This window comes from Cryptomeria japonica, chromosome 9 (genome assembly GCF_030272615.1).
Source record: "Cryptomeria japonica chromosome 9, Sugi_1.0, whole genome shotgun sequence".
NCBI lineage: Eukaryota > Viridiplantae > Streptophyta > Pinopsida > Cupressales > Cupressaceae > Cryptomeria > Cryptomeria japonica.
In genome coordinates, this window is record NC_081413.1 from 200,916,371 (window position 1) to 200,988,459 (window position 72,089).

The window sequence follows — 72,089 nt, forward strand, 5'->3', positions numbered from 1 at the left end:
CTCTTCCTCTCTCTCCCTCCCTCTACCTTTCCCTCTCCCTCTCTTCCTCTCCCTCTCTCTCTCTCTCTCCCTCCCTCTACCTTTCCCTCTCCCTCTCTTCCCTTCTCCCTTCCTCGATACCCCATCCCTCTCTCTCTTCTTCTTTCCCTCCCCACTCTTTCTCTCTCCCTACCCCCTTTATCTCCCTTACTTTATATTGTTATATTGCAATTAGGTTTGCCATGTAGTGGTCACCATTTTGATGAACAATAGACCTAATAATCCCAAGACCCATAGTTTGAGCTCGAGAGGCTATGCTTTCCTTGATAGACTTAGCATTTGACTTAGTGTACGAAACCCATTGTGCATCATCCCTCCACCACACTCCTCTATGTGTGGGCTTTGGGCAATCTTTGGTAATGCACATTTTTTCTTCCAAATTTGCTCCCCTGCAATTCTTAGAATATGAAGTGGTTTCCAAACTCATGGTCTGGGTAGCAATTTATAGCCATACCAATGAAATCAATTCCATTTCATTTAACTATCTTATTAGCTTATGTTGTAAGATTGATTTGGTAGGATACAATTTAATCTCTCTCTCTCTCTCTCTCTCTCTCTCTCTCTCTCTCTCTCTCTCCATTCCTCCATACCCCATACCCCATCCCTCTCTCTCTCTTCTTCTCTCCCTCCCCACTTTTCTCTCTTCCTACCCCCTTTATCTCCCTTACTTTATCTTGTTGTATTGTAATTAGGTCTGCCATGTAGTGGTCACCATTTGTATGAACAATAGACCTAATAATACCAAGGTCCACAGTTTGAGCTCGAGAGGCCCTATGCTTTCCTTGATACACAAAATTTGACCTAGTGTACAAAACCCATTGTTCATCATCCCTCCACCACACTCCTCTTGTGGTGGGCTTTGGGAAATCATCCCTCCCTCTCCCTCTCTCCCCCCTTCTCTCTCTCTTCCTCCATCCATCTCTCTCTCTCTCTCTCTCTCTCTCTCTCTCTCTCTCTCTCTCTCTCTCTCTTCTCTCCCTCTCCCTCTCCCTCTCCCTCCCCCTCCCTCCCTTTTCCTTCACATTTTCTTTACTACAAATAGCGTGTATGGGGTACTGAGCCTATTAGTTCTCTTCCATTCCATAACATTTTTAAGGCCTAGGAGCATGTACGCAGTATCTATGAGTTCTAAGCACGTACAGGGTGCCAAAAACTACCATTGGGCTTGCAAACATTTTAGGGACTAACAACACGTACACGATTATTAATAGACCACGTACGTGGTACTTAGGCATAGTTTTAGTTGCCCAAGAGCCTCAACAACCTCAAAAGAAGTTTTTGAGGTTGTTGAAGGCCCCACTGCAACTGTTTCTACACTTCTGTCACTGTTTTATACATAGAAGTAAGTGAATTTTTTGTTTTTACATGATTTCAAATGATTGAATTGTTGTTCTTATTAGTTTTGTCAATATTATTGTGATTGTTTAATAGTTTTGATTCAAAAAAATAATGATAAGATACATATTTATGGTTATTTGATTGTTTATGAACTTTTGTTTACATATATATGTAATATGATTCTATTTAGGACAACCGATATCAACCATGGGAAAGAACAAGCGAGGAATGATGGAAGAATGAGAGGTTGAAAAGGAAAGACAAAGGAAACTTATGAAGAAATTACGTGACATAAGAACAATGAGACAAGAAGGTATGTCATCCTCAACATCTCAATTTGATTTAGCAAAAAAACATAATGCACCTAATGCAATTGAAGAAGAGACCACATTGAATAATCAATTAAATGATGAACATACACCTTCTCTATTTTATGAATTGAATATACACAATGCACACAATGCACCGATGTTAACACCTCCTAGAGTCATTCGTAGGAAACCAAAGTATCTAATTGACATTGATGAGAATATATTGAAGCCAATGCCCGATAAAATGAATGAACGAACTTGTAGGAGAATGGTTAAAATAATATGGCAAAACTATTTTGAAAACTTAAATCAAATCGCAAGATGTCAATTAATTGTTTGAATGATTAAAAATTTGAATTTTAGAGACACAATAAAAATTCTAGGCCTAAGATCATCCAAAAGTAACAACGAAATAAATATTGTGAGAAATCTATTTGATGCATATCAAGCTATTGGTTCAAAATCATGTACTAAAGATTCTAATGTTACTCGACGTGTCATTACATCAACTATAATGAGCAAGAAAATAAAAAAAGATCGTTTGGTAAGAAAAACAAGTAAGTAATTAAATGTTAGTAGAACAACATTAAGTAAAGCATTATAGAAGCAAGAAGAAATAGAGGAACCTAACAATAATTCTCTTTGGGCATTCTTGGGTAGAGTACCATGCAAAGTCAAGGTTGTTGTTGATGCACTAAGAACATAAATTGAAATGTTTTGGCATGACAACACAAGAGTTTCACCCAACCAAATAGATGTTGTTAGAAGGTGAATTTGGTCTACAAATCATGAGCCACATGCCAAACACTATTTGGATATGACTCAAACAAAATTTTATGAAAGATTCCTTGAAAAGTTTTCTCAAAGATTTTTTGAAATGGAAAAACCTTTTTATATTAAGATTAATCATGTACGCACCATGTGTTGTTGTAGGATGCATATTGAATTTTCCATGCACTATGATATTTTTCATCATATTTTTTCTGCTTTGCACACTAATGATGTTTTGTAGGAATGTAATATACAAGCACCTCCTAAGTCGGCAAGAGAATTTATTTCAAGTGTGCTATGTAATAGACATGATGGTTGCATTTATTATAAGATGTCTTTTTTGGAAGGTTCTTGTGCTATATGTGGTGGTTTGCAACGTTTACCAAGATGTGTACATTTGGAGAGAACACATAAAATTGGTAGGAAACTAGTTTCTTTTGGAAAATACAAGGCAGTCACATAGGAAGTTAAAGGTGGAGAAGATTTGAAGAGATGTGAGTTAGTGAAAAATGATATATGTGTAGTTGAATTTATGAAAATGTTTCAAGAGAAACTAGTTTATGAGTACATAATGTATACACATAGATCTCGATGGTTAGATGATCAATTCAAGTTATGTAAGGACACATTTCCTCTTGGCACCATTGTCTCTATTGTTGATTTTGCTGAAAATTATACACTACAACCTTAAAATGAAGTGCAATCTATGTATTATCATTTTGCACAAGTTTATATTTTTGTACACATAACATTCATGCATGCAGATGATAGCACAAAGGAGGATAGAAAGGCTGTAAAAGAGTATCACTTCTACATAAGTTATGATTGTACTCATTCATCGAATTTTGTACAAGGATGCTTTAAAGTTTTCTATGATAATTTAAAGGAAAGAAACATACAATACAACCAACACTTAATATGGTTAGATAATTGCACCGCATAGTTAAAAAATGCAAGGATATTTTATTGGTTGACAAGGATGCATATGACAAGTGGTGTGCAATATTTTTGGAATTTCACTGAGGTTGGACATGATAAGGGAGATGATAGGGAGACTCTCACAAAGAAGTGCAATTTGGCTCATACACTAGGAATAGGTATCAATGTGGGCCTCCTTGTTTGTCCTATGCCCTTCTCACCTTGTTGATTCAAGACCAACCCCCAAAATCCTTTGGAGAACTCTCTACCAATTTGTTTTCTCCAGTTACTCAATCAAGCTTAGAACTCATAGGAGTAAGTCCAACCACCAACATGTCTAATTCTTTATCCTTCACTTGTGGGAGACTAGGAGGAGTCTGAGATGGTTTGACAACTCCTACCATATGGTTTTGAATTTTTCTCCCCTTCATTTCTCTATCACTTTCATAGATTCCTATTTTCAAGGCCTAGTAGCCCTATGAGCCCCTTTTAGCCCTCACTCCACAGTTTTTTCTCTTTTGTGCTAAAAAATTCCAAATGATCCCCCAAAAGATTTTGTGATCCAGATACCCATTTGGACACTCTTCAGGATTTAGGGGATGAGGTTGCCTAATTTTTCCATACAAGTACGACCCCCAAAATGGCTCTTTTGAAGGGTTTTAGGTTTACAAGCTTTCTCCAATGGGGTTTACTAATCTCCACACCTTGTTAGACCTCCACTCTCACATTGAAGCACTGTATAACATCCAAATTCAATACCAATCACTTGGAACTATTGGATTAAATAACCCCTACAAGAAAAATTGACAATAACAGTCATGCTCCTAGCTGGGCTATGACAGAGCTTGCCTAGGGCATGATGGTAAAATGATTCCAAGCAACTTCTAGGACACAAAAAGAAATATTTACACTATTTACAGACTCCATTACTCAAATCCCAAAGGGAATAGAGAAAACACAAAGGGAATTCAAGTTGGAGTCATTCTTTTGGGCTTTAACCGCTTACTCAGGCCAAGAGCAGTGAAAACAAGACAGATTTCCAATGCACCAACTAAACATGCACAATGACTGAATACAAATAATTCTTAAGCACTAAAATAATTAGTAATATCCTTCCATGAAATCATAGTACGGAAATCAATGCATTTAGTATGGACTACAAGAAGCAATTTGACAAGTTTTGTGGAAAACAAGAAAATGCTAGAAGTTGTTTATTAAGGAATTTGATCTTTGGATTTTCCAACTCTCATAAAATGTTTTGAAAGGCCTTATATACTCCTGCTCACTCAAAACCAACCACCCATCAAACGTCTAACCACCGATTTGAGCATTTTTCAAAAATTGCCACATTGTTGCAAAACGTTGTCAAGCAAACATGACAACTTTTGCTCCACAATGTATTTTTGCAACTTTTGCATATCTACACACCCTTGACCCCTAGGATGGCTTCCCCAAAAAAAATAAACATTTCCAAAATACTTATGAGGCCTTACAAGGAGTTTTACACAATTTTTCTATATGATGCCATTTTAGGCTTACAAAGGCACATAGGCCAAAACTGAGTAAACAAGCTAAAATTAAACACCAACAGACTATAAAAAAAAACTCAAGCATATTATTGGAATATTCAATAGTCCTTTATTCAATATTTTACCCAATGAGGATCATGCACTCCAAAATTTTGAAAATTCATCAAGAAATCTCAGGTTCTCTTGCACCATACTCCCTCAATGAGAAAGAAGTCAAGTGACTCCTTTAGGAAACAAAGAGAGATCTATGCCAACCTTTGTAAAATATTCTTTAGGTACCCAAGTGGCCTCAGATTCTGGAAGATCCTACCATTTAACCAAATGCTCCATGTAGGTGGTGTGCCTAGTGTTCTTGAGAATTCTGGAATCCAACACCTTCTCCGCTTGTAGCATGGTTGGGGGTGGCAAAGGCAGGTTTGAAAGTTACTGAGAGACATCTAAAACTCTAGTTTATTCCTTTGGAATTATGCCTTTGTACTATACCAATTTTGCAACATTGAAAATGGGAGACAAAGCTATGTCCTCGAGTAGATCAATTTTGTAAGCATTTTGGCCATACTTAGCCAAGACCTTACAAGGTCCAATCCTTCTCAATTGAAGCTTTCCAGGGACATCTTTTTGAAGCCTTGTTTTGTTCAAGTGTACCATGACCAAGTCACCAATAAAAAATTGTACATTCTTCCTCTTTTCATCCACTTTGTCCTTGATCCTTTGAGAGTTTCCATGTAAAGCTTTCCTAACTTGCTCATGAATCTCCTTCATGGACTGAGTCATGTCAACAACATGTCCACTCCACTGCTCCATAATTCCAAGGTCTCTAAGCTCCAACACACCTCTTGGATGTATCCCATGTGCTACCTCAAAGGGACTCTTACCAGTTGATCTATTCACATTGTCATTATAAGAAAATTCATCTTGGTGGATAACCTAATCCCAAACTTGCCCATACTCCTGTGTCAAACATCTGAGAAGGTTCCCAAGTGTCCTATTTACCACCTTTGTTTGGCCATCCATTTGGGGATGGTATGATAAGCTAAAAGACAATTTAGCACCCAATCTGTGCCATAAAGTTTTCTAATGATGACCAATGAATTTGGTATCTCTATCTGACACTATGTTGATTGGAAAACCATGGATCCTAATGACGTCCTTGAAAAACAAATGAGAAATATGGCTAGCATCATGAGTCTATTGGATATCATTGGCATATCATGAACCAACATATTGATATGATGATAATGTATGTTGTCATTGATGTCAATAAGTGTAAGTGAACCGGTATGAAGAGGCATGAAGAGATATAGTGAACCGGTGTTAGGGTTTCACTAAGTGTGACTACCGGTTGGTAGTCTCAACTCTATGGTTATCGGTTTGGCGATCCAACTTGTGTGATGCAATCGATGATACTCTATGATGAGTTAACTAAGAGACATGAATGAAATTGAGGTGCCACGCCATCTTTGTGCACGTGAAGGATTTCCTTGAGGATCTTGCATGAGAAGATCGATCGCATTTGAAGTCTACCTCTGGAATGATCATTCTTCTTAGTGGTATGAGAAGAGAGCATGATGGGTTACTAATTCCCATTTGCGGTGAAGAATGAATGATGCAGATTGTCTTGTGATCTATTTGAAATTGTAATGCTCTATGCAATGTGTTTGGATAGTCAGGGTTGGACCTCCTGTGTTGTAAACCTAAGATGCTTAGGGTTTAGGGTTTATGCTATTGACCTAACTATTGCCTATAAGGTCGATGATGTTTGTTATTGTAAAGTTGTTGGAAAATGTTATGTGTGTATATTCGAGTGATGAGATACTTGCCAGACCAGTAAGAGGAGAACTGCAGAGTGTGATTGCAGAGTAGAAGAAATGAAAAGGATCTGCCTTGGCATGTAGTGCTGTTATCAGATCAAAGTTTTACCTGTTGTCTTCTAATCATTTCAACAGATGGAAAATCCCTTTACCAGGTAGATTTAACAATCTTATTGTAAAACCTATAACCAGGTAACTCAAGATCATTGAGTTCTTCAAATCCTCTAGTGAGGTTACCTTTAACAGGGTTTCAACCTTTAACAGGGTATATAGCCATCCCTTAACCAAGTGATCTCTAACAGGATCGGTTCCTAGTAGAACCTTATTGTAAAGTCTTTAACCGGACTAGGCTCCTAATAGGGCAAGCTTCAAAAGAGTTCAAAAACAAGCTTGTGGGTATTCATCCCCACCGTGGTTTTTCCCATTTGGGTTTCCACGTGAAAAAATCTGTGTGTTATGTGTTATACTTTTTTCATGTGATGATTACATATTACTTGGTTGAAAGATTATGCATGCAGAGTTAATAGGTTATGGTATTTCTAGTATACCACATGCATATGTTTATGGGTGAAGTTGTTATCAAGTATTGATTGTATTTGAAGTGTTCAGACTTATCATTTTATGGTATCTGATGTCTTATTGTGTTTAACCGGTATTGTCATGGTTAAGTTCAGTAATGGTGTCAACCAGATGGTATTGCTTTAACTAGATAAGTTGTTGAGAAAGTTTTAGTTTTTGCCTATACTGATTCACCTCCCTCTCAGTACTAGTTGGGGTATCTGTTGTTCATCATTATTCATCAATTGGTATCAGAGCTGTGCAGGTCCTTAGTGATATAAGCTTAACCACTTGAGGTAAAAGATCCCACTATAATGATGAAGAGGGAAGGTCCTAAGTTCAATACAAATAACTTTAAGATATGGAAGGATAGAATGAAGATTTACATCAAGAGTATGGGTGCTCAACACTGGAGCAATGTTGAAAATGCCTATGTGACTCCCACTGGCACTCTGACTGATGATCAGAAGAGAGAGACCCAGGAAAATGGGCAAGTCATGGAATCTCTTATCAGCAGCCTGTTAGGCATTGAGTTTATTGACGTACAAGACAGGGACACACCTAAAGATGTATGGAAAACATCTATGGTGGTGATGAGAATGTAAAGAAAGCTAAGGAAGAGAGCCTTAGAGGTAAATTTGAGGATATGAGGATGGTTGAAGGTGAGACCATTCAATAGTATGGTATTAGGATTAAGACCGTGGTTGGTGATATCAAAAGCACTAGTGGAACTATTGATGATACCATTGTTGTTAGTAAAGTCCTTATATTATTGTTACCAATCTGTGTAATCAGAGTTGTTGCTATCTAGGAACTAAGGTCTATTGATAAAACTAAGGTATCCTTAGATTCTATCATTGCAAAGTTAGCTGCATATGAATTGAATAGCTATGATGGTAGTGTTCAGAAGACTGAGTCACCCTTTAAAGAATCTACTATACCATCCAGAAAAGGAAAATAAACTAGTACCAGTTATGAATCCAAATAATGCAGAGATATGGATGATGAAGAGATTCTGATGGAGTTTGAAGCTCTTCTTTCTAAAAGACTTCTGAAGGGAACTAGAAAATATAGAGGTAAACTTCCTTTGAAATGTTTTTCCTGCAACAAGATAGGACACATAGCTGTTAATTGTCCTAACAATGACAATAAGGATAAACCAGAGAGGTTCAGAAAGTATAGAGGAGGAAATAGAAGAAATTGTCTAGTTGCTGTGGATGAAGGTGTCACTGATGAAGAATAGGAGGATGAAGAAAATGAAGACATAGTGTTTGTAGTAGTAAAGGAAGAAGTGTCTGACAAGAAAGCACTTGTCTCTCGCATTGACAACTCCAATGAGTGGATAATTGATAGTGGTTGTTCTCACCACATGACTGGTGACCGGAGAAATTTTCTATCTCTAGAGGAATATGATGGAGGTGTTGTCAGATTTGGCAATGATGCACCATGATTGGTGAAAGGTAAAGGATCCATCTCACTAAATGGAAATAGTAGTGCAGATGTTGTCTACTGGGTAGAAGGTCTTAAGCATAACCTGTTGAGTGTTGCCCAACTGAATGACAAAGGATTAGTTCTGGAATTCAAAGGTAGAGTTTGTAGTATAATTGGAAAGAGTGGTGAACTTATTGCGATTGATAAGTAGATGAGAGGTAACCTATTTCAGTTGAATGCCTACATAAGTTGGTGTCTAATGGCTAAGTTTGATGATAGTTGGATATGGCATAGGAGACTCTGTCATATGAACTTTGACAATATTGTTAAAGCTAGTAAGATCAAAGTGGCAAGAGGATTACCTTTGTTGAACAAACTTGAGAATTCTTTGTGCAAAGAATGTGAACTTGGGAAGATGTCTTCCTCAACTTTTAAAGGTAAGTCTTTCTCAGCAGAAAATTTATTTGATCTTGTGCATACTGATTTGTGTGGTCCTATGAAAACTAGAAGTATTTAGGGAGATAGGTATTTTACGATTCTTACTGATGACTGCTCAAGAATGATGTGGGTCACATTCTTGAAAGACAAGTCTGAAGCATTTGGAAAGTTCAAAGCTTTCAGAGCATTAGTAGAGAAAGAAAGTGGTAAAAAGATAAAATGCCTAAGAACTGATCAAGGAGGAGAATTCACTTTTGATGAATTCAATAAGTACTATGAAGATAACAGTATCAAGAGGCAGTTGTCTACCCCAAGGACACCACAACAGAATGGCATAGTAGAAAGAAACAACGGGACTGTAGTTGAAGCAGATAAAACAGTGTTGATCCAAGGAAAGGTTGCTCACACTTTTTGGAGAGAAGGGGTGAGCACTGCAGTCTATACTATGAACTGGGTACTCATCACGAAAGGTAAAGATAAAACCTCTTATAAGTATTGGACTGGGAAAACTCCCACCGTGAGTTACTTTAAAGTGTTTGGTAGTAAGTGCTATATCAAGAGAGGTGAGCATTTGAGCAAATCTGATGCAAAATGTGATGAAGGAATATTTCTGGGATATTCCACTAAGAGCAAAGCTCTCAAGTGCTACAACAATAGAACTCAGAAAATTGCTGAAAGTATCAATGTCAGGGTTGATGAATCCCTTGAGGAACCCGAGGAAACATGCAGCAAAGAGGTGGAAGAGGAACCGAGTATAGCCTTCTGGGAAGCAGTTAAGAAAGAAACTTGTAAAGATCTCCGTGTTCCTATACCGGTAGAAGCTGCAGTAAGAGAAGAAGAAGAAGTAAGTGAAGAAGAAGAAGAAAAGCTAGCAGATTAGGCTAGAGTCATTCCTAGATATGTGAAGTTGCATCATGATCTGAAGCAAATCATAGGAGATAAGGATGCAGGGATACTCACAAGAAGAAAAGTGAAGGAGACTCTTGCATGATTTCTGAATTTGAACCCAAGACTTCCAGAGAATCTCTTACAGATGAAGACTGGATTAAAGCAGTGGAAGAGGAGCTAGATCAGATAGAAAATAATGCGACATGGTCTTTGGTGCCCAAACCGAAACATAAAAATGTCATTGGTACCAAATGGGTCTTCAGGAATAAGCTAAATGAAGAAGGCACAGTTGTAAGAAACAAGGCTAGGCTTGTATGCAAGGGATACACTCAAGAGGAAGGAGAAGGCTATGGAGAAGCCTTTACTCCTGTGGCCAAACTAGAAGGTGTTCAAATGCTACTTGCATTTGTAGCATTTAAGGGATTTAAGGTTTATCAGATGGATGTGAAGTCTGCTTTTCTGAATGGAATCCTAGAAGAGGAAGTGTATATAGAGCAACCAGAAGGGTTTTCTTTATTAGAAGATAGTGACATGGTGTGTAGATTACACAAAACCCTGTATGGACTAAAATAGGCACCTAGGGCATGGTATGAAAGACTACACTCTCATCTTGTGAAGATTGGATTTCAAAGAACAAGTGAAGATAGCAACATCTACTTGAAATCAAAAGGTGATCAGATTTTGATCTGTGAAGTGTTTGTGGATGACATAATCTTTGGAGGAGCTGATAAAATGAGTCATGCGTTTGTAGATGAAATGAAGAAAGAGTTTGAGATGTCTTTGATAGGAGAAATAAAGTTCTTCATTGGTTTACAGATTCAGCAAATGAAAGAGGGTATTTTTATTACCTAGTCCAAGTATGTCAAAGAGGTATTGAAGACTTTCAGCATGGAGGAAAGCAAACTGGTTGGTACACCGATGGTGACTGGCTGTAAACTGACCAAGGAAAATGATTCAGTACTGGTGAATGAAAAGGAATACCGGTCAATGATCGGTAAGCTGCACTATGTGGTGCACAATAGACCAGATATTTCTCATGCAGTAGGCATAGTAGCTCATTTTCAAAAATGTCCAAGAGAATCCCACTTGGTAGTAGTGAAAAGGATTCTTAGATATCTGAAAGGAATAGTTGATTATGGATTGTGGTATCCATATAATGGTGACTATAATCTCAAGGTATATACTGATGCCGATTGGGCAGGTAATGTGGACGACCAGAAAATCACAACCGGTGGAGCGTTATTTCTTAGAGGAAGGTTAGTATCATGGACAAGTAAGAAGCAGAGCTATATTTACCAATCTACAATTGAAGCAGAATATGTGGCAACATTTATGAACTGCACTCAAGTTATTTGGATGAAGCATGTATTGCAAGGTTTCAAAGTACCTGTATCTAAACTGGTGAATATATTTTGTGATAACACAAGTGCAATAAATATTTCCAAGAATCCAGTATTGCATGCTAGAACTAAGCACATTGAGCTTAAATATCACTTCTTGAGAGAGAAAGTTCAGAATAAGGAGGTTGTACTACAACATGTTTCTAGTAAGGAACAGCTAGCAGATATATTCACTAAGCCCTTATCGAAGACTACATTTACCTATTTGAGAGGTGAATTAGGGGTTCTACCCCTTCATGAAATCAATTAAAGTTGTGTGCTCCACATCAGTCAAGTACTATAGTGAAAAATTATTTAGGATTGATGTGTTGAAGGATGCTACTCCTTAGGGGGAGCAACATAGTATATTTTGGAAGCTTGTGCCTCCACTTTGGCATTGTTGTCAAAGGGGGAGAAGATATCTAATGTATGGAGGAGAAGATATCTGATGAAGAAGATACACTGGTCTATGATGTCTACAGTTGCAATGCTATACTGAGTATTACCATCAATTTCAAAGGGGGAGATTGTTGGATATCATTGGCATATGATGAACTGACATATTGTTATGATGATAATGTATGATGTCATTGATGTCAATAAGTATAAGTGAACCGGTATGAAGAGGCATGAAGAGATGTAGTGAACCGGTGTCAAGGTTTCACTAAGTGTGACTACCAGTTGGTAGTCTCAGCTCTATGGTTATCGGTTTGGTGATCCAGCTTATGCGATGCAACTGATGATACTCTGTGATGAGTTAGCTAAGAGATAAAAATGAGATCGAGGTGCCACGCCAGTTTTGTGTGTGTGAAGGATTTCCTTGAGGATCTTGCATGAGAAGATCGACCACATTTGAAGTCTACCTCGTGAATGATCATTCTTCTTAGTGGTATGAGAAGAGAGCGTGATGGGTTACTAATTCCCATGTGCGGTGAAGAATGAACGATGTAGATTGTCTTGTGATCTGTTTGAAATTGTAATGCTCTATGCAATGTGTTTGGACAGTCAGGGTTGGATCGCCTGTGTTGTAAACCTAAGATGCTTAGGGTTTAGGATTTATGCTACCGACCTAACGGTTGCCTATAAGGTCGATGATGTTTGTTATTGTAAAGTTGTTGGTTTGTGTGTGTGTATCTGAGTGATGAGATAATTGCCAAACTAGTAAGAGGAAAACTACAGAGTGTGATTGCAGAGTAGGGGAAATGAAAAGGATCTGCCTTGGCATGTAGTGCTGTTATTAGATCAAAGTTTTACCTGTTGTCTTCTAATCATTTCAACAGATGGAAAATCCCTTTACCGGGTAGATTTAACAATCTTATTGTAAAACCTATAACCAGGTAACTCAAGATCATTGAGTTCTTCAAATTCTCTAGCGAGGTAACCTTTAACAGGGTACATAGCCATCCCTTAACCGGGTGTTCTCTAACAGGATCGGTTCCTAGTAGAACCTTATTGTAAAGTCTTTAACCAGACTAGGCTCCTAACAGGGCGAGCTTCAAAAGAGTTCAAAAAAAAGCTTGTGGGTATTCATCCCCACTATGATTTTTCCCATTTGGGTTTCCACATGAAAAAATGTGTTATGTGTTATACATTTTTCATGTGATGATTACGTATTATTTGGTTGAAAGATTATGCATGCAGAGTTAATAGGTTACGGTATTTCTAGTATACCACATGCATATGTTTATGGGTGAAGTTGTTATCAAGTATTGATCATATTTGAAGTGTTCAGACTTATCAGTTTATGGTATCTAATGTATTACTGTGTTTAACCGGTATTTCCATGGTTAAGTTCAGTAATGGTGTCAACCAGTTGGTATTACTTTAACTAGATAAGTTGTTGAGAAAGTTTTAGTTTTTGCCTATACTGATTCACCCCCCTCTCAGTATCGGTTAGGGTATCTGTTGTTCATCATTATTCATCAAAGTCACCTTACATGTAATTAAATGGGCCATTTTACTAAATCTATCTACCACAACATAGATACTATCAAATCCAGTCTTGGTATTGGGTAAACCAACAATGAAATCCATACTTACACACTCCCATGGATAGGTTGGGATAGGTAATGCCTGATAGAGTCCAGGATTAGAAGATGTTCCCTTTGCCTTTTGACAAACAACACATTGTTCAACATACTTTCTGATATCCCTTTGCATCTTTCACCAATAATAGAATCTTTGAACAAGTTCCAAAGTTTTATTCAACCCAAAATGACCACTTAAGCACCCATTGTGCTACTCTTGCATCAAGTTCTCTCGCATGGACCCTCTTGGCACACAAAGCTGTCCTCCTTTAAATAAAAGAACATCTTGCAAAGTAAAATCTGCATATTCACTATGAAAATGATTCTTAAACTCTTGGCAAACCTTGTAGATGTCAGCAAAATCATCATCATCTTGGTATAGCCCTTTGAAACTATCAACCCTAATGCTCTTGAACTGCACTTCTTGAACTATTAGTAACCTTCTACTTAATGCATCAGCAACCTTATTACATTGACCTTTCTTATGTTTAATGGTAAAAGAATAAGATTGCAAGTACTCTACCCATTTGATATGCCTATGATTCAACTTTTCATAGGAGTTCAGGAAACTAAGAGCTTGATTATCAATATAAACCACAAATTCTTTAGGCAATAAGTAATGCCTCCATTTTCTAAGTGATTGAACAAGTGCATATAATTCCAAATCATAGGAAGAATACCTTTTCTTGGCTTCATTGATCTTTTCACTAAAAAATGCAACCGATCTATTGCCTTGACTTAGGACTACTCCAACCACTATGTTGCTTGCATCACATTCAATGGTGAAGGGTTTGTCAAAGCTTGGGAGAACAAGGACAGGTTGAGTAGCCACCTTGGTCTTTAAGAGTTTAAATCCCTTTTCTGCCTCTTTTGTCCTTTGAAACTTAGTCTTTATACCTCCTTTGATTGTATCAAGTATAGGTGCACATATCTCACTGAACCCTTTGATGAATTTCCTATAAAACTGTGCCAAACCATGAAAACTCCTTACTTTACTTGCTATTCTAGGTGTAGGTCAACTGATTATTGCTTCCACCTTTGAGGTATCCATCTTCACATCACCAGTTGAGATTACAAATCCAAGATATACCAACTCCTGTTTCATGAACTCACATTTCTCCAAATTGATAGTTAGTTGGTCATCACATAATTTCTTCAATACAATCTCTATATGCCTAAGATGTTCTTCTTTAAACTTACTAAAAATCAACATGTCATCTAGATAAACAATACCAAATTTATCGATGTAATCTTTGATCACTTCATTCATGAGTCTCATGAATGTGCTAGGGGCATTTGTGAGTCCAAATGGCATAACAAGCCATTCATAAAGACCTTCTATGGTTTTGAATTCTATCTTCCACTCATCTCCCTCCTTGATTCTGATTTGGTGGTAGCCACTCTTGAGGTCTATCTTGGTGAAATACTTAGCACCCCCTAAACAATCCATCAAATCTTCAATTCTTGGAATAGGAAACCTATACCTAATTGTAATCCGGTTGATGGATCTTGAGTCACTACAAAGCCTCCAAGAACCTCCCTTCTTTGGTGCCAAAATGGTGGGAACTGCACATGGGCTGATACTCTTTCTTATTAGACCATTATCCAAAATTTCTTAGATTTGTTTAGCCACTTCTTTGTTCTTCTCCGATGTCATTTTGTAGGCTTCTTTATTAGGCAATGAGGTCCGGGTATAAAGTTAGTCTGATGACTAATGGCTCATTGAGGAGGTAAAGTAGTAGGCATTCCATCACTTATGATCTCCTTAAACTGATTGAGTATTTGTTGTACTTCATCAAGAATACAAACCTTCTTGTCCTTCTTTTCCTCTTTTGGTTTCACAACAAGTGCAAACCCCACTCCTTCTCCTTCTTTGAGAGTGTTCATGAACTCCTTCTCAACAACTAATATCTCATTTGAACCTTTAGATCTGCTCTCTGCTTCATCTTCTATGGAGTAAATTTTATAAGTAACTCCATCTTTTTGAAAGGTGTAGGAATTCGTTTCTCCATGGTGTATTATTTTTCTATCAAATTGCCAAGGCCTACCTAGGAGTAGGAGGCATGCATCCATTAGAAAGATATCACAAAAAATATTATCTTTGTAGCCTCCTATGGTGAACTCCACCTAGGTTTTCTCATTCACCAAAACATGTTGCCCCTTGTTGAGCCAAGTAACCCTATAAGGATCACTATGTGGGATTCTTTGTAGTTTGAGTTGGATCACTACTTCTTCTAACACTATGTTATCTGTGGATCTTGAATCCACCATTACTCTACACACCTTACCCATGATCTTGCACTTTATCCTAAACAAGGATCTTCTTTGACTAGGTTCCTCCTTTACTAGTTCTTTGATCAAAACTCTTCTTATCATGAGATTCTCTCCAACCTCAGAATCTAAGCTCACCTCTAGTGTTTTCATATTTGCTGCATCCTCTTGGATATAACCCACTCTCCTTTCACCTCCTTGGGATGAAGAAGACTTCTCAGGGAATCTATAGGCTAGGTGTCAAAGTTGATGATAGTTGTAGCACTTCATTGTGGAGAAATAGGACCCTCTTCCCGATTCACTAAACCTTCCTCTATTAGAGTTGCTAGGTCCCCTTCCTCTATAGTTTCTCTTGCTATTGGAATCCCCACTTTTCTCTACCAACTTGGATTCCCCTCAGGATCTTTGGTTACACCTCTTCAACCATAGCTACCTCTATGACCTCTACTATCTCTTCCCCTACCTCTGCCTCTATTACTTTGCTCTTGTTTCTTTTCACTCTTCTCTTCCACCTTGAGTGCCAATTGATAACACTTGTGGATAGTACTAGGACACAACAAGCTTAACTCTTCCTGGATATTCCACCACAAACCATTCAAGTACCTGGCAACCTTGATACTTTCATCTTCTACCACCTTGGATCTTAAACAAAACTTCTGAAATTATTCAGTGTAGCTACTCACATCTAGTTCTCTTTGTCTCAAATTTTGTCTCCTCTTATATAGTTGGATCTCATAGTCTTCAGGGATATAGGATTCTCTCACTTTGGCTAACATTCCTTTCCAAGTGGCAATTGGGTTCTTACCCTCCTTTTGTCTCTCCTATTGGATGAACTTCCACCAAGTCAAGGCTTCTCCTCTCAATATATATTTGGCTACCTTCACCTTTTGGGCTTCACTAACTCCATCACATTCAAAGTGATTTTCTAACCCTTCAATCCACTCCATAACCACTTATGGTTCCATTTTTCCACTAAAAAGTGGCACTCCTTCTAGGGACTTACCCCCTAAGGCTTTGATGGCTCTAAGGAAAGGTTCTTCTAGAAAGATAGGATCTGGTTCAGGTGTACCATCCTCCTCTACCACTTCTTTACCCTTTTCTTCATTGACTTTGATAGTCACCTTCTCAGTTTTGTCTTCAACTTCACCTAGTTTGTTCTCCAATCGTTCCAAATTTTCCTTGAGGATCCTATTCTCTTACTCTTGGTCTTCTACCCTTTTGGCTAACTCAGTATTAGTCACCATTCTTAAACTATTTTCACCCACTGACTCAGTCTCTGATATTAACTAGTTCCTTCCCAAGTCTTAACTTGCTCTGATACCACTTTGATAGGGAGACTCTCACAAAGAAGTGCAATTTGGCTCATACACTAGCAATAGGTATCAATGTGGGCCTCCTTGTTTTTCCTATTCCCTTCTCACCTTGTTGATTCAACACCAACCCCCAAACTCCTTTGGAGAAATCTCTACCAATTTGTTTGCTCCAGTTACTCAATTAAGGTTAGGACTCATAGGAGTAAGTCCAACCACCAACATGTCTAATTATTTATCCTTCACTTGTAGAGGAATAGGAGGAGTCTGAGATGGTTTGAAAACTCCTACCATGTGTTTTTGAAGTTTGTTTCCCTTCATTTCTCTATCGCTTTCATAGATTGCTATTTTCAAGGCCTAGTAGCCATATGAGCCTCGTTTAGCCCTCCCTTCATGGTTTTTGCTCTTTTGTGCTAAAATATTTCAAATGAACCCCCAAAATATTTTGTGATTCGGATACCCATTTGGACACTCTTGAAGATTTAGGGGATGAGGTGGCCTGATTTGTCCATACAAGTACGACCCCCAAAATGGCTCTTTTGAAGGGTTTTAGGCTTAGAAGCTTTCTTGAATGGGGTTTACTGATCTCCACACCCTGTGATACCTCCACTCTCACACTAAAGAACTGTATAACATCCAACTTCAATTAAAATCACTTGGAACTATTGGATTAAATCATCCCTGCAAGAAAAATTGACAATAACAGTCATGCTCCTAGTTGGGCTATGGTAGAGCTCACGTAGGGCATGATGGTAAAATGATTCCAAGTAACTTCTAGGACACAAAATGAAATATTTAAACTATTTATAGACTCCATTACTTGAATCCAAAAGGGCATAGAGAAACCACACAGGGAATTCAAGTTGGAGTCATTCTTTTGGGCTTTAACCCCTTACTTAGGCCAAGAGCAGTGAAAACAAGACAAATTTCCAATGCAGCAACTAAACCCACACAATGAGTGAATAAAAATAATTCTTAAGCACTGAAATAATGAGTACTAGCATTCCATGAAAGCATAGTATGTAAATCAATGCATTTAGTATGGACTGCAAGAAGCAATTTGACAAGTTTTGGGGAAAGTAGGAAAATGCTAGAAGGTGCTTATTGAGGAATTTGATCTTTGGATCTTCCAACTCTCTTACAATATTTTGAAAGGCCTTATATATTCCTACTCACTCAAAACCAACCACCCATCAAACCTCTAACCATTGATTTGAGCATTTTTCAAAAATTGCTCACATTGTTGCAAAATGTTGTGAGGCAAACATGACACCTTTTGCTCCACAATGCATTTTTGCAACTTTTGCATATCTACACACCCTTGACCCCCTAGGATGGTTTACCAAGAACAAATAAACATTTCCAAAATCCTTATGAGGCCTTACAAGGAGTTTTACACAATATTGCTATATGATGCCATTTTAGGCTTACAAAGGCACATAGGCCAAAACTGAGTAAACAAGCTAAGATTAAAGACCAAAAGACTATAAAACAAACTCAAGTACATTCTTGGACTCGTCAATAGTAATTTATTCAATCTTTGACCTAATGAGGATCATGCACTCCAAAATTTTGAAAATTCATCAAGAAACCTTAGGTGCTCTTGCACCAGGAGAGCACGATGGTGCAAGAGCATGTGTAAAAAGAGCCCTAGATAGAGAAGAATTGAAGTAAGAAGGTAGTGCTGAGTTGATAGATGCAAAAAAAAATGTGTGATGGTGTAACTCTACAATGGATCTAGGTAATCTAGGTAAGTCAATGGTTGGTAGATATTTTTGGTTGATCACTGAATCTAACATTGAAAACTATCTAGATTGTTGTATAGTTGCAAGATCGAGTGACATGCACTCATTTATGAGTTCAAATGAAAATTCACTAGTAATTTATATGAGACAAATGGTATGTTTTTTCTCTTCATGCATGTATTATTTGTGGGAATAATGTGAATCATAAGAGTGAGTTGACAAATGGTCTTGTAGACTGTTGGTTCCCATTGATACATATTAAATTCCCAAAGCACTAAAATTGAGCTAGATGGAGACATCAGTGGATTTTGACCATGTATTCAACCTAGTGGATTCAGGTAATTTTTTGTGTTAATTTTTTTGTAAGTATTCTTTTTGGTTCATTTCATTGTACATCACACTTTATTTTTGGTATTAATTATCACTTTATTAAATGTAGGTCATGTGTATGCAATTGTTGTAGAAGAGAACAATGAAGAAGGAACAAATTACTATTTGTTTCATTGTGTTGAGACTAAAATAAAATTAACAACCACAATCATTGATGGAGAGGGTATTGAGTACCCAATAGGGTCTATTTTCATGATAGGAACATGGCTTAGGAGATACCCTATCAAGAATTCTCATGTTTGGTTGTTCGAGGACTTTGAAACACACAAACATATTCTTCATTTATGTAACCTTGTTGTTGCAACAAATATTCATATGATGAAGTATCGTGGAATACCTCATAACAAGATTTTATGGAAAGTTCATGAATCTGACCATAAGGCAATACTTAACACAATACAGGTTAGAGCTAATCCTGAAGGCTCATTTGATTGATTCTATGGTTCAGAGTAGAATGATTTTGAGAATTTTGTATATATCATTGATGAATTGTTCTATATTTGTTTTTTTTATATATAAATGCCCATGAGATGATTTGTACATGTTTAGGGGCATAATTTTGTATATTTAAATGACAATGAACTGATTTGTACATATTTAGATGCCAAATCTTGTATATTAAAATGGCGATGTGCTGAATCGCACATATTGTAATGCCAAATTTTGTATAAAATCCCATGAGATGATTTGTAAGATATTTTTTTGTATATTCAAATAGCCAAGAGCTCATTTAAATATATTTAGAGGCAAATTTTTGAATAATATGTGACAATGTTTTGTGACTATTTTTTGTGTCTATGTTTTGTGACTATGTTTTGAGTTTATGTGATGTGATAAGGTCAATCATGACCATTATTGATAAGGTCAATCATGAGAATTCTTGATTCTTGTTTAATCATGGAGAATTATTTGAGTCATTATCAGGTCATAGGAGTCATAGATTGAGTCTAGATACAATTTGAGAAAAAATATCATTATTGTCAAAACAGTTGTCAAGCAACTTCTACATCGCACCGGTAGGGTATGGCTCTCAACATTCTGATGCTTTGGGATGCATAGGAGGAGAATTCCTAGCATAAACCTACCCACCCAGATGTGTTTGTGACGTTGGTTTGTGCACAGGATGAATGTAATGAAGTCTAGCCTATCTTGCAACTTTGCATTGCATGCAACTGACAGTTTTTGCAGCAAGTGAAAAAAATGCTACCAATTGAAATGGCTCCAAGTTGTTAGAAAAAAGATAGGGCATTGTAGAGGAGCCTCACGTGACCTAACAGGTTCAAATAGATCGATCATATGTGTCCTAGATTGTAATAAATAGTCCATCAAAGTTTGACAATTTTTTGGACTTAGGGCACTTGAGAGATCGCACCGACAAGGTATGACTCTTGACATTTCGATGCCTTGGGATGCATGAGAGGACCATTCCTAGTGTAAAACTACCCACCCAGATGTTCTCGTGACATCGGTTTGTGCACAGGATGAACATAATCAATTCTAGCCTATCTTGTAACTTTGCATTGCATGCAACTAACTGTTTTTGTAGCAAGTGAAAAAATGCTACCAATTGAAATAGATCCTCATCATCAGAAACTAAGATAGGCCATTATAGAGGAGCATCACATGACTCCATAGGTTCAAAATGATCTATCATATGTATCTTGGATTGGAAGAAACAGTCCATCAAAGTTTGACAATTTTTTGGACTCAAGACACTTGAGAGATCACATTGGTAGGGTATGACTCTCGACATTCCAATTCTTTGGGATGCCCAAGAGGATCATGCCTAGCATAAACCTACCCACTTGGATGCACTCATGACATTAGCTTGTGCGCAGGATGAATCGAATCAATTATAGCCTATCTTGCAACTTTGCATTGCATGCAACTGGTAGTTTTTGCAACATGCAAAAAAATGCTACTAATTGGAAATGGATGGCCGAGTCGTTAGAAACTAAGATAGGCCATTGTAGAGGTGCCTCAAACAACCCTACAAGTTCAAATGGATCGATCATATGTGTCTTGGATTGGAATAAACAATTCATCAAGGTTTGACAATTTTTTGTACTTAGGCACTTAAGAGATCGCGCCAGTAAGGTATGACTCTCAATGTTTCGACTCTTTGGGATGCACAAGAGGAGAATTCCTAGCATAAAATTTCCCACTTGGATGTGCTTGTGATTTTGGTTTGTGCATAGGACAAATGGAATCAATTCTAGCCTATCTTGCAACTTTGCATTGCATGCAACTGACATTTTTTTCAGCAAGCGAAAAATGCTACCAATTGAAAATGGCTTTGCACCACTAGAAATTGAGATAGGCCATTGTAGAGGAGCCTCACACAACCCAATAGGTTCAAACAGATCGAACACATGTGTCCTAGATTGGAAGCTATGGTTTGTTAAAGTTTGACAATTTTTTGGACTCAGGGCACTTAAGAGATCTCGCCGGTAGGGTATGACTCTCAATGTTCCAACACTTTGGGATGCATAAGAGGAACATGCCTAGTGTAAACCTACCCACCTGGATGCGCTCATGGCATTTGTTTGTGCACACGATGAATGTAATCAATTTTATCCTATCTTGCAACTTTTCATTGCATGCAATTGACAATTTTTGTAGCAAGCGAAAAAATGCTACCAATTGAAAATGGCTCCAAGTCATTAGAAACTGAGATAGTCCATTGTAGAAGAGCCTCATGCGACCCCATAGGTTAAAGAAGATCAATCATATGTGTCCTGGATTGGAAGAAACAGTTTGTCAAAGTTTGATAATTTTTTGGACTCAGGGAACTTGAGAGATCTTGCAGGTAGGGTATGATTCTCAACGTTTTAGTGCTTTGGAATGTGTGAGAGGAGCGTGCCTAGCGTAAACCTATCCACCTAGATGCACTCGTGATGTCATTTTGTACACATGATGAATGAAATCAATTATAGCCTATATTGCAACTTTGACAACTTTAACAACAACTGAGCAACTTTGACAACAACTGAGAAAATTTTACATCTTTTATCCAAATGAAGCCAAAATTTGACAAATTTGACAACTTTGGTAACTTTGATGACAATTGAGCAACTTTGACAACAATTGACCAACTTTTACATCTTTGATCCAAATGACCCCAAACATAAGAACCAAAATTTGACCATTGCGAGCATGAGGGTGCTCTCGCACCACACATATTGTTGTTTATATTCATATTATCAATTTTTGTTGTTTATATTCATATTGTTGATTATATAGGAAAATATTCATTTAAATTTATAAAAGGGTAGCCACCAAATACAACAAATACACAATAATGAACTGAATACAAGGATTTTTGTCAAATCAATATTTATATATATATCAAAAAAAGGAATGTCTGCCAAGTCAATACAAGTATTACAAAAATGTGGCATATTCCATGTCCAAATCGATATACAATAAAAATGTAGAATATATCTACATGTATTGGTCATTCTATGACCACAACTAATACTATATGATCCTAAACTTGTGGTGGATCATCAAAATCAAGCCTCTTCGATGTAGTATGCGACTCTGTAGATGGCTACAAAACCACAATTAAAAAGCCAAGTTAGAATTCTTTTGTAGAAAATAGTTCACAATTAACAACATAACTCTGCATTTAACTATAATTTCTTTGCAATTAAAATGTAGATTACCTCATCGATTGATCTCAGACCTAATGTCTATGCTCTCCTCTCCTTGTCAGTCTTAGGAGTTTTCTTTAAGACAAACTTAAAAGAATCCATGTTATGGATGAACCGCAAGGGGGCTTATTATAGATTAAATATACAATCAATACAATGTACTAACATATATACATCAAAAATACTTAAAAGCTATAATATAGAGAACAATGATGTATCGGGGCCTGAGATGCTTCTCCAATGGACCAAGGATGACTCACCATCGGTGGAGAAATTATTTCTATTACCTATACAAAAAATGATCAAAGATTAAATACAATTCTGTGAGGCCTCGCCTCGACTCAATCTGACATTTCAGTGGATTTTATATTTAGACTATTATGGATACTTTATTTTGATGCATTTTGAAACTTAGAACTTATATGATTTCAGGATTTGGATAACATTGCTATGTTTTGATGATTTACTTATATGCCTTATGAGATAGAACACTGCATGATTGTTAGATATGATGATATTGCGATGATAGATGTCATTATTGAATTTGCAGGACTTTACTATGATAATAGAACTATGATGTATGGTTAAGTTTATGTGAATTAGGATGAAATTGCTTATGTGAAATTACTTGATAAAAGATGTATTTAATCTGTGCAGATGTAAATTGTATGCAAGTGATGATGTGTATTGTTATTCCTTTGAATTATATTATATGTGGATCTATTTGAAAGTACTAATGTGTAAATTGAGATGCGCAGGAAATTAACCATGTGACCATGGAAAATTTACGGAGAACCAAACCTAGACTTATGTATGTTCATAAGCTAGGGGTTGTCTATTTGGAGAGACAACACCCCGTTTGTGTTGTATTTTATTCGTAACAGTATATGCTGCATGTGTGTTAAGTGTTATTTAAAATTATTGTGTAAAAATCTACAAGAGACGATTTCATGTTTTAAATTGTAAAAGTGTTTTATTTGTGTCACTTGACACATGTGTGGATTTAAGTTTAAATGTTTTATTTTTTGTCTCTTGGTGGGAAAGTGTTCAACTATAGCTTTTTCAATTAATGTAACGTGATGTCATAAATACCTTGGGAAAAGAATCTTTGGAGAGGTCAACATATGTTTGACCCGAAAATAAACTTCAAAGGGGTTTAAAATGGGTTAAATGAACACCTAGGGATAGTTTAATAGGGTTTCCTAAAGCCCATAAGGTATACCTAAGGGTTAGGGGTAATTTTAGGCAAGTTTCTACTCCTAAGTGACCTTTTAGACACTCTAAATTTGGCTTTTCTGAGTTGTGCGAAAAATGAAATTAGAAGTTTGAACCTAGTTGTAAACTTTCCTATTTGAATGAGAGTTCTCTTTCCCATTCTATCTTACCATCCTCTTTAGTTTTTAGAAACTTGTGAGAACTGGGAGAATGAGCTTCTTAAGCAAGAATTTAAAAATTTGAGGGTAATCACCCACTCTCTATTTTTGGAGACAAGAGAATTTTTTTGAAAAAGAATAGAATAGATTTGAATAGTAAAATTTGGCTAAGGGTAGAAGAAGAAGATCCGTGGAATTGGGCAGCTCTTCCTCAAATACTATCCTACCTTTGGGCAGATTAAGGTTGGTTACATCATTCTTAAAATGACTTCTTTTTGCATGTGTTTGAAAGTATGTTGGTGTAAGAAATCTATTTTCTAGTATGTCTTTTTTGGAAAATTTCACTTGGTATTTTTGTATTATGTCTTGTATGTGTTTTTGGGAGTTTTCAAGACCTCTTACTCTTGGGAGGGAGGAGGATCTTGTGGGTGGTAGCAGTGACAACCCTCGAGTGAGAGACTCTCGTTATGAGAGCGATCACAAGGGATTTTTGTGTGACCCTTGCTACATGGCCTGTTTGTGCAATGGGGGTCATAAGGAGGGATATAAGGCTAGAATGCCTTGGGGGGCATAAGGAATAAGGGGTTGAAATTCTTGATGTATTTGTTGTGCCATGAGGTGGCTACATGTTTTCCATACTTGCAGTTCTCCTCAGGGTATTGGTCCACTACCACCCTTGAAAAGGTCATCACCAAAGTGTGGTGCAGTGTAGCCAAGTTGGGAGTGTGTTTGAAATCTGTGTGTTTTCGGTCTTCTATGTGTTTGGATGTTTGTTACCCGTCTAGGGCTTGGTTCTCTGAGCTCGGGGGTGGCTACTAGTTAGCCTAGGCTGGGAGGTGAGCACTCCATGGTCATATTTGTGATTTATTATGCAAGATTGTCGGGAGAAAAACATAGGACAAGTGAAAAGTTGCAGGAGATTATTGTTGCAGAAATTTAATTGCAATTGTATTAATTAGTTTTAAAAGGAGAAATACACCCTCATTTGTTGGAATGAGAGGCTATTTGTAAATTCAAAATATAGACATGAGATTAGTTATTGTATTTAAATAAAGAAACATCTTGTAAACTTTGCAGAATATCTTTAATATTGTAAAAAGCTAGATATATTCCTATTTTCTATTTGAAAAGAATTACTTTTGAATTGCATGCAATAGTCATTGAAATATGAAAATCAGTTTTATTTAATTCTGTGTTTTTCTTTTATCTGTGAATTTGTATTCATTTTAATTTGCAGAAAGTCTGAGTTGTAGTTGTTGTTAGATTTTAAATAAAAATATCTATTCAGTTGCAGTAGAAATTTCAAAATCAGTAATTGTATTTATTGCAGAAAAAAAATAAAATGTATTCCTAAGTTAGTATTCCCTAAGTTAAAAAAAAAAAGTATATCCGATGTGTTATGATAAATAGTTTAGCAGGAAATTGATTCCATTCTTAGGCATTTAAAATTAAATTAAATAGGAAAGGCATAAATTAGATTTGCATGTATATTGAAGATTAAAATAAATTTTATATTTCTGTTTTTCTGTAAAAGCAATTAAGTACAATATAGTTTCAGGATAATATTCTTCCATTTACTTCAGAAAGATAGACAGTTATTTTAAATACTGGCAATAGTTAGTTTCAGAAATTGATATCTAAATTAGAATCTTCCATGAATTCGGTTTTATTATAAGAAAATAAATAATAATATAAGTTATATATAAATATATATAATTATATACATAAAGATTTCATGTATATATTTATATATACATATATATAAAACATATCATAACATTTACTTGCGAAACAAATGTAGATATAAACCTAAAACACACACACACACACACACACACACACACACACACACACACACACACACACACACATATGTATGTATGTATGTATGTATATATATATACATTTGACAATGTATATATATATATAGATTTATTTAACTTAATGATTTACCTTTGTTTTAAAACAAAAATTTGCATGTGAAATATATTTGAATATATATATATATTATTAAAAAAAAAAAAAAAAAAAAAAAAAAAGAGAGACTTTTTGGAAAGGGCTGCGCAGGGCATGCGGACCCTGTGCAGGCCACAGAACGCATAGGGCCTGCGCTCCCTGTGTGGGCTGTGGAATGCACCAGTGGACACAGCCACTGTGCGGGCCGCGACACACACAGTGGCCAAGGCCGCTGTGTGGGCCGCGACCCTCATAGTGGGTCATCCCACTGGTGGCGCCACTCCCTTTTCCCCGCCTCCACCATTTTGGCCGCTCTTTCCCAATCTACCGAACTTAAAAAAAAAATGGTCGCCACTCCACCATGTTAATTCGGCCCCCTACATAACAGTCAAAATCAATAACAAAAAAAAATATAAAACCCTAGCCCGGTAGGGCTAGGGTAGAAAAGAGAAGAGTGAATATTAAACATAGAAAAAAGGGATTAAATTTATAGATTAATATAAGGTTAGGGTTTGCATGGGTAAACCCATTTATGTTTTTTAAAATATATTAATATTATATTTATATAATATTAATTATATTTACACATAGGTATGGTGGAATTATTTAATTATAATTTTCAAAGAGAATTGAAATGCTAGGAATCCAATTATAATGAATTAACATTAGACTTTAAATTTAAAAAAAAAATTGACTTGTTTAAATGTTAGTGAAGTCCATATTTATTTTAAATTTAAATTTATTGAGAAGTCCATGAACTGATTATTGAGGAAATTAATATTTATTTCTAACTTAAATAGGTTTAGGTATTCATGAGATAAATATTAAGAAAATTATTATTAGTTTAAAATTTGAATAGCTTGAATATTTAAAATCAGCAATATTATGAAGTTGATATTTAATTATAAAATTAATTAGATTGAGCAAAAATGAGCTAGTCTATTTTGATCCGTAGTTAATCTTAAATTTATTTTTTGTTATTTAAGTTAGTAGATGAAGATTATTTTAAACATAGTTAAAACCAAAACTGCTTAGTGCATTCGTGTTAGCGAACTTAACGTTATTTAGTTAGTATTTTAATTTTTTTTTTATCCCATTCTTGCCCTAAATTTTGGGCATGACAAATTCATATAATGATAAGTATTGTAGGTTAAAAATAATTAATGTAATATATCAAACAAAAGTGTATCGGATCCTAAGATGCTTCTCCAGTGCATGGAGGAGGGCTCGCCATTGATGAAGCAACTATGGATATTTCCTGTCTGAAAAAATTATAAGATTATAATTTATCACAAGTTCACATGTACATGTGCATATAATCATGAAATCAGGAAAATAAAGTAGAGATACATACCTCTGCCCTCTCTCTATCCTCGGGCGAATCAGGTGCATTCAACAAATCCACATAGCTCAATGACCATTGTACATGTAAAATAGACAAAAAACACTAATCAATCTACAAATCCCAACTAAGACAATTTCAACATTTTCAAACAATTGTACAACTAAAAATGTGTTCAATTTCCTTCTTCCCATGTTTTGGCATCTTTGAGAATTTTTTTTTTGTAGGACGAGGCCTAGACACAGAGGGGGTACCCTAAAAAAATAAATTAACATGAGATATTATTACAGATAATATATTAAACACAATTTAAAAATCTAAAATGAAATGACTTTCATATTCCATCAAAACAATACATTAAAAAGGGTGTACAAAATATGATACTGTATATCCTTGTTGGCCAAAATCAATCATTGAGAGCGTGATGTCATGAATTTGGGACATTTGATCTCCTGTCAACACCTACAAACCAAAAACTGGATGAAGCATTAAAGATAGTTAGTATATCTTGTAATTTTTTTGAATTCAAAGTGTACTATTCTATTTTAACATGTTACAAAATTTATACCTTAGGCGTCGAAGTTGCAGCTGTAGTAATTGCAGGAGGAGTATGGGATACTGCTACTGCATCCTGAAATGCATATTATTTGTATAAATTTAAATCGATGTATACATGAAAATTCATTTATGTAATTACAAATTTAAAGTGATTGGTAAATAAAATGCTATGAATTCAAATCAACACACTTGTGTCTATGGCTGATGGCCAAACAACATGTCCATCGGCTCATCTGTCAGTACCACATCCTCAGCTGTGCAGGTTTGACATCTACTCCCACAAATCGTACTTGAATGAGATGTGGATCTATCTACAGTGGCCTCATCATTCATCCCTGTGCATATCCTTGAGCAACTAACATACACATGCTGAATGGGCTCTCTGTCGCTACCTGGAGCAACTAATGGCTCATCATCTAGTACAAGAGGGTGTTCTAATTATGTCCCATGTTGGATGATAGCACTAGTCAATTCTTTGGCTGCTTGAAGATTCTGTAGCTCCATCAACTCTTTTAGCTCTATTGGGACAACTTGATGCACCTAGGGTTTGGGTGCTAGGGGGCGATGACTCTTCGAGGCTAATCGCCTATGGGCTCCAGGTCTATCTTGGGTAGAGCCGCCACCTCTACCATGGAGCTCTCTCATGTCAAAATAGTTTAGCTGCACATTAAGGACAAACTCATAGTATACATTTCTCAAAAAATACAATGGTACCTCATAATTATTACAAGGTGGATAATCAAAGACCATTCACCACCTCTACAAAAAAGAGTCTTCATCTGCACATTGGTACACCAATGTATGGGAAATCTCTTTGCATTAAGAGGTAACGAATGACAAGTTTTAGGATCAACAAAAAGGGCACATATTTGTTGTTTAGTAATAATTTTGTTTTTCACTCGTATGATAATCCACTAGCATAGTATTGACGACACATATCCCTATAGTTTTCCCATTTTGTAATTTGTGTGGAAATGATTGTGGCACCACTAGATAATGTTTCTAGGCTAGTGGTGAGGGATTTATGATGCTCAAGCTCAGATGTTTTCAATTTATTAATCAATGTATTTATTTTAGATGTGTTTTACCCTAACTAATTAATCGATTGCTCCTATGTATTAGGTGTACAGTCAAAAGGAGGAGCTGGAGGTGTATCTTGTGGGTTTTGTTCAATGTTTTTAAGAGGTGAATCTTGTTGTTGTTGTTGTTGTTGTTGTTGTGGATTATCAGAATCTGGTTTTTGAAACAAAAAATAAAAAAACCTTATCAAAATAAATGAAATTAAATTCAGAACGTAAAAAAAATTGAATAAACGAGAAATAAAAATAAAAAATTAAGCAAAACTAATCTTGATCCATAGAATTTGGTGGAGAAATGTGGGAGCCCATTTGTACTATGGTGGGGAAAATGAAGAAAAAAAGGTTGTGGTTGCGAGCAAAATAAGACCCAGTCGTTTTAATTTTTTTTTTTTTGATAGGTACTGCGTACGTGGTTTTTAATGACTAAAAACCGCATATGCGGTCACTTTCTTAAAAACATCATGTACATGGTCACTTTCCTAAAAATAACACGTATGCGGTATCTTTGCTTTAGGTTCAGGGACAATGAACCTAAGCGCGTATGTGGTGATTTCAAATTTTAATACCGCGTATGCACTGCTTGTTTTTTCATGTTTTTTAGGTGGTGTCCACTTTTTTGAGCACCATCTTTGTGCACATACCCACTTAAGAATCAGAGAGGAAATGATTCTATATTTGTGGTAGTGGATAGATTTTAAAAAATGACACATTTTATACCTTGTAAGAAGAAAATAGATGTCATATATGTAGCTGACCTATTTTTCAAGGAAGTTGTGAGATTGCATGGGTTAGCTAGGAGTATTGTTTCAGACAGAGATACTAAGTTTATTGGTTACTTTTGGAGGACACTTTGGAAGAAGATGGACATAGATTTGAAGTTCAGTTCTACATTTCAACCACATAAAGATGGATAGATAGAGGTAGCGAATAGGAGTTTGGGAAATTTATTGTGATGTTTGATTGGAGATAAACCCAGAAGTTGGGATTTGATTCTTGCACAAGCAAAATTTGCATACAATAATTCAGTGAATTGAAGTACAAGAAAGACACCATTTGAGATCATTACCGAAGTGAATCCTAAAGGAGTATCAGAATTGAGAGATATCTATCATGAAGGAAAAAGAAGTGCTGAAGTAGAAGCATTTGCAAATCATATGAAGTCATTGCATAGTCAAGTGGAATAACATTTGGAGGATATGAACCAAAAGTATAAGGAGAATCAGATGAGAAAATGAAACATAACGTATTTGAAGTTGAAGATGAAGTGATAGTGTATTATAGAAAAGGAAGATTTCAAGTTGGAACTTATAATAGCTAAAGATGAAAAAGTTTGGACCTTGTAAGATCTTGAGGAAATTTGATTCAGGTAATGCATATGAGGTGGAGCTACTGGATACCTTGGACATATCACCTATATTCAGCATTGCAAATCTTTATTAGTATCATGAAACTAAATCTTGTGATGACAGTGAACCAGATTTGGAGAAGTAGTTCCCTAGGAAGAAACTAGATGAGATTGAAGAAATTTTAGATAGTGAAATCAGTAAGAGCACGTGTAGCAAATAGTATAGAGAATATCTTTTAAATGGAAAGACCATCCAGTTGAAGATTCTTCTTGGATTTCTTAGGTTGAGGTGGACCATATTGGTTTTCCTTTAGCCCCATCGAAGTGGGGGACTCACCTTTTTTCATTAGCCCCGAATGTCTGATGCAGGATAATCCTTGGTTCTTGGCAATCTTGCATCAACCAAAAGTATTTCGTTTTTCAGTTTTCTTCTTTGTTCATTTCAGTAGTGTAGTTTCTAATATTTCATTAGATTCCTTGGATTTGATCATTTCTTGTATAGAGCTAGAGTTGGCTTGCATTCCATTTCTTCTACCTTTTTCCTGAATTGCATCTTGTTTGGATTTCTTTCTGGCAAGTTACCGCTATCGGATTGGCTAACTAATGCAAAGCCCTCCTTGTTACCTATCAAAAACCTCAATGTAAGACATTGACCCCCCAAATCATGAATGAGATCCTCTCAATACAAGACTCTATAACATTAGGTAGAACTTCACACAATCCTCAAGACCCATATCTACTCAAAAGGGGTATCTTGCAACAACACATTGATTAATGCATTCAAGGGCTAAAAATAATTTGTGTACTCGTTTTGGGTCATACAAGACTACCCAAAGTTAGAAAAAGCACTGGTTGTAAGATTTCATGCTCATTCCTTTGTAAACTCACTCAATTAGGCCTAGTGGCTTGTAGCCCTATTTAGCGGGTAATTGGGACTTAAGTCCAGATTCTTCCAAACACATAGGAAAAAAAATTATGGATTCAAACACCCTTTTGGAAGTTACACAAATAAACAAAAGGAACGATCAGGGTCTGCAAAATAAGGGTCTAAGTCGGTAGGATATTGACTATCCTAAAGGGCTAATTAGGCCTCTTTTGTGAAGCAACTATGCTTAGATGAGTGAACCGGTTAACTACAACCCCTTGGGAATGTGAGGGACCATAAATCATGAGGGATTCTAGGGTTACACACTTGGAATCATCACCATTTGCACGCAAAGGTGATCTATCTGTTGAAGGTCTAGGTAGCCACATAGAGATGTCTACCTAAGATCGCCCCAAACACACTTCTTCCTTTCTTTCCCTAAAAAATACTCTTATAATAATAAAATAAAATGACCATACTTGTCTTCCACCAAATTCCATGAGTCGCAGACTGGGGAAGTACAAGATATGGCCGTGGAAGGATGAAAACCTAAGGTAAACCCTAGTTTTTTGGGTACCTACAACAAAGCTTGAATATCTAGAGCACTATATACAATAAAGGTTTCAAACCAAAGCCAAAAAAATTTAACTCACCCCTTCAACTAATTCACAACATTTGGACTGGATACCAATCCACACAGAACCATACCATGAATGAAAACTCCAGAAATGCAAGAAAAACTCAGAATTTTTATTGATTTGTTGGCATCAAACTCTCCTCCATACAATTAATCCTTGGGAATTGGATCCACAAGGTTAAAATAATTCTCTTCAAATTCTCTCAACCTAAATCCAATAGGTTAGAGCCATTGGGAAAATTTGAAATATCAAAAAGACACTTATATGCACTTTATTACACATCCTTAATTGAAATTTGATTAAGGTTTAATAACCTTGAATCACATACCAATCATATTCTTTAACACTTTGTGTCTGGTGGTTTTGTTCATTTTTTTACTAGTGCTTTAAGGTGTTAGTCGAGGCTCATGCCATGCTTATCACTCTTTTGGTGTTAGCTATGGCGTGAGCCCCACCTAACACCAAAGGCTCCTTGTATTGAGTCTTGGATGAGTTTTTGATCTTGACCAACAACTCAGACTTTCCCAAACACAACACTTTTAGTTTTTAAAGTGTTGGTTAGGTTTTAAACCTCGACCAACAGATGATCACCAAATTTTTATAATGAGGTGTTCAGTGGGTATTGAAACTTGATAAGCACTAAGTCTTCAATATGATCATCGGGTTTGAAAAATCAATGGACAAATTTTCTATGTTGTTTCACCCAATTCGCTCATCGGGTTTTAAAACCAGATGAGAATCTACTATTTTGTAAGGGCATACCTAACTTGCAAATTGAGTTTCAAAACCCAATTTGTATGTTAGACCCCTTAAGATGAAAACTGGGTTTTGAAACCTAATTTACATCTCTTTATTGTTTTGCCACAGTAACTTGCAAATGAGGTTTAGAACCCAATTAGTAAGTTTTAGCACTACTTTGTTGTAAATTAGGTTTTAAAACTTAATTTAGAAGTTTTATCAAATCATGAGTTTTTATAGTTCTAGAAATATTTTGTCAGACAATCTTGCAATGGCAGATAACAAAGCCATCACAAAGAAAGAGCATAAAGTTCAAATACCAAAAATATTTGAATATATTTTCGAAGAGCTCAATTTCCTCAAATGTCAATGACATCAAGGATACTGAAATCGAGCATGTGGACATGTCCGAATTCTTGCAATAGACAGGAATGGGAGATATGATAACTCCCTTGAGTAGGGTAAGAGGCATACTTGCCTCAAATTTTTTCCAAGAATGGATGTTTCAATTCATCCAAATAATAAAAAAGGGGAGGTACTTGATTTATTGGGCATAATTACTTAGTGATTTAATTTGTGAACAGCTTTCCTAGGTATCCACTACTCTAAAATTATATATGACTTCTTATTTGGTGTATGCTACAACATCCATGAGGAAATTTATAGGTCTCATGGTAGATGGAGATAGAAATGTTGTTCTTGCTTAAAAATACTACCCCCTTTCTAACCTTCAAGAAGAGATTGAATTATTTCTAAAGGGTCAATGATGCTTTCTTTGCAAGAATTGATGTTCTCACTTGATTAGGGTTTTGAGAAGAGAAGAGTTTCAGAAGTCATTTGGAACATAGTGAAGAGCTATGTACATCTCTTTGTTCAGTTTGCCACATTTTCTTACATCAGGATTGGTTGTTATGAAAGAGAACCCTTCATGTTGCCAAGGTACCACATTGATAAGATTGTCCAAATGAAGTTGAGCCGATAGATCATAATTGTTCATGGTAAATAATATGAGGTACCATGACCCCATGAAAATATTAAAGAGGAGGGAAGAGTTCAATGACCCTAGCATGAAGGAAAAACTCAAAAAGAGTTATACTCATGTACACAGAACTGAGGATATTTGGGCAGAATGTAGAACTGTTGAAGATGTGAAAAGATTAGATTATAGTCAACTCACACTCGAGTAGACTAAAAATATCAATTTGGTGGACATCCCTAACATAATGAAGGATGATAATGATTTGGTTGATCCTAAATATGTGCAAGGTAAGTTTGTTGAGACTCTAGTTCCCAGGATCCAATGGTCTCAAAAGAAACCCACCTCTATTAGGGAGATATTCTAATACATTCTTTCCAATACCAATGTTTGGTTGCAAAAGAAAGGAGTGAGATTGAAAACCTTCAAGATAGGATCTGAGGAAGATACTACACGATCTCCTGGTAAGAAATATTAGCTCAAAATCAAGAATAGAGAAGATCCCTCTACCCCAAAGAAGAGACCTAAACTCAAGTTCATAGTAAGAAAGGGGAAGAAAAATCGCAATTACGAAACACCTGTTCAAGCACAAGAACAACTTGATGTTCATGATGAAGAACATGAACATGAAGAAGGCTTACAAGGAGAAAATCTCTTAGAAACTCATATAGACCAAGAATCAGCTTTAGAGGTAGCCCCAAAGATTTAAACTCCTCTCACTACCATGGGTGATAAATATTCTTCCTCTACCCCTATTGTTTCTACTATGGTGGCCACACCTATTGTTTCTATTGTTCTTAGTATTGTTCTTGTGATATCACTCCATTTATCCACCACAATTTAGTCAATCTTGGATATTCCCCAAGATAATGTGGCAAATATTTTTTTTCTCTTTCTTCTTTCCAAGTCTCTCAAAAGTACCTCGATGCTTGGCGTTGCTTACATTGACTTTGACTAGTTTATATCTAATGCTCTGCCAAGCACTTCAACTATGAAAATTCCATCTGCAGTTATGACACACTAAACCCATTGTAGCTTCTACCACATGTCACAACAAAACTTACCCATTTAGAGTATAGTCACTAGTGTAGGAACAATTTCTACTCTTCTCCCTTGGTTGTAATCAGCAGCTCCAAAGAGAAAGAAGTAAGACATCTCTCTAGATGACTTTGAATTCAAACAATTAGATCCTTGGAAACCAAAGGGTATCAAGAAAGAAAAAATTCTTTCAAGGATAAGAGAAGATGAGTCAGGAAAAAAATATGTACAAGTGGCAATACCTTCTTAGGAAAAAATGATTGATGAGTTTCAAGAAATAGATTATGAAGTGAGGAGGATTGATGTTGGGAAATAGACTCATGATAATTATAAAGAAGATATTGTATCAATGCTTGAAACTTTGATCGAAAGGTATGATAGAGATAAAGAGATCAAGGACAAGTTCAAACTACAAATGGAGCAACTTGTATATTTTATAAAATTACTTAGTCCTCACAAGTGGTTGAACCACTTGGTTCTTCTGTTGAAGTTGTGTAGAAGACTGAAAGAAATGTGATACATGGGAGCATTGTTGCTACATGGGAAGATATGATATTATCGCAAGGAGCACACATTTTGAGTTCTTTAGTGAATTTATTAAACACCCTGGATAGTGTGAAATCTCAACTAGATCAAACACTTGTTCTACTATCACAAGAGTTATAGGTATAATAAAAGGACCTCAATGCTTGGCTCAAGCTAGAGGACTTTGAGATGGATGTCCTTATTGACAGTGAACTCATTCCCACCTATTAGATGTACATTGAGCAACAAGAAGCCCTATGATATAGGATTGATGCTTTTGAACAGTTGATCAATGATCTCTGGAAATATCAAAAAGAATGTAATGATAAAAGACTTGATATAATCAATAAAATTTATAAGTTTCCATGCAATTCATTGGATGACGATAAAAAAAGCTCATGCCCATTGAATCCATCATCCAAGAATTCAGCTTACTAGTTAATACAAAAATGGACAAGGAAGAATTTGCAGTTTCTTCTATTGACAAATTGGTAGATTTTCTATTAACCTTGGATAATATAGAATCTCTTATAAAAAACATAAGAAAGGGTATGTTAACATAGGTAATTCCAGTCACTCAGGTTCATGCAATTTCTAGTTGCATTAAATGACCTGATGAATCACTAATGAAAGAAGCTCTCAACAAATTTGAAGAATTTTTGAAGGAGAATTTTGAAGAAGTGTCCCCCGACACTTAGTAGATTTAATCATGTTTTGTAGTGTGTGATTTTATTTTTGTTTTGACATTTTACATGTCTACTTGTACATATATAATTTGCATGTAAAGAAAGTACAAGTCCTAAACCAAATTAGACTATGCTTTGAATAAGTCAAAATTAGTTGTAGAATTCCTAAATTTTCTCAAGGCTCTTCTCTATATAAAGGAGAAACCTCATTGTAAATCTTGATCTTTTGGGTAATGCATCGAAACTCTATCAGATTGTAGATTTCTTAAATACTTTGTGCTTTAAGTGAAAATCTAAGAATTCTATCAATAAGGAAGTAGAATTGTTTTCCAATATTTGTCTTGATGCAACCTATTATATGGTGTGAGTGTTCTTATGTCATTCTTAGCATATCATCTTTAAAGATTGATTTGTGCATTGTGAGAAGTTGCTCGATTAAAAGGCATAAAGGTAGAATATTGTAGACTATGTGCTATAGTATTTTATTGTAAATCATTTATCAGTGTTTGATAATAAGGTGAAGACTTTGTGCTACATCAAGTTATCTATTTAGGATAGAGAATATTTTAATATATAGGAAAGACTTTGGGCTATTTACATATTACAATTTATTTTCAAGAATCAATTAGAGAGACCATATAATACTTTGGGCTTACAAAGTTTTCTTGATTAGTATAGATTGACTGGTAGATCTTTAAGTCATTCTTTTGTTTGGATGAGAGTTATATCGATTATTAATTCCTAAGTTAGTATCTTGTAATTTATGTTTTGTTGTTAACGAAGGAAATCCATTATGAAGAAAGAGAGTTGGATGAACACTTAGTCTAAAATGAGAGAATAAAGTGATGGTAACACACTTGAAAACAATGTAGAAGATAGGAGTTATTAGATACTAATTATTAGATTTCAATAAGAAGGCAACTTCCCCTTTACAAGGAGAGATTCAATCTCATCACAATGTTGCTGAAAAGAACATTTTGTAATCATTCGCAAATTACAAAATTTTCAACCAATAGACCCTCACAAAAATTTAGGTGGAGGTATATTTTTTTTGTTGTACCTCCTGTGTGGTCATATTCTAGCTTGCCAATTTCATCTATTTCTATGGGGTGAACTCAGAATAATGGGTTACACTTTTTGGCCAACTTTGACACTTAGATGAACAGTTTGAAAAAAACTTTCACTTTTTGATACCTATAACATTTAAACTGTTAAGAATTTGGAGATGGTGTAAACTAATTGTTGGCATTATAATAGACAAGGGGAGATTGTTGGCATTTCAATAAGTATATTGAGAAGGTTGTTGATGATTATGGATATAACTGATTAAGGATGTTTACTGTCTTAATATTATTATTTTGTCATTGATGTCAAGAAATTGATTTTCTAATTCAGTATGATGTTGCCATATCTTAAGAAGATTGATTTGAAGAGAATTAAGATGTCGGTAAAAGACATAGAAAGAATGTGATGAATAAGGGGAGAAATAAGTTATTCAATGGGCAACTATTACCGAGTTAGACAATGATGAGATCATGATGTTTAGATTGTTTTGATATCCTACATATGCTATTGATTGAAAGGTTAATACTATACTATGTTACCAAGCAAAGAACCTAGTCAGTAAACCCTAAGGAACCTAGTTGGTAAACCCTAAGGTTATCGCTATCGGTTAATGAAGGCGGAAGGTCTACTGAGTGAAGTTTAGTATTTACCAAGTTGCAACCGAGCTGTAACAGAATGCATTAAATGATTAAAAGCGTTATTTAATGAAGGAAGCTGATGAGATGGAATAGATTAAATGATTGGTATGTCATGCATGAAGTTTGTTAAAGAATCTATGGCAATAGAAGATTGATAGAAAGCTCTACAGCTCATATTGAATCTCAATACCTTAGCACAAGTTCCAAGAAATGTATGCAAGTTCCAAGGCGAGGTAAAACATTTTTAGATCGAAGGATACATTGAACCTGGTCAAGTTTAAAGATTTGATGGCTATGATTGATCATGGGATATGTGATCAAGGAGATTAAGTGGTTAGCAAATTGTTTATAAATAAGGAACTGTTGATAAACAATGCATGCAGGCAAGTGTAAGCACAGGGATGCTACATAGTGATTACCGAGCACAGAAGCTTGAAGACCTGTTTGATTAACAGAGTATAGAGCCCAGCAAAGGGACAAGATAAGTCCTATGACTATATTGTATTAAGCAAATAAGAATCTACTTTAGCATTTTTGATGTGAAGTTGCAGATAGATTTTTATCACTGTTATTTTGTGAAGTGACAGAAAATCTCTTAGCCATGTAGACTTAACAGTCTTATTTGTAAAACCCTCTAGCAAGGTGACATTCTGATTGAGTGTTTGAAACCCTTTAACAAGGTCACCTCTAACAAGGTGAAGATCCTAACAGATCTGAGGGAAATCCCTTAACCGGGTCACATCTAGCAATGTGTTTGTAATCTTTAACAAGATTTGATTTTAACCGAGCATACTCTAGAAGAGTATATTTCTTAGTGGGTCCAAAATCCCACAGTGGGTTTTCCCTATTTAGGTTTCCACGTTAAATCTGGTGTTATGAGTGTTATGATGTTTATATGCTTATGAGTTTGCATGTTTAGCAATGTTGGTTATATTGCTGAAGTATATGTTACCGAGGTTGAATCTATTGTTTTTATGGAAGATTAAAGTTGTATGATTCACCCCCCCCTCTCATCTTGTTAGCCTGGCATATGTACTTAACAATTAGTATCAGAACTATCACTAATTATATGTAACATCTTGTCTGTAGATTATAAATATATTTTTTTAGTTTTTTTTGAAAAAAATTGTATAATTCATTTTTCCATCTGCTTTGAAAAGTAGTTTTTAATAGCAAACAACATTTTTTAAGAGCGAGGTGCATCCTGAAACACATAATTTTTGTTTTATAAATGATAAACACCTGATTCTTTCAAAATTTAGTCTGTAACATCAATACATAGGGCATGCAATTGGTTTCATAATGATTTGTTGAATTTTTTTATTTTATTAAGTTTTGAAGTTTGACTAATTATAATTTAGACATAGGTGTATGTTTGAACACATAACTTGTTATATATATATATATATATATATGTGTGTGTGTGTGTGTGTGTGTGTGTGTGTGTGTGTGTGTGTGTGTGTGTGTGTGTGTGTGTGTGTCATTTTTTTTTGTTTTGGTTAGAAAGAAGACATCAATACCTAGGAGATATATTTTTTTTCAGAATTTTTTTTTAATTATTTTACTATTTTTCCCAATGTGTTGAATAGAGAAGTTCATGTTCGGTGAGAAAACTATATTTGGTAAAATTTAAAAAACAAGATCATAATAAACTCAATATGTAATAAAATTATAGTTGTTGGAAAGCTTGCTTCGAGGACTAGCATCCTACATTTTGGTTTATCAAGATTGTTCCATTTGAGCCTTCAACTAGAGGTTTGAAGGCCAAAATTTCATAGAATGCTGAATGGTTTGGGGGATACAAGCATAGGAAGGCGGTTTGTTCCAACTCCCCATGGTACTAAAGCTTCAATTAGAGAGAGAGAGAGAGAGAGAGAGAGAGAGAGAGAGAGAGAGATCCTAAAACTTAAATAAGGGGAGGGAGAGAGAAAGAGAGAGGAGGGAGAGAGAAAGAGAGAGGTCCTAAATCTTGACTTAAGGGGAGGGAGTAAGAAAGAGAGAATGAGAGAGAGAAGGAGGGATAGAGAGAAAGAGAAAGTCCTAAAACTTACAGTCTTAAGGGAAGAGAGAGTGAGAGATACTAAATTAAAACATTAGATACTAAATGTATTTTAAATTTAAAAATTAAATTCAATAATTACTAAACATTGAAAATTGACTTAATGGGAGTGAGAGAGGTCCTAAAACATGTCTTAAGGGGAGAGAGAGAAGAGAGCAAGGTCTTAAAACTTCAATTAAGGAGAGAGAGAGAGATCCTAAAACTTGAATTAAGGGAGAGAGAGAGAGAGAGTAAAACTAAACATTAAATTGAAATTTACTAAACATTAAATACTATAGTTGAGTGAGATATAAAGGGAGAGAAAGAGGGAGAGAGATCTAATATTTAAAATTGAAAGAGGAGAGAGGGGTTTTAATGAAAATAATTTAAGGTTTTAAAAGATTTTTCTATAGCTTTGTAATGTAATACAATTTTTTAAAAAAGTTTTCTAAAAAAATTGAAAGGTTTTGTAAGAATTTTGTAAGGTTTTTTTTTTTTTACATTATCTAAGTTTTTCTAAAAATTTTCTAAGATTTTTTTAACTTGCGTTCAATCTGAAATAAATATACAATTATCTATTTGAAAATATAAAAACCAAAAAAAAATTTACTTGCTAATTTAAATAAAATAAATCTAACAATAAATTTAAAATTACAAAAAAAAAACAAACCAAAACTATTGAACAATTTTAAACAAGAAACAAGGTATTTTGGTGAACCTAGTATAATATAGCTCGAATAGCGACCGGTGTCAGGTGCAAACGAGCGCTGCTAGCTGAAAATGGAAGGGGGGTACACGCTAACTGCCCGTGAAGCCCAAACTGAAAGTTGAAAATACGGTGCTACCTTCATTGATTACCTTATCATACAAGCTGGGTGATTGGGTACAATATATTGAATTTGAATATTCTTTTGTTGTTTACTATTGTTGCTTCAAAGCAAGCCACGTGTCATTGTTATTTGCTCGAACAATAAGAAATAATAAATAAATCAACTAGCCAAAGCACTATCTAATCAAAGAAAAAATAAATGAATTTGATAAATTGAAAATCTAATTCTTTGATAAATTTTAATTATTAAATAAATATTTTTATATACTTTTGAAAAACTAAATTCTTGATAAAATTTAATTATTTTATTTTAAAATATAGAAAATAAATAGCAGGCTTTGTTTGTTATAATCATCGATTCGACCTCAACTTTTAACTCTTTGCGTTAACTCGTATTAATACGAACATATGTTTAATTCAAAGAAGCAGAATTTTATGGACAATATACATTGTGATAATCGCCTCTGACGCTAAATTTCAGTTTTCAAAAGCTTTGGAGAAAATAGAAAGCGGAGTTATCGGAATGGCAGAAACGCGCTCGGTGAACAAGTACCCAGTTCATTATATGGTATTTATATGAGAGTTTTGTGTGATGATAAAAATAACACCTGCAATGGCGGCCCCCTGCATAAGCTATTTTCTGCTCTGCATGTTTTTCATTCTGATAATGATGAGTGGTAAAATGTTATGCACAGCAGTGTCTGCAGGGCAAGATACAAAGGTACATTTTTACTAACTGTGAAATATTTAGCTAAATTTGGTCCATGGTGGTCATGTTTAATAACTGTGCAATGTTTGTGGCAAATCAGCTTCATGTGGTGTACATGGGCAGCACTCCAGTACAAGAAAATGGAGAGTCTCACACAGCACTTGCTTCATTGCATCTTGAAATGCTTCATTCTGTGCATGGAAGGTTATTATAATATCTTATCTATTCTCATGTTTGAATGTTATATAGACTTGTTATTAACATGCTAAAATGTCATATGCTACGCAGTCATTTTGTGTGGGGTGTCTTTGGTTTTTTGTTATTTTTACTTCTTTGTATATGATTTCGCCCCTATGATTCATAACTATGATAAAAAATATTTCTAACATGAATATACATGACTGTAATATTGTGACTAAAGTCGGGAGGCAGCAGAGGAATCGTTGAAGTATAGTTATGGGAAGAGCTTTGGTGGATTTGCTGCTATGCTTTCTCCATCACATGCCCAACAGCTCTCAAGTAAAACAAATAAAAACTTCTTTGAACGGCTATTTTTCTTGCCATTTTGGTCCTTGTTAGGAAGATGTGTAGAGGCCCTTAATATGCGTGTTTTTGGATTATAGATATGGATGGTGTTGTCTCGGTGTTTGAGAGCAAGAAGCTGAAAACCTTAACAACTAGGTCATGGGATTTTATTGGCTTTCCTGCATCTGCTCAGAGCAATAATTTGGATTATCAGAGTGATATCATCATTGGTGTCCTGGACTCAGGTGAGATTAGCAGAACACGAGTTTTATCTCCTAGCTTGAAACAGAAGAATGTTACGCATTTCTTAGCATGTTCTTTATCCTATTTTGGATTGAAAGGATTAGTGTTATAGCTTCTTTATCATTAATTCATTTTTTTTGAAATTGATGTGGTGTTGTAGGAATATGGCCAGAATCAGAAAGTTTCAGCGACGCTGGGTTTGGTCCAGTGCCATCCAAATGGAGGGGTGGATGCCAGACAACATCAGATTTCCCAGCCTGCAACAAGTTAGGCTCATTCCTTCTCATTTTTTTAATCAAGATACTCCATATTAGAGGGAATGATGCATACTATTTATGAACTAAATTATTAGGTAGTTGAATCTTCATAAGAACAATATCATAATGACGCATAATGTATCAAGTATCATAATAATTGTAACAATTTCAATTTCTGTTATAAAATAATAGTAAGAAAAAATGACCAGAGGTATGTGTTTTATAGAGATATGATTTTGTTCTTAATATCCACTTATATCAAAACCTTTCATAAGTAAAAATATGTTTCTCACAAAATACCATACACTTCTTTAGATGAGCTAGTGCATCTTTTGTTAATCTCTAACACTCTTTTTGTATGCTATTTCATACTTTTAATTGGTCCACTTAATCTGTATGATAATACAATTTTACATATTATTTGTTTGTTAGTTTTTATGTTTTGTTATATTAATATTTTCTTTTTTAAATATCTTGAATTTCTAAATGTACAAGCAAATAACCTTGCATAATGTAGCTAAAAATATGCATTTTTTTAGGAAACTTGTGGGGGCAAAGTATTATCGTAGTTCACCAAATTATCCACCACTTGGGGATTTTTTATCTCCAAGAGATGGAGATGGGCATGGAACACACACCTCCTCTACTGCTGCTGGAAATCATATTAAGAATGCAAGCTTTTATGATATTACCCAAGGAGATGCACGAGGTGGGGTTCCTGGTGCAAGGATTGCTATGTACAAAGTTTGTTGGCTTGATGATTGCGAAGAAGCAGACATTCTTGCAGCATTTGATGATGCCATCTATGATAGTGTGGACATCATTTCTGTATCACTTGGCTCTGATTTTCCTATGGATTACTTTCAAGATAGCATTGCTATTGGAGCATTTCATGCAATGAAGAGGGGAATATTGGTATCAAATGCAGCTGGAAATTCTGGACCTTCTAGAGCATCGATTTCTAATTATTCTCCATGGTCTATAACCGTGGCTGCAAGCACCATTGATCGCAAAATGGATTGTGAACTTCTTTTAGGAAACAACATGTCTATAGAAGTAATTATCTTTCCTCTACACATTTTTCTTTCCTTTACATTAAGTATCTTAAAGCTTAATTTGAATGGTGTTTAATCTCTATAGGGAATTTCTATAAACACATACACAATGGAGCAACCATGGTATCCTTTAGTATATGGAGGGGATGTTGCTAATGTTTCCGGAGGCTTTACCTCTAACGTTTCTAGGTATCAAAGAAAATTTGAAGTACAAATTTTAAATAACATATTGAACTAAAGCGATAAAATAGCCAAAAAAATCATTTTCTCAATAATGAAAGAAATTTTTTCTTTTAAATAATTTATAATTTTTATAAGGAATCTATAATAACTTACTTTGTATTTTACTTTTTTCAGCGGTTGTGCACTAAATTCTTTAGATCATACCAAAGTCGAAGGAAAGATTGTTCTTTGCAACTATGTTGATGATCCACCAGATTATTCAGTTTTCATTGCCGGTGGAGTAGGTGTCATTATAATTTCGGATGACTTTGATGACACAGCTTTTGTTTCGTTAAACCCTGCAACCACAATATCGACTAAACAAGGAAAATATGTTTTGTCTTATATCAAATCTACAAGGTAATTGCCTCAAGTAGATAATTTTTAGTAAATAAATATATATGCTATAATCATGTGAATGCTAATTTATTATTGTTGATTACATTTCATTAGCTCTCCTTTTGCAAAAATTCAAAAAACTACGACTTCCAAAGCATTGGCACCTATTGTGGCTTCCTTCTCATCTCGTGGTTTCAATCCAATTACTTTGGACATTCTCAAGGTATATTTTTTCATTATATTAAATTGAATTTCAAATTTCAAATTTTATCAAACATGTGATCTGTAAAACATAATCTAAAATATAAATTAAGAATGAAATATAAATAAATAATTTATATAATTCTTCTTTGTAAAATAACATAATATAATGATATTCCTTCTTATGCTATAAAATTAAATAACAATTCATAAATTGCATAATAATTCATAGTTTTAATCATAGAACATATTTGTTTGAAAAAAGTAAGATGATATGATAATACTTTTTTCATATATATAGATTTGAATTAAAATTTATAATTTTCATGAAATCATGTAAATTATATAAATCTTAGTGGTAAAATATAACCGTTTTATAGCAAATATCATGATATAATGTATTTTTCTATGGTCAGCCTGACATTACAGCACCAGGTGTGGATATTCTTGCATCTTGGGCAAGAAATTCCTCACTTAGTGGGAATATAGGAGACACAAGGATCTCTGACTTCAATATAATATCTGGAACCTCCATGTCATGTCCGCACATCGCAGGAGTTGCAGGATTTGTTAAGTCATATCATCAAGATTGGTCTGCTTCTGCTATCAAATCAGCTCTAATGACTACAGGTATTACATTACTCATCTCTCAATAAGCATGTTCATTGTTCATATGATTCTAATTATTTTTTATATGTTTTCTTTTTTGTATAAATTACTTATACTTAAAGTTTTTTTAAATATATATAAATAAAATTATTTCTTTTAATTTTATAAGGTTAATCTACCTTTAATAACCTTAGTTATTAGTCCAAAAACTTAAAATAATAAATTAAAATATAAATTAAAATACTAATTTAATGTTTAATAATTTGACTTGTAATGCAGCTTTTGTAATGGATCCAACAAAGGTTGGAAATGAAGATGCGGAATTTGGGTATGGCACTGGGCAAATAAATCCAATGAAGGCCATTGATCCAGGGCTTGTGTATGATGCAAGAGTGGACGATTATGTGAATTTTCTTTGTAAAGAAGGATACAATGATGCCACTTTACGTTTGGTGACAGGGGATTTGAGTAGTTGTGACCTGATACAACCATCTAAAAATGGAGCAAGAGAACTAAACTATCCTTCAATAATGCTTTCTATTATCCCAGGATATCCTTTTAAAGCTGAAATTCCTAGAACGGTTACAAACGTAGGAGCTATTGAAAGTACATACAAGGCTATTATATCTTCACCCTCTGGAACAAATGTGACAATCATCCCAAACACACTATCATTTTCACCTCTAAACCAGAAGTTGTCATACAATATCACAATTGAAGGTGGATCCATGCTTGCTGATGAATTAGTATCAGGAGCCTTAACTTGGAGTTATGGGAATTACACTGTCAGAAGCCCAATCACTATCTATGCTCTTGCCAAATGATCAACACAAATAATTTGCATGTTATTCTATTAAATGAGTAAAACTATATTGCTTGAGTTTTACATATCTACTTGTTAAAACTACTTTATGCATGCTTGCATAAATTATTTGAATCCCTTGAATGGAATTTTGAGAAGAGTTTGATTGAAAAGTCAGCAACTAGATAAGCTCTTCTAAAATAAATTTATTTATGTGATATAATGGGGATTCCTAATATTATGAGAATTAAAAAAATGTTATTTTTGGAGCATGTTACAATCTTAAGTTTTATTCTTAATTTGTCTCAATGATCTTATTTTTAGATATAATCCACTTTATTAATATAATTATGTCCATATCAAATCTAGGTCTTAATATAAGATCATATTAAGTCACCTATGGATTTTTTGACTCTAGTGACATTCTAACATAATATAATACTTTCCCTAGGTTTAATCTATTTTTCATATCTTCTCTCTCCTTGGGTGATGGAGCTTAAGGCATTAAATTTAATTAACTTTTGTTTTGGTGATTATATGTACTTGAATATAGTTTTAATTAGGTTTAATTTAAACTTTCACATAGATATTTCTCTCTTGATATATCTTTGCATGTCCCTTCCAAATCCAAAATGAGACTTTTATTAGATTCAATTATTTTCACATGTCTTAGATGACTATATTATCTAAGTATTTATGATTCTTAGATAACTATGGTTCCCTCCTTAGCAATTCAGGTAAACTCCAACTTCTTAAAGCTTTCCTCTAAAGAACCTCAATGCAAACCTCTCCTTGCTCCATATGTCAACTTCTTGCGCTAAGAAGTTGGACTAGATCCAAAGAAGATTCCTTTGGTCGGCCCTTTGACTAAAAATCACATCTCTCTACTTGATTGGGAGAAGAAATGTACTAGCAAGGAGGCTAGAGACCTATATTAGATACTTTTATTCCTTAAATATGCCCTTCATCATTAAAATTTATTGGAGGCTCATTTCAGAGATGACAACTATTCATCCAATGCACAATGAAGAATAAATACCTTCAAGGTAGAGAGAGTAGAACTTTTATTTTAAATGATCCCCTTCCTCAGGGCTCCCACATTTATAATAATTTGATCAAAAATAAAAATATTTTATAGAAGGGTGTCATGTGGCATTCTATTAATGGTAGGAAGGTTAGATTTTGGAAGCACCCTTGGGCTTCACCCTTGCCTCTTGAATTTCATCCGATCTATTCTTCTATTGAAAAGGAGTTGGTCAATAGGTTGGAATAGTTTTCAAGGACTACTGGAACACTGCTTCTTCCCCCCTTCATGGAGGATCAATCCCTTGGAGTTTGATCGACCATTATATAGTGTGGTTGAGGAACTTTTCTTGATATTGAAATAATCTGAGATTCTTTAGAAGTAAATTTGAAAACTATCTAGCTTGGTCTTCCACAAAGGATGATAACTACTCTATGAAATCTAGTTATTATATTTTTTCTCCCCCTTGGCCATCTCAATTTAATTAGATGAAAATTTAAAGATCCAAAGATATCCCTAAGATCTACTTCTTCTGGTGGATGACTTGCTATAAAAAGATCCCCACTCTTGACAACCTCCAGAAATAGGAATTCTAGATTGTGAATAGATGTGTCCTTTGCAAAGAGGTTGAGGAAAGTATTAACCATATTATGTTTCATTTCTAGTATTCCTAGAATATAGGAAAAAATCTAATGTGTCTTTTCTCCATGTCGTGGACATGACATAAAGACCCTATGTTGGTTTCATCCTATTGGACCTCACATTGTCTTATGCCCCCATCATTAAACTTTGGTGATAGGATTTACTTCATATTGGTTGGAGCATTTGGAAAGAATAAAATAAAATAATATTTAGGAATAAGAATACCCAATGGGACACTTTGGCTTTTTATATCATTAACAATACTTATGAAAATATTAAATGTTTCATTAGGAAAAAATGTAATCTCCTACCTTCATCTCTTGATTGGAGTATAGATAAAAATTGGGGAATATTTGAGTCCCTCTCTCTTATCATATCCCCTCTATTCATCATAGGAATGATATTAAATGGTCCTACCTAACAAAAAATAGTTTAAATTAAACTTCAATGGTTCGTCAAAGGTTAACTCATGTTAGGCAGGTGGGGGTTGAATTATTAGGGACAATAAAGGAAATGTGGTTTTTGGATATGTGAAAAATTTGGGAATCAATACATCAAGTTATGCTAAAGTAGCGGCGACCTTCTATGAAATATCTATTTCTAAAGATATCAGGATGCAAAAAGATCATTATTGAAGGTTAATCTAATAATATAATCATGGTGCTTTGTGGAGAAGAAACTCTAGGATGGATTATGAAATATATCATCAATAAGATTGATGCATCCTAGAAACTTTTGGCCATTTTAGACTCACCGGCACCCTTAGAGAGGGGAATAAATCTATGGATAAGTTGGTCAATTTGGTCTCCTTCACTAATTCCTTTCAAATGTGGACCACCTTACACAAGCTACCTAGGTATGTTCGTGCCATGATCCAGGAAGACATAAAATCTAATGATGTATAATAATCCAAGGACAACCATTTTAATTGTGGCCTTTTCTGTCATCTCTTATAATCATTTAATGACTAGGAGATGGATTTTCATATTCAAAGAAAGGACCGCCTTTTCTAAAACTACTATTTACTGTCCTTTTCTCAAGTTAGTTTTTCTTACCCCTCCTTGATCACTGTCACTAATTTTCTTGTGAACGGGTTTACCATGGGGGGATATCTCATATAGAGTAAATTGGACAATTGTGACAAATTTAAGAAAAATGATATTCTTTGGCCTATGATTGTGAGGGGAAATCTATATTCCTAGGTGGAGGGTATAAAATGTTTTAACCCTAGTCTCTCTTAACAATTTGTTTGTTCTTGGGAAGAGGGAAAACTTTGCATTGGGGGTGTTTCCTTCACTATTGTGATGGATTCTATAGCTACTGCTATTGGGCTCTTGGTTGAAGGCATGACTTAACCTAAAAAACAAAATGGCAACTACAAAGATGATGCCATGATATTCTTGAAGGCAAGAGAGAGGATTTATCATTTATAGAATGGCTTCAATAGGGAGGACCTCTCAGGGTAATGGAAGGATATTGCACTGGCTTTGATGAAGTACATCACCCTAGATAATAGGCATAAGAGATTCCACTCCTAGTTGTTTCTTATGTTAAATAATTTTAGACGTGACATTAAAATTAAATTCCCCTACTAGATATTTTATTCCCTTTCCCAATTTGTAGCTATGGTTAAGTTTGAGGAAGTGCCCCCCTTCATCAGGGGTTAATTTTGAGGCTCTATATTTTTAATTTGGCTATGTGCCTTATTAGTAGACCCTCTATAAATTCTACTGACCCTCTTCCTAACCTCAATTTGGTTGTGGAGATATCAAATATCCCTGAGACTAGTTGCAAGGGTTCTTCTAGTTCTATGATAACTACCCCTCCTACTTGGGTTAACACCCAACATTGAGCCAAAATGAAGAATATTAAACGTCAAGCCCAACAATAGAAGGAAAATACTAGGAAAGGGCCAGTCATTGAGGAAGTTATCTCTGAGGACTCCTTTTCCTCTTTGTCTTTGAGCTCAGATTGGACCTCTAAAAGGCCTAGTGTTCTTATGGTAACCCCTAAATCCTCCATGCCTTCCCTGGTTTCCCCTCACCCATATCTTATTTCATCTCCTCAAGTTTGTGAATTTCCAGAGGTTGCTAAAAAAGTCAATAACTTTGTGGCACATATAATAGGCAAAATAATATCATTCACTGGCTCCTTTCCTAAATCAATATTGCTAAAAGGAAGATTAATAAATTAAAGGATGTGTTTGAGGTAGAGGGTAGGGCTTCTAACTAGGCAGTAGATGATAAATGTGAGAGAATCTAGTTGTTTGCTAATGAATTGGTAGAGAGGCTTATGAAGTGGGATAATTTGAAAGAATAAATCAATACCTTGAATGCTAAGGTGACCTTGGATGATGATTAAAAATAAATTTCTAAGGTGATTGATACCATCTAGGATGACTAGGAAAACTTGAAAAAGAAACTAGAGGAGTTGGTGGAGTATAATAGTGAAAAGGTGAACAAAACTTTAGCTCTAATGCAACCTATCTAAGAAGAACTTGAGTGAAGACATACAAAGAGGAAGTGGTCGATGCAAATTGTGACTGGTGTTGCTCAAGAGTCTACTAGTACCATTGTTAAGGAAAAAAATGAGTACCAACTACTTTCTCTAGAAACACTTTGATTGAAAGGTTGTTTTTATGTGAGAATGTCAAAAGATTGGCTAGCTATGAAAACCCCCACACCATAGACCATAGGTTTGTGTATTTTGTGGGTGGTATGTTTTGTTGTTGGTTGTCTTTTGCCTTAGTTTTTTTTTATCATTTTTTTGGTCTTTGATTGGTTTTGGTTTTTTTCTATGTCAGTTGGTTCTAATGTTGGGTACACTATTCTTGTGAGACCCCTATCTTCTATCACATGGTTTCTATGTAAGGGTTTGGGCTTTGTACCGCTTTATCTAATTAGAACTATATATCATTTGAGTTTATACTTTTGGTACAATGTAATTTCAGGTAAATTAAGGTTAAAACAACCAACTGTATTATATCAAAATAATTTAAGTAGAAAATGGTTAGTCATACTCATCTTGCACAAATCTCAAAATAATTAAAAATTTATAATCTAGAACATTTTATAAGACTTATTTTGTGTGAAATGTTTCCTAAAACAATCAACACATATCTTTAGATTTCATGCAAAAAATGTACCAGTGATGAATAGATTTACATATTTTATTATTTTGAATGAAATATTTTGTTGTTGATGCCATAAATTAAAAGTTGGGGGCATAATGAACACTTTTGAATTATCAGAATCTTGTTCTATCATAGCTGGAAAAATATGCCTAAAAAGTATTATCAATCATTATATATAAAATATAGAAAACTACAAAATATATTTTATTGCATTAGATTTTTTTAACAAAGTGTAATGTTGGCAATAATTTTATGAAATGATCCATTCTAGATTGTTATTGTGAAAGTTGATTTATTTTATAATGTCTTGTTTACATATCTAGTTCCATTATCTACAAACAATGTAAACAAGAGTGCAAATTCAGGATTTAATTGTGTACAATATTTTTGCATCAACGTTTCAGATCACACTCCATGATCCATCATCAAGATGAAGAGAGTCAAATAAGATGAAAAAGTTGTGGACTTGAAATAAATAGGAGGGATTATAAAACTAAGAGGAAGTGTGCACAAAGAATGAGAGACCAAAATGGTCAAACCTCAAAAGAAATACGAGAGAAAATAAAATAAAAAATAAAAATGATAATAAATAGAGAAGAAAAGAAACTTGATGAAGAACAATGCAAACAAACATAAGAAAACCATGACACAAGATAAAGAGATGGAATTAATAAAAACAAGAATAAAAATAAGAAGGAAACACAAATACAAAAACCCAAGGAAAAGATCCCTCCAATATTAATACAAAAGAAACAAACCTGAGCATATATATATATATACGTGCTTAGGTTAGTTTTTTCATGTATTGGTATTACCAATACCAATACATAAAAATATATACACACCAAAATCAATACATAGAAAAAAGAAACCTAAGCTTATATATATATATATATATATATATATATATATATATATATATATATATATATATATATATATATATATATATATATATATATATATATATATATATATATATTCGTACAACACTCACATATACATATACATATATACATATATACATATATACACATATAAATATATATGTATATATGTATATATGTATATATATACATATATACATATGTATATATATGTCTATATATGTGTGGTTATATATGTATGTATGTATGTATGTATGTATGTATACATCACACACACACACACACACACACACACATGTATGTTGTATTATGCTAGATTTGGTTAAGTGTTGTCATTGATGTCAATACTATATCCCAGTTGGATATGGTTTTGCTATCCCAGTTGGACCTATCTCGGTTAGTCTTGGTGTTTATCTTGGTTTTGGTTGTGATTCTGATCCGGTATGATCAGATCCTTTGAATTGGTTTTGAATTCTTATTCACAATGGTTATATGCTTACCATATTTTGTTGGTTCATGTTTTGGAGCTCCAGTAACTATCGCTTATGATCCCGGTTGATATTTCTTAGTACTGTTTAGTTATATTTGATATTTTGATCAGATGATTTTGGTCCAGCTTATGGAATAAGTTTCTATCATACTGAAGGTGCTTCTTGATCGTAACCTAATTGTTTGGTGAGTTTGGATTGGCTAGCATGTTGTTATGGTGGTCCTATTTGGATCCGGCTAGATTTTTTGTGTTATTGCATTGAGGGTTTCTATCGGTTGGTGAAATGTGTTGGATCTTGGTCTTAGTAGAATTTCTAGTAGATATAATTGTTTAGATATTTGAATTAGGTCCATTCTATGTAATGTAAATCATAATATTGGTCCAGTGATACCGTGTGATGTAATTTTTGTAATTATGGGTTTTTGGGTTTAGGGTTTAGCCGACCTTATCATTAAGGTTGATGATCTTTATTTATAGGTGACTTATTCATGTAATTGGGTATGATTTATGGGATCGATGGTTATGTTTGCATTATGAGAGAGAGGTTTATGTGCAAATAAAGTCATATCTTTCAACGAAGGGATCAAAATAATTTTTGTATTGGAGGGCAAACATTTGTGCTTAACCGAAACTGCATCAAGCATTTGTGGACGCTACTTTCATAGTTCATCTTCTCTGGATTGTAGTCCAATGTTTTGTAAGTCAGTGAGAATTCTTATTTGTGATGAGCAGTGAGCCCTAGGCTGTTGGCCTGATTGCAAGTGCAATCCCCATTGTAACTATTTCACATATTACTACAGGAGTATTATCTAATTGTGGGTAGGGTTTCCCACCATGGTTTTCCATTTACTAGGTTATCCACATCAAAATATTGGTGTCATGTGTACTATACTTTCATCCTTCATCTTTCATTTTGTTGTGCTCCGGTATTAATTTCATAATTTGCATTAACTATTGTACTTGTGAGAAAACTGATTCACCCCTCCGCCCTCTTAGTTTTCTCCCAGTATCAGATCATTCCAATAATTGGTACCAGAGAAAGGTCCTCTCTAAAAAAGATTAACCACTTGAAGAGATCCGATGGAATTAGCATCAAGTTCTACATTCAATCCCTAATGGAAGGAGAGTCCCAGATTTGATGATACAAACTACAAAATATGGAAGGAGCGAATGAAGATTCATCTGAGATGTCTTGGAGTTGAAGTTTGGGAGATAATAGAGAAAGGGTATATACCTCATGATCCTAATTTTGGAACATTGACACCTACTGATGAATAGAAGAGAGCTGAAAATAATGTTAGAGAAAAAGAAGCATTGTTGAGTTCCCTATCTAATGAAAACCTATTGAACGTTATAGAATTGGAGAATGCTAAGCAAATCTAGTTAAAGCTTGAAACTCTTTATGAAGGCAACCAAGCTATAAAGATTTCAAAACTTGAAGGTTTCTGGGTAAGATATGACACTTTGAAGATGGAAGAAGATGAGAAGATTAGTTCTTTCATGGATAAAGTAAATGAAATTGTCATGGGAATCAATTGTTGCGGCAGATCAATTAGTGAGGATGAGATTGTGTCAAATATTTTGAGAGTTCTACATTTGGCTTATAGGATGAAGGCTACTATAATTAATGAACTCCGAACAATGTCAAGTACCCTTGTTACTAGAGATACATTACTTGGGAAATTGACTACTTTTGAACTTGAAGAACTTGGAGATTAGAGTGCTACTAAGACTGAAACTGCATTTAAAGCATCTGCCTCCAGTAAGTAGAAGATAGATTGGAAGGAATTGTATGCTAAATATTTGGAAGACATTGAAAGGGAAGAAAGAGAGCTTCAAGAGTTGGAAGCCCTAATTACTAGAATAATTCCTAAAGGATCGCCTAGAAGTAAGTATGAAGGAGAAGTGCATTTTAAAAGTTTTTCATGCAATAAGATTGGTCATTTTGCTTCTAGGTGCCCTAAAAGAGTTTCTAAGAATCTTGAAATATTTTTGAAGAGTTATAAGCCTAATCCAGAATATCAGAGCAGACCTATATTTAGAAGGAATAAGGATAAATCATGCTATTATGCTGGAGATGTTGATTTTGGTATTACTGATGATGATGATGATGATGATGATGATGATGAACTTGTAAGTGGATCTGACAATGGAAGCTCTGGTAAGGACTAGGTCTTTATTGCTAACAAGGATGATTCTTTGGAACCTATCATTGAGGCAACTCATATTGAGGAGAAAGCTTTAGCTGCAAAAAATGAAGAAAAGGATGAATGGGTTATAGACAATGGATGCTCACATCACATGACTAGTGACAAGAGAAAAATTTTAACACTGCAAGAATTTGATGGCAGACTAGTCAGATTTGGAGACAATAAGGCATGTAGGATCAAAGACAAAGGAACAATATCATTGGATGGTAAGACTAATACTGATAATTTTTATTATTTTGAAGGCTTAAAGCATAATCTTTTAAGTGTAGGTCAGATGGTGGATAGAGGATTTCATTTGCAATTCAAGGATGGGAAATGCATGATCATCAGTAGATCTGGATTAGAAATCGCTTCTGAAACCCAGACCAAAGGAAACATTTTTCATTTGAACTCTGGTGAGAAAGACTGTTTAATTTGTCAAATTGATGAAAGTTGGTTATGGCATAAGAGGATGTGTCATGTAAATTTTGTTTGCATAGTGAAGATCAATACAACACAAGCTGTTAGAGATTTGTCCAAGATTGTCAAACCTCATAATCTGGTATGTAGAGAATGTCAAATGGGTAAGAAGGTCAAAACTTCTTTAAAAAGCATACATGATAAATCTAATGAAATTCTTGATCTTATTCATACTGATTTGTGTGGACCAACAATGACTAAAAGTTTTTAAGGTGATAGATATTTTATGTTACTTATTGATGACTATTCTAGAATGATGTGGGTTGTATTCTTAAAAGAAAAATTAGAAGCTCTTGAGAAATTTAGAATCTTCAAAGCTATGGTGGAGACTGAGACAAGACTAAAGATAAATTGTTTAAGATCATATCAAGGTGGCGAGTTTACATTCGGTGAGTTAAACAAGTTTTGTGAGAAAAATGGAATCAAAAGACAACTTTTTGCACCAAGAACCCCATAGCAAAATGGATTGGTGGAAAGGAAAAATAGAAATATATTGGATGTGGCAAGGACAAGGATGACTAAAGCTAAATTGTCTGATATCTATTGGAGAGAAGTTGTCAACACCATTGTATACACTTTCAACATAGTACACATAAAAGGTGACACTGGTAAGACTCCTTATGAATTATGGTTTGGTAATACTCCTACTGTCAGATATTTCAAAAATTTTGTAAGTAAAAGCTACATTAGAAGAGATGATGCATTAGGAGAGTTTGATCCTAGAAGTGATGAAGGAATATTTTTGGGTTACTCTACCAAGAGAAAAGCATATAGATGTTATAAAAAAAGATTGAATAGGATAATGGAGAGTATAAATGTTAAGGTGGATGAGCATGGGAGTAATAAAATTAGATCATATGACTATGGACCAGAAGATGAATTGATCAGACCAGAACTGGTAATGCAAGAATTTATTCAGAACATAGAATCAGTGACTTTGGCAACATTAGAAAATTCAACATTGACCGATGAACAACAGAAAGAGTCAGTAAATCAAGAAATTTCAAAGACTCCTAGGTATGTGAAACTAAATAATTCTAAAGATCAGATCATTGGAGATAAAAGGAAATGTGTGATGACTAGAAGAAGGCTGTTGGTATTATGGATGACTTTGTCATGTGTTGCATTGGTTTTGTCATTGATGTCAAAACTTATCTTCTTGGTGGTCTACATTTTTTATTTGGCACTATCGTTATATTGGTTTATTGCTGAACCAACATATTGTGTTCACTGACATGGATATTGGCTTATGCTGAGTCACCGATATATGTTCACCAATAGGTTACATTGTTCACCGGAAACGATGATAACTTGGAGATCATTTGGTTATGTCAAAGACATGGATTGGATGTTTGGATTTGGTGTTTTTCTTATTGGTCTAATCGGTTTGATAGATTTGTCTTGACTGACAGATAGGACTAGGTTATGCACCGGTACATGATATGTATTCCAGATCAACACGACACATTATGGAGATGGTTTATTGATTGGTAAATGTATTGAGCCGACATATTGTATCGCATCAAGAGTTATTTGTAATTGATTTTATTGTAATATATTTAGTGAGCCGATCTCATGTATAGGTCTTACGTTTTGTATATCTGATTGTAAGATCTTATTGAAGATGAGAGGATCATGATGAATGTGTGTGAATATTGAAGAGAAAAAATAAATAGATCCTTGTGCGAATCACATAGACATTAATTGAAGGTTGAAGGAAAGGTTATGAAGGTGTTCGACACTCATGTTCAGAGCTTAAACCAGCACTGAATCCAACATTGCATATGCTATTTTGAGTAGTACATTGTTATTGGATTTAACCATCAAATTGTAGTCAGTGTGACTCCTATTTTGTGATTGAGCAGTGAGCTCTAAGAAGTTGGCCTTTTTGCATGTGCAGACCCCAATTGTTTACACTTACTATCTGCAATAGTATCATCTGATTGTGGGTAAGGTTTCCCACCATGATTTTTCCCCTTACCGGGTTTCCACGTCAAAATCTCTATGTCACATGTTTTGGATGTTGTTTCTCTTTTGTTTCATGCATTAAGTTATACCGGTACTGCTATAACCATTAATCTATTTTACGGGCACTTAAGTTTGGTTTATCGACACTAAGTTTAAGTTGGAATAATTTGCATTTGGGTTATAATTTATTGACAATTGGTTCACAACTAATTCACCCCCCTCTCAGTTGTCCTTCCCGGTTCCTAACAAAGGCTAGCTACTGAGGAGGTATGTTTAATTTCTCAAATTGAACCTAAATCATTTATTGAATAAAGTAAAGATGAAAATTAGATGAAAGCAATGGAAGAAGAATTAGATCAGATAGAAAATAATAGGACATGGGAATTAGTTCCCAGACCTAAAGATAAGAATATTATTGGAACTAAATGGGTTTTTCAGGAAAACATTGAATGAGGAAGGTAAAGTTGTAAGAAACAAGGCTATATTGGTTTGAAAAGGTTTTTCAAAAGAAGAAGGAGTTGATTATGTTGAGACTTATGCTTTAGTTGCTAGAATTGAAGCGGTAAGACTATTTCTTGCCTATGCTGCACACAAGAACTACAAAGTGTAATAGATGGATGTTAAATATGCATTTCCGGATGGAGATCTTGAGGAGGAAGTCTAAATTGAGCAACCTAATGGATTTTCTTTATCAGAAGACAAGGACATGGTTTGAAAATTGAAGAAAGCTTTATATGGATTAAAACGGGCCCCTAGAGCATGGTATGCTAGATTAGATAAATATCTTTCAAAGCTCATTTTTAGCAAAGGTAATGCTGATAGTAACCTATATTATAAAATTGAGTATGGTGACATATTGATTATTAAAGTCTTTGTGGATGATATCATTTTTGGAGGAGAAGAAAGTCTATGCATGAAATTTGCTGATAATATGAAGAATGAATTTAAAATGTCTATGATTGGTCAGATGAAATTCTTCTTAGGTTTGCAGATTACACAGATCGATAAAGGTATTTTCATTTGTCAAACTAAGTATGTGAAGAAATTTCTTAAGAATTTTGGACTTGAGAATTCTAAACCTGTAGGTACTCCTATGATAACCAGTTGCAAATTGTCAAAGGATGATGAATCTCCTAAAGTGAATCCTAGTAGATACAAATCAATGATTGGTGGATTGATGTACTTAACTCAAACTAGACCTGATATAATGAATGTTGTTTGTATTGCTTCTAGATTTTAGTCAGATCCTAAAGGAACTCATGATATTGATGTTAAGAGGATATTCAGATATTTGGCAGGTACAATAGACCTTGGGTTGTGGTATCCAAAGAACGATGACTTCAAACTATGTGCCTATACAGACTCTGATTGGGCATGAGATGTAGATGATTGAAAGAGCACTACTAGTAGTACATTCTTTCTTGGAAAGAAGGTTTCATGGCTGAGTAAGAAGCAATCATGTACTTCATTATCTACCACTAAAATGAAATATGTAGTTGTTGCAACCAACTTTACTTAGATTTTATGGATGAAACATATGTTGAAAGATATAAGGGTAAGTTATGATTAGCCTATTGTTATTCACTATGATAATACTGCTACTATTGATATGTCATAGAATTTGGTATTTCATTCCAAATCAAAACATATTTCTATAAGGTCTAATTTTTTCAAAGAAAATGTTGAAGCAAAGGAAGTCAGATTTGTTTATGTGCCTACTAAGGAGCAGATTGTAGATATTCTAACAAAACCATTTCCTAAAGATAATTTTGAATATCTCAAAGATTAGTTGGGGGTTACCAACCTCTGGAAGAAACTTAGAGATACAGGAATGTATCAATTCAATAAGCTTATTAGATATTTTATTTTATCCAGGTTGATGAGATGATGCTACTACTTAGGGGGAGTAGTCAGCTGTTTGTTTGAGTATTTTTGGTTTTGTATCTGTCCCTTTTTATTGATTTCAAAGGAGAAGAGATGGTATTCATATGAAAAACAATCAAATCTTTTAGAGAGATATTGTATGGGGGAGAGATATTTCAGATCATCTTTTGGAGATTGTTGGCATTCCTTGGCACTTGGATGTTTTTCACATTCAGTGTTGCCATCAATGCCAAAGGGGGATATTGTTGGTTTATGATGGATTTGGTTAAGTGTTATCATTGATGTCAACACTATATCTTGATTGGATATGGTTTTTCTATCCTGGTTGGACCTATCTCGGTTAGTCTTGGTGTTTATCTTGGTTTTGGCTGTGATTCTAATCTAGTATGATCAGATCCTTGGAATCAGTTTTGGAAGCTTATTCATGATGGTTATATGCTTTCCATATTATGTTTGTTCATGTTTTGGTGCTCCATTAACTATCGCTTATGATCCTAGTTGGTATTTCTTGGTACCAGTTTGAGATATTTGATGTTTTGATCAAATGATTTTGGTCCGGCTTATGAAATTAGTTTCTATCATGCAAAAGGTTCTTATTGATTGCGTCCTGAGTGTTTGGTGATATTGGATTGGTTGGTGTGCTATTATGGTGGTCCTATTTGGATCCAGTTAGACTTTCTATGTTATTGTACTGAGGGTTTCTTCTAGTTGGTGAAACGTGTTGGATCTTGGTCTTAGCAGAATTTCTGGCGTATATAATTATTTGGATTTTTGAATTAGGTCCATGCTATGTAATGTAAATCATAATATTGGTTGGGTGATATCGTGTGATGTAATTTTTGTAATTGTGGCTTTTTGGGTTTAGGGTTTAGCTGACCTTATCATTAAGGTTGATGATTTGTATTTATAGGTGACTTAATTGGGGATGGTTTATGGGATAAATGGTCATATCTGCATTATGAGAGAGAGGTTTATGTGTGAATAAAGTCATATCTTTTAGCGAACATATCATAAGTATTTTTTATTGTAGGACAAACATATGTGCTTAACTAGAACTGTATCAAGCATTTGTGTGATGGTATGATGAAAGAATAAGTATCTAGTAGAATACTAAAAGGGGGGGGGGGTGAATCAGTATACTAAAAAACTGATACAAAGTTCCCAAACTCAAATTCAATCACACAAAGTAAACATATCACAGTCAAGATCAATATTCATAAGAATACTTGACATCAACTGGTTTGACTGTTATGACAACATAACAGTAAAAAACTCCAATCTTGTAAACATCAATAATTATTAATCATATCTCAACATATTAATCTCTCAATGCTTCTAGTTATCATGTTTTATCAGAAGTTAATCAAATCAACAAATAAGATCATAACCACAAAAACATTTACCACTTGACACAAATGTTTATATGTGGAAAACCCAAATAGGTAAAAACCATGGTGAGATGAGACTCACAAGGATAGCTATATAAACTCTTTTGAAGTTAACCCTATTAGGAGCCAAGCCTGTTAAAGATTTACAATAAGTCATGTTAAGAACTAATTCTGGTTAGGAATCACCCGATTAAGGGATTTACAAATATGTCTTGATGAAAAACACATTACCCTGTTAGGAGTAACCTTGCTGGAGGATTTAAGAATACAAGATAATGGACCACCTTGTTAGAGGATTTAATAAGTAACCAAGTTCGTTAGAGCTTACCTAGTTAAGGGATTTCACTTCTGCTGTAATTGTTAGAAAACAACAAGTTTTCTTGATCTATCTGAATAGCATTACATTTGCTTGACCTGATCCTTTTAAGATTCAATCTTCCTATAGTCAAAGTGCAAATCCCTTCACTGGTTAGGCAACTACACACTCAATAGGTTTCTGCCAATCTTGCCAACAACTTTTACAAACAACTTCATCGACCTTAAGTACAAACCAATTAGGTCAGTAACACAACAAAAACCTAATTCTCATCATCGAGATTACAAACAATTTGGTACAATCTTGACTATTAGAAATCGTAACAATCTCTTCACATTCTTCAAGGAAATTCCAACCGCTCCATGATCATCGCTTCATCGGACTTTTTAACTCATCACATGCTATGCATTAGATGCAATCCACTTTGCTCCTTCTCTAGACAACAAACAAACAATCTAAAACTATCTGAATTTATCCTCATACAATGATCACATGTGTCTCCATCATTACTACTCATCAGATAATAAACCAACAAACCTGATCGGTTAGGGTTTAACAACTGATAGGGTTTACCGATTACATTGCATAGAAAGGTTTAACCCTTTACACCGGTTTACCAGTTCAACTCACAAACTTAACATATCGGTTTACAACATCTTCCACAAAGCTCTTCCTATTGGTTACTAGACAATATAAAAAACAACAATATCAACAATAACATGAATACCATTACCAGTTCAATTGACATCAATGACAACATATCATTAATGCAATCTATATACAAAATTCCAACAAACTAAAAACGCCAACAATATCCCCCTTTGGCATTGATGGAAATACAAATATCAATGTCTCTGATTGTTGCTAAGATTGGTGAATAGGGATCTTGGTTTACATTACCAAGTATTCACCTTGCTCTATCTATCTTCAACCTACCGCTGGTTCACCTAATCCAACACATAATTCTTCTCCCCCTTTGACAACAATGCCAAAGTGAAATTAAAAACAAGTAATTCTGCTCTCACTGTGCATCAACAATATACTGCAACTTGATGCCCCCCTATGGAATACATCCACTTCTTCATCAATCCATGTAAGATTCTACAAGTAATTCTGGGACTGATGCAATCAACATCACGCTCAACTAACTTCATGAAGAGGGACAACCCCCAATTGACTTCTAAGGTACTCAAAAGTGATCTTAGGCAGAGGTTTGGTAAAGATATCTGCAAGCTGCTCCTTGGTAGAAACATGCTCCAAGCTAACATCTTTACTTTGAACTTTTTCCCTCAAGAAGTGATACTTCAGTTCAATGTGTTTATTCCTTGCGTGCAAAACAATATTTTTAGAAATGTTTATTGCACTTATATAATCACACAAAATCTTTATTGGTTCTGAGATTTTCATCTTAAAACCTTCCAAAATGTGTCTCATCCAAATAGCTTGTGTGCAATTCATATAAGCTGCTACGTACTCAACTTAGTAGTAGATTGTGAAGTACAACTCTTCTTTTTACTACTCCATGAAACTAGCCTTCCTCCTAGAAAGAATGCTCCACCAGTAGTACTCTTCCGGTCATCAATACTTCCTGCCCAATCAGCATCTATGTATGCCTTCAATTCAAAATTTCCACCATATGGATACCATAACCCATCATCAATAGTACCTTTTAGATATCTAAAAATTTCTCTTGGTTTTCATTAGATGTGCTTCCTTTGGATTCTTTTGAAATCTAGCAACAATACCAACTGCATAGGCAATATCCGATTGAATGAGAACAACATAGTGGAATTTGCCAATCATTGACCTGTATTCCTTTTCATCTACAGACTTAGATGCATCTTCCTTTGACAACTTACAACCTATAACCATTGGGGTTCCAACTAGTTTATAGTCACTCATACCAAAAGTCTTCAAAACCTCTTTCACATACTTAGATTGAGTAATGAAAATACCATTCTTCATTTGCTGTATCTGCAAGCCTATGAAATTTTTTATTTCTCCTATTAATGACATCTCAAACTCATTCTTCATTTCATCTACAAAACTATTGCTCATGTCATCATTGCCTCCAAATATAATGTTATCAACAAATACTTCACTGACCAGTATTTCATCTCCTTCAGACTTGAGATAAATGTTGCTATCATCACTGGTTTTAGCAAAGCCTATCTTCATCAGATGTGTATGAAGTCGATCATACGATGCTCTGGGTGTCTGCTTTAATCCATACAAATCTTTATGTAATTTGCATACCATGTCTTCCTTATCTGTCAATGCATAACCTTCAGGCTTCTCTATATAAACCTCTTCTTCTAATATCCCATTCAAAAATGTAGACGTAACATCCATCTGGTATACCTTGAACTTCTTATGAGCTACAAATGCAAGTAAAGTTCTGACACCTTCCAATCTTGCTACTGGTGCAAAAGTTTCTCCATAATCTTCTCCTTCTTCTTGCGCATAACCTTTGTAGACTAATCTTGCCTTGTTGTGAACTACAACACCATCTTTATTTAACTTGTTTCTAAACACCCATTTAGTACCTATAACATTCTTGTTTATCGGTCAGGGTACTAGGGTCCAAGTGTTGTTCTTCTCAATTTGATCCAATTCTTGCTCCATAGCTTCAACCCAATGATAATCACCAAATGCCCCCTTAGCACTTCTAGGTTCAAAGGTGGAGATCATGCAAGAGTTCTCTCTTATTCTCCTTCTATTTAGTACTCCAACATCCTTATCCCCAATAATCTGTTTAGGACTGTGATTCAGTCTCACATACCTAGGAATAACATGATCATTCTCTGCAAGTTCAGCTTCTTCATTATCAGCTTCTTCTAAATTTTTTTTTTTTGATTGAACAAGTACATCCAGATTTGCTTTACCAATTTCTGATTTAACAATTTCAAGTTCCAAAAGCAAAATGCAAGGATCCTCATCCATTTTCTCTGAACTGGTTCCTTTAGAGACTTCAGGACTGATAGGGAGGTAGTGCAAGGTGGTTTCCAAGTGGCTAGTATGTTTGCTAAGTGATAGATCCTTACTGTTTTCAAGGTGTAGTTACCAAGGATAGAGTATAAAAAGCTCAAAGACAATCTAGTAACTCTCCTTGTTCCACCTCCCTATGTCAAACTCTCCTTGGTTACTCAAGGGCTTCAACTCCATAGTTGTTGTCATCCTTTCAAGTGCTCCAAAACTGACTTATGAAGTCAAACTCACCAAATATGTTGGATTCATGTTAGGTTAACCTATTTCAACTTGATTTGTTGGGTTTCATGCTTTGCAACCTTCTCTAGCATACCCGATTTGACAAAAACCTAGTTTTAGGCCTAAAACGGGCTACTAGGAATTAACCCTCCATTTGGGGTTTTGTGCTCACCCTACTCAAGTGATGGACTTCCAGACAAAAAGGAGTTGATATTCAAACACCCTTTTGGGAGTTCTTTAAGATTTTCAAAGTCTCAAGGTTTCTTAGGCCTTCTCCGTGACTATCCCAAAAGTGGGTGAAAAAGGAGGGTTTGATAGGGTTTTGATGGTGAAAACCAATCTTCAAGCTAGAGACCTCCAATATGAAGCAAGAAACCTTATTTCTATCATACTACTAACTAATTAGGCCACAATAAAGAAGATTTACACTTCAAAGTTTGGAGAACAAGTTTTTACAAAATGCACTTAAGGAGAGTGCAACAATTGACAACTTTTCCATTATTGCCTCTTAAAAACACATCATTTGCAAAGAACCAATTACATTAAAACATGTAAACATGTCTACCATTTAGAGAAAAAAGAGATTCATAGTAGCCCTGCACACAAGCATTAGGCAATTATAAACCATGAGTCATACATTGTCAAAACCAATTTATCACTGCACTTTGCCCTTTCATTGGTTTTTCCACTATGACCTGCACTTTACCACTGTCAAAACACCTTTGCAAAGGTCTGATTGGTGCTTTTCTATCACTTCTCTATCTTTAGAGTTTTTTGTCCTTCATACCTGCTATGTGAAGAGGAAGAACAAAATAACAACATCATTTAAAATGCTAAAATTAGTCATAAATGACTGTGACAACCTGCTAGGCGTTACACTTTGCCTAAAGGGATCATTGCTTGATCTTGGCAACATAAACCCATGGGTAGGGTCAAATACCTTTCCTTTTTCTTGTTTGCAAATAAACAAAGAAGATGCAAGGCTTTCCACACACCAATAAATGGTGGAGAGCAAACAAATGAAGGGAAAACTAATACCAAAACAGTGACTCACTGTTTTTGTTTACAACTTGCACAAACTAAAAATGGAACCTTCCTTCTCTTGGCTTAGAAAGCCTCTTAGATTTCACTTACAATCTTGGACAACAAGACAAGTCTATCCACCTGAAGAATGCATTTGCTATGGAAGAGCAAAGCATCAAACCTTTACATGACCCTGGCCAAATGGCACACTTGCCTAGGGCTCCATGGCCACAAAACTCCTTGCACCTGCATTCTTGAAAGAAAAACATGTATTTAAATAATTTACAAGTTGACCAACTGGTTCTTGGGAAGCCATGAATATTTTAGGACTTCAAGAAGCCAAGTTGGTCAAGCATCCTTGCCAATTTCCTAGACAAGGCAGTGAAACTGTCAAAACCAACTAATTTTACTACAAACTCAAAACTTGATGAAATTAGATGCCATCAAAGGGAAAAGCTTAATAAAACATAATATAATCTTAAAATTCAAGAATAGTATGGCCAAGTACGACAGGTGTATGGACTACTGTTCACATGGAGTTAAAAACTAGGGAAAAACCAAGTAAAACTAGTGCAAACTTGTAAAATGCTTCATAAATCCATCAAATCAACCCTTAAAATGGTTCAAGAAGGATAATAAATACCTCTCCCAGTTGGTTAGCCTCTTGTATGGATGGGTACATGTCCAAGAGCACTTAAATTTGACATTTTGATGCCTAAATGATAACTTTTGGTGCCTAGAAAATGCAAGGTTGACCTCAAAGACCTACAATCAACTAAGAGCACTACTCACACCTAGAAACCAAGCATAAAACATGTCTAAAACCTTTTCAAAACAAAAACACATCAAAAACTCACTTTTTACAACATTTTGCTAGGCAACTCCAAAACTGGCAATTTTGAGCAAAAAAATGAAAACAGGGAACATGACCACACAATGAGTTCAAAACTCATCCAAACAACTTAGAAAAACTTGCCAACTCAAAACTAAGAAAAATCAAACCTGTGATGAAAATGAAGCCTAGGTGCTCCTGCACCATACTCCCCTGGTGACAAAGAAGTCATGTGACTCATTTGGGCAGAAAAGAGAGAGGAATACCAGCCTTGTTGAAGTCACTTTTAGGTATCCAAGTGGCTTTAGAAGCTAGTTGATCTTTCCACTTGATCAAATGTTCAAGGTAGTCATGCTTTCTAGTCTTTTTGATGATTCTGGAATCAAGTACCTATTCAGGAATGGGAGAAGAAGAAGAGGGGATAGATAGATCAGAAAGGGAATTTGCAATGTCTGAAGCTCTCTGAGTCTCTTCTAGAGGCTACCCCTTGAAAGGTACCAAATATACAACATTAAAGATAGGAGACAAGGAAACATCAGCAGGTAAATCAATCTTATAAGCTTTTGGGCCATACTTAGCCAAAATCCTGCAAGGTCCAATTCTTCTCATCTGTAACTTGGTAGGAACTCCCTTTTGCAATCTAGACTTATTAAGATGCACCATCACAAAATCTCCAACTGAGAATTGGACATCCCTCTTTGAAGCATCCACCCTTGCCTTGACTCTTGTTGTGGTGTCCTGCAAAGACTGCTTAACCTGTTCATGTATCTCTTTTAGAAATTATGCCATATCTTCTGCTGTCCCACTAACATGTTGCAAGTTAGTCACATCATGTAACTCAAAAACACCTCTTGGGTGCATACCATAAACAATCTAAAATGGACTCTTACCAGTGGATCTGTTTACACTATCATTGTAGGCAAATTCTGCCTGTGGGAAGAGTTGATCCCAACTTTGTCCATACTCCTTGGTGAGACATCTGAGTAGATTACCCAATGTTCTATTCACCACTTCTGTTTGGCCATCTGTCTGTGGATGGTAAGCTGAGCCAAAAGACAAGTTAGTACCCAATTTCTTCCACAAAGTCTTCCAAAAATGACCCAAAAACTTAACATCTCTATCTGATACAATGCTAGATGGCAAACCATGTATTATAACAACTTCTTTAAAGAAAAGGAAAGCAATATGACTAGCATCATTAGTAGTTTTGCAAGGTATAAAGTGAGCCATTTTACTAAATCTGTCAACAACCACAAAGATACTATCATGCCCTGTTTTTGTCTTTGGTAAACCTACAACAAAATCCATACTAATTCACTCCCATGGCCAAGAAGGAATGGGAAGTGGCTGATATAAACCAGCATTAGTGCTATTACCTTTGGCCTTCTAACATACCATACACTATTCAACATACCTCCAGACATCTCTCTGCATCTTAGGCCAGTAATAAAAGTGTTGAACCAACTCTAAGGTCTTATTGAGACCAAAATGGCCACTCAAACACCCATTGTGTTTCTCTTGGATGAGATTTTCTCTCATGGAACCTTTAGGAACACATAGTTGGCCTCTCCTGAATAACAAACCATTCTGCAATGTATAGTCAACATACTCACTATGGAAATTATTTTCAAAAGCAAGACAAACTTTATAAGCAACAACAAAATCATCATCATTAGGATATAAATCTTGAAAGCAATCAATACCAATACTCTTAACTTGGATCTCTTGAATAGTCAACAATCTCCTACTTAACGCATCAGCTACTTTGTTACATTGGCCTTTCTTGTGCTTAAGAGTAAAGGTATATGCTTGTAGGTACTCTACCCATTTCACATGCCTATGGTTGAGTTTATCCTGAGAATTCAAGAAACTGACTGCCTGGTTGTCTGTATACACAACAAATTCTTTAGGAAGCAAGTAATGCCTCCACTTCCTGAGTGCCTGCACCAATGCATATAACTCTAAATCATAAGATGAATACTTTTTCTTTGCATCATTCAATTTTTCACTAAAGAAAGAAACTAGTCTATTATCCTAACTCAAGACTGCACCTACTGCAAGATGACTGGCATCACATTCTATAGTAAAGAGTTTATCAAAACTAGGAAGGATTAACACTAGCTGTGTAGCAACTCTAGTTTTGAGTAGCTCAAACCCCTTATTTGTTGCTTCTGTCCATTGAAACTTGACCTTATGACCACCTTTTATTGTATCTAACATGGGTGCACAAATCTCACTAAAACCTCTGATAAACTTTCAGTAAAACTGGGCTAGACCATGAAAACTCCTAACTTCACTGGCTGATTGTGGGGTTGGCCAACTTGTTATGGCTGCAACTTTAGATTGATCCATCTTAAGATCTCCACTGGACACAACAAAACCAAGATAGACTAGTTCTTGCTACATAAAATCACATTTTTCAAGATTTATGGTTAACTGCTCAACAGATAATCTTTGCAAAACAATGGCTAAGTGTTTCAAATTCTCCTCTTTAGTCTTACTAAAAATGAGAATATCATCTAAGTAGACTACCACAAACTTACTAAGGAAATATTGCAATACTTCATTCATTAACCTCATAAAGGTACTGGGAGCATTAGAGAGTCCAAAAGGCATAACCAACCATTCACAAAGACCCTCATTTGTTTTGAAAGTAGTTTTCCACTCATCACCCTCTTTTATTCTTATCTAATGGTAACCACTTTTTAAGTCTATTTTGGAGAAATACCTCGCACCCCCTAAACAATCCATCAAATCTTCTATCCTGGGAATAGGGAACCTGTACCTTATTGTGATTTTGTTGATAGCTCTGGAGTCTATGCATAGTCTCCATGTGCCCCCTTTCTTAGGTGCTAACACAGTGGGTACGACACAAGGACTTATACTCTTTCTTATTAATCCTTGATCAAATAACTCTTGAATCTATCTAGCTACCTCTTTGTTTTGTTCAGGATTCATCTTGTATGCTACTTTGTTTGGCAAAGAAGCTCCTGGTATAAAGTCAATTTGATGACTAATGGCTCTAGGAGGAGGTAATGTTGTTGGTTGTCTATCACTGATGATGCCCTTAAAGTTATCAAGAATTTGCTGCACTTCTTGTGGGATCTCAACTTGTTTTTCTTTCTTCTCCTCCTTAGGTTTCACTACAAGTGCATAACCAATCCCATCTCCCTCTTTCATGGTTTGGATGAACTCTTTTTCATTGACTAATAACACTTTAGGTGCCTGTGGTTTGCTGTTCTCTATCTCTTCACTAAGGGACTAAATTTTGTAGACAATGTCATTATTTTGAAAGGAATATGTGTTTTTTTCACCATCATGATGTGCCCTTCTGTCAAATTGCCAAGGTCTACCCAATAGTAGATGGCAAGCATCCATGGGAAGGATGTCGCATAGTATCCTATCCTTGTATTCACCTATGTTGAAATCTACCCATGCTTGTTCATTCACTAGGACATGTTGCCCCTTGTTTAACCAGGTTACCTTGTAGGGTTCATTGTGCTTCATTCTAGGTAGGTTCAATTTTCTAACTACCTCCTTTGAGATAATGTTATCTATGGAACCTGAATCTATAATCACCTTACATACCTTGCCCAAGATTTTGCACTTTATCTTGAACAATGCTCTTCTCTGAGACACTTCACACTTATGAGGTTCTTGCATCAATACTGTCCTTATCATTAGACTCTCACCATCTTTGGGTGCTAGGTTCATTGTTGGAGTTCTTGTACTACTTCTTTCCTCCTGCACATAATTCACTCTCTTTTCACCTCTATGGGAGGAACTAGGCTTTTCTGGACACCTATAAGTAGGATGACCCACTTTTTGATAGTTGTAGCATTTCATTGTGGAGAAGTAAGACCCTCTACCTGGGCCACTAGACCTACCCCTTCCTAGGTTGCTTGATCCCCTTCCCCTATAATTGGGCTTGCTCTGAGAATCCTCGCTTTGCTCTATAAGCTTAGATTCCCCCTGGGACCTTTAATCTATGTGTCTTCCCCCAAAATTGCCTCGATGGCCTTGACCATCTCTGCCTCTTCCTCTACCTCTATTATGCTACTCTTTCTTCTTCCTACTCCTTTCCTCTACCTTGAGTGCAAGTTGATAGCACTTCTGGACTATTGTAGGGCACAACAAACTTAACTCTTCCTGTATGTTCCATCTCAAGCCATTGAGATACCTAGCAACCTTGACATTTTCATCCTCTTGGATCTTTCACCTAAGGCATAGCTTTTGAAACTCCTTGGTGTGGGTGCTGACATCTAACTCTTTTTGCCTAAGGTTTTTCCTTTTCCTATGGAGCTGTTTTTCATAGTCCTTTGGAATTTAAGTCTCTCTGATCTTAGACAACATTCCCTTCCAAGTTGCTATGGGCTTTTTGCCCTCTTTCTCACATTCATCCTGAATGAACTTCCACCATGTTAAGGCATCTCCTCTCAACTTGGACTTAGCCACCTTCACTTTTTGGGCCTCTGTCACACCATCACATTCAAAATGGTTCTCAAGCCCCTCAATCCACTCCATGACCACTTCTGGGTCCATTTTACCACTAAATAATGGGACTCCTTCTAGTGTTCTCCCACTCATAGCCTTCAAGGCTTTCAAAAAGGGTTCATTCTCTATCATAGGGTTTGGTATAGGGGTTTCATATTCTATAGCTAATAGCTTACCCCCACCTTCTGTTCCTTCTATCTTATTGCTGACTTCATCTGCCTTCACTTCTACTTCACCCAACTTCTGCTCTAAGAGGTCTAGTTTCACTTTGAGTAACCTATTTTCTTCTTCCTGGTCTTCCACTTTATTTTCTAGTTCTGCATTTGTCACCATGGTTTCCAAATTGCTACTTCTTCCCAAGTGTAACTGTGCTCTGATACCACTATGATAGGGAGGTAGTGCAAGGTGGTGGCCATGTGGCTAGTATGTTTGCTAAGTGATAGATCCTTACTATTTTCAAGGTGTAGTTACCAAGGATAGAGTACAAAAATGTCAAAGACAATCTAGCAACTCTCCTTGTTCCACCTCCCTATGTCAAACTCTCCTTGGTTACTCAAGGGCTTCAACTCCATAGTTGTTGTCATCCTTTCAAGTGCTCCAAAACTGACTTATGAAGTCAAACTCACCAAATATATTGGATTCATGTTAGGTTAACCTATTTCAACTTGATTTGTTGGGTTTCATGCTTTGCAACCTTCTCTGGCATACTCGATTTGACAAAAACCTAGTTTTAGGCCTAAAATGAGCTACTAGGAATTAGTCCTCCATTTGGGGTTTTGTGCTCACCCTGCTCAAGCGATGGACTTCTAGACAAAAAGGAGTTGATATTCAGAGACCCTTTTGGGAGTTCTTTAAGATTTTCAAAGTCTCAAGGTTTCTTAGGCCTTCTCCATGACTATCCCAAAAGTGGGTAAAAAAGGAGGGTTTGATAGGGTTTTGATGGTGAAAACCAATCTTCAAGCTAGAGACCTCCAATATGAAGAAAGAAATCTTATTTCTATCATACTACTAACTAATTAGGCCACAATAAAGAAGATTTACACTTCAAAGTTTGGAGAACAAGTTTTTACAAAATGCACTTAAGGAGAGTGCAACAATTGACAACTTTTCCATTATTGCCTCTTAAAAACACATCATTTGCAAAGAACCAATTACATTAAAACATGTAAACATGTCTACCATTTAGAGACAAAAGAGAGTCATATTAGCCTTGCACACAAGCATTAGGCAATTATAAACCATGAGTCATACATTGTCAAAACCAATTTATCACTGCACTTTGCCCTTTCATTGATTTTTCCACTGTGACCTGCACTTTACCACTGTCAAAACACCTTTGCAAAGGTCTGATTGGTGCTTTTCTATCATTTCTCTATCTTTAGAGTTTTTTGTCCTTCATACCTACTATGTGGAAGAGGAAGAAGGCAATAACAACATCATTTAAAATGCTAAAATCAGTCATAAATGATCGTGACAGCCTGTTGGGTGTTACACTTTGCCTAAAGGGATCATTGCTTGATATTGGAAACACAAACCCATGGGCAGGGTCAAACACCTTTCCTTGCTCTTGTTTACAAACAAACAAAGAAGATGCAAGGTTTTACACGCACCAATAAATGGTGGAGAGCAAACAAATGAAGGGAAAACTAATACCAAAACAGTGACTCACTATTTTTGTTTACAACTTGCACAAACTGAAAATGCAACCTTCCTTCTCTTGGCTTAGAAAGGCTCTTAGATTTCACTTTCAATATTGGACAACAAGATAAGTCTATCCACCTGAAGAATGCATTTGCTATGGAAGAGCAAAGCATCAAACCTTTACATGACCCTAGCTAAATGGCAAACTTGCCTAGGGCTCCATGGCCACAAAACTCCTTGGACCTGCATTCTTGAAAGAAAAACATGTATTTACATAATTTATATGTTGACTAACTAGTTCTTGGGAAGGCATGAACATTTTAGGACTTCAAGAAGCCAAGTTGGTCAAGCATCCTTGCCAATTTCCTAGACAAGGCAGTGAAACTGTCAAAACCAACTAATTTTACTACAAACTCAAAACTTGATGAAATTAGATGCCACCAAAGGGAATAGCTTAAGAAAACATAATAGAATCTTAAAATGCAAGAACAGTATGGCCAAGTATAGCAGGTGTATGGACTGCTGTTCGCATGGAGTTAAAAACTAGGGAAAAACCAAGTAAAACTAGTGCAAACTTGTAAAATGCTTCATAAATCCATGAAATCAACCCTTACAATGGTTCAAGAAGGAGAATAAATACCTCTCCCAGTTGGTTAGCCTCTTGTATGGATAGGTACATGTCCAAGAGCACTTAAATTTCACATTTTGATGCCTAAATGACAACTTTTGGTGCCTAGAAAATGCAAGGTTGACCTCAAAGACCTACAATCAACTAAGAGCACTACTCACACCTACAGACCAAGCATAAAACATGTCTAAAACCTTTTCAAAACAAAAACACATCAAAAACTCACTTTTTACAACATTTTGCCATGCAACTCCAAAACTGGCAATTTTGAGCAAAATAATTAAAACAGGGAACATGACCACACAATGAGTTCAAAACTCATCCAAACAACTTAGAACAAGACAAAAACAACTTAGACAAACTTTCCAACTTAAAACTAAGAAAAATCAAACCTTTGATGAA

At 35.2% G+C, this 72,089-nt stretch overlaps 1 protein-coding gene across 1 annotated transcript; it reads left to right on the forward strand.

Moving 5' to 3' along the window:
- Positions 1–41,112: 41,112 nt before the first annotated feature.
- Positions 41,113–45,483, forward strand: LOC131052374 (cucumisin-like). Its single transcript, XM_057987024.2, has 11 exons — positions 41,113–41,220; positions 41,309–41,412; positions 41,630–41,727; positions 41,832–41,978; positions 42,137–42,242; positions 42,773–43,289; positions 43,374–43,477; positions 43,646–43,870; positions 43,964–44,072; positions 44,467–44,680; positions 44,939–45,483. Exons 1-11 carry the CDS (start codon positions 41,113–41,115, stop codon positions 45,481–45,483), a joined length of 2,277 nt encoding a protein of 758 aa, XP_057843007.2.
- Positions 45,484–72,089: the final 26,606 nt, after the last annotated feature.

Excerpts from the sequence above, each read along its gene's own strand:
- LOC131052374 (XM_057987024.2), top strand. The coding sequence starts at position 41,113 with ATGGCGGCCCCCTGCATAAGCTATTTTCTGCTCTGCATGTTTTTCATT. Across the intron at positions 41,413-41,629 it reads CTTCATTCTGTGCATGGAAG|TCGGGAGGCAGCAGAGGAAT; the intron begins GTTATTATAATA and ends TTGTGACTAAAG. Across the intron at positions 43,290-43,373 it reads GAAACAACATGTCTATAGAA|GGAATTTCTATAAACACATA; the intron begins GTAATTATCTTT and ends TAATCTCTATAG.